The 71,860-nt window shown below is 39.0% G+C and overlaps 2 protein-coding genes across 5 annotated transcripts; both read right to left on the bottom strand.

Moving 5' to 3' along the window:
- Window positions 1-15,192: 15,192 nt before the first annotated feature.
- ppm1f.L (protein phosphatase, Mg2+/Mn2+ dependent 1F L homeolog) lies at window positions 15,193-38,496 on the bottom strand. Of its 2 annotated transcripts, XR_005962052.1 has the most exons (8): window positions 38,100-38,496; window positions 24,528-24,661; window positions 21,985-22,184; window positions 21,003-21,191; window positions 17,926-18,069; window positions 17,340-17,433; window positions 16,493-16,942; window positions 15,193-16,184 (listed from the first exon to the last, which is right to left on the bottom strand). XR_005962052.1 is itself a non-coding variant. In XM_018262066.2 (7 exons), exons 1-7 carry the CDS (start codon window positions 38,255-38,257, stop codon window positions 16,575-16,577), a joined length of 1,287 nt encoding a protein of 428 aa, XP_018117555.1. In that variant the 5' UTR covers window positions 38,258-38,496; the 3' UTR covers window positions 16,343-16,574. The 2 variants fall into 2 exon arrangements, 1 of the variants encoding a protein (XP_018117555.1); XM_018262066.2 differs by lacking the exon at window positions 15,193-16,184 and having other exon boundaries at window positions 16,343-16,942.
- Window positions 38,497-41,297: 2,801 nt separating this feature from the next.
- Window positions 41,298-70,519, bottom strand: top3b.L (DNA topoisomerase III beta L homeolog). 3 transcript variants are annotated; one of them, XM_041573287.1, is made up of 18 exons: window positions 70,366-70,519; window positions 67,867-67,981; window positions 66,457-66,588; window positions 64,179-64,285; window positions 62,419-62,493; window positions 61,518-61,714; window positions 60,824-60,980; window positions 59,756-59,869; window positions 58,466-58,556; window positions 56,063-56,217; window positions 55,171-55,276; window positions 52,410-52,556; window positions 51,280-51,453; window positions 50,017-50,145; window positions 47,281-47,430; window positions 46,550-46,650; window positions 42,936-43,137; window positions 41,298-42,515 (listed from the first exon to the last, which is right to left on the bottom strand). In XM_041573287.1, the coding sequence occupies exons 2-18, from the start codon at window positions 67,934-67,936 to the stop codon at window positions 42,046-42,048; spliced, it is 2,577 nt and encodes an 858-aa protein (XP_041429221.1). In that variant the 5' UTR covers window positions 67,937-67,981; window positions 70,366-70,519; the 3' UTR covers window positions 41,298-42,045.
- Window positions 70,520-71,860: the final 1,341 nt, after the last annotated feature.

Here is a 71,860-nt window from a genome sequence, read left to right as displayed (position 1 = left end):
AACTGTCTGGCCCTCACCCCACTATAACTTGAACCTTAGAAAGAAATTAAACTCTAACAAGTACTTTGTGATATTTAATATCAGATATAAATTATGAGTAGGGATGTAGCGAACGTCGGAAAAAAAGTTCGCGAACATATTCGCGAACTTGCGCAAAAACGCGAGCGGTTCGCGAACGGTTCGCGAACCCCATAGACTTCAATGGGAAGGCGAACTTTAACATCTAGAAAAGACATTTCTGGCCAGAAAAATGATTTTAAAGTTGTTTAAAGGGTGCAACGACCTGGACAGTGGCATGCCAGAGGGGGATCAAGGGCAAAAATGTATCTGAAAAATCTGCCTGTGTGTGCTTGGAAGAGATAGTGTAGGGGGAGAGCTGTTAGTGATTTCAGGGACAGATGATAGTAAGTTTGCTGGCTAGTAATCTGCTTGATACTGCTCTGTATTGGAGGGACAGAAGTCTGCAGGGATTTGAGGGACATTTTAGCTTAGGTAGCTTTGCTGGCTAGTAATCTACTGTTCTCTTTAAACAACTGCCATACGTTGACCTTGTAGGCATTGTTTGCCCAGTTTTTTTGGTTGCAGCCACTGAAGCACAGTTGCCAGAAAAAATATGCCACATAAATGCTGAAAATAGTCATTTTTTGCCATATACGTTGAGTCAACGTATGGCAAAAAATGACTATTTTCAGCATTTATATGGCATATTTTTTCTGGCCTCTGTGCTTCAGTGGCTGTGGCCAAAAAAACTGGGCAAACAATGCCTACAAGGTCAACGTCGTTGACCTTGTAGGCATTGTTTGCCCAGTTTTTTTGGCCACAGCCACTGAAGCACAGAGGCCAGAAAAAATATGCCATATAAATGCTGAAAATAGTCATTTTTTTGGTCGCAGCCACTGAAGCACAGTTGCCAGAAAAATTATGCCATATAAATGCTGAAAATATAAATTTTTTGGTTGCAGCCACTGAAGCACAGAGGCCAGAAAAATTATGCCATATAAATGCAGAAAATATGCATTTTTTTGGTCGCAGCCACTGAAGCACAGTTGACAGAAAAATTATGCCATATAAATGCTGAAAATATAAATTTTTTTGGTTGCAGCCACTGAAGCACAGAGGCCAGAAAAATTATGCCATATAAATGCAGAAAATATGCATTTTTTTGGTCGCAGCCACTGAAGCACAGTTGCCAGAAAAATTATGCCATATAAATGCTGAAAATAGTAATTTTTTTGGTTGCAGCCACTGAAGCACAGAGGCCAGAAAAATTATGCCATATAAATGCAGAAAATATGCATTTTTTTGGTCGCAGCCACTGAAGCAGGCCAGAAAAAATTAAACCAGTAGGGTTTGCACCCTAGTTTGTAACGGTGGCGGAGGGAGGAGGAGGACGCTAAAGGACAGCTGTGTGTGGAGTCATGAGGCTTGAAGAGAAGGACAGCTGCATAGAAGTCAGAACAAGTCTTCCGGCGTGCAGTAACCCTCCGAGATCCACCCCTCATTCATTTTAATAAAGGTCAGGTAATCGACACTTTTGTGACCTAGGCGAGTTCTCTTCTCAGTTACAATCCCTCCTGCTGCACTGAAGGTCCTTTCTGAGAGCACACTTGAGGCTGGGCAAGACAAGAGGTTCATGGCAAATTGTGACAGCTCTGGCCACAGATCAAGCCTGCGCACCCAGTAGTCCAGGGGTTCATCGCTCCTCAGAGTGTCGATATCTGCAGTTAATGCCAGGTAGTCCGCTACCTGCCGGTCAAGGCGTTCTTTGAGGGTGGATCCAGAAGGGTTGTGGCGCTGCCTTGGACAGAAAAACATTTGCATGTCTGACGTTACAGACTGGCCAAAGGGCTTTGTCCTTGCAGATGTGCTCGTGGCAGGATTACTGGCACCTCTGCCCCTGGAATGTTGATGAGTTCCTGAAGTGACATCACCCTTAAAAGCATTGTACAACATGTTTTGCAGGCTGGTTTGTAAATGCCGCATCTTTTCGGACTTGTGGTATGTTGGTAACATTTCTGACACTTTATGCTTGTACCGAGGGTCTAGTAGCGTTGCGACCCAGTACAGGTCCTTCTCCTTAAGCCTCTTGATACGGGGGTCCTTCAACAGGCATGACAGCATGAAAGACCCCATTCTCACAAGGTTGGATGCAGAGCTATCCATCTCCGCTTCCTCATTATCAAGGACTGCATCATCCACGGTCTCCTCCCCCCAGCCACGTACAAGACCAGGGGTCCCCAAAAGGTCACCACTAGCCCCCTGGGAAGCCTGCTCCTGTTGGTCCTCCTCCTCCTCCTCCACAAAGCCACCTTCCTCCTCTGACTCCACTTCTGGCACCTCTCCCTGCGTTGCAGCATGTGCCTGGGTTCGTTCTGGTGATTCCGACCAGAAATCGTGCGCTTCCAGCTCCTCGTCACGCTGGTCTACAGCCTCATCTGTCACTCGTCGCACGGCACGCTCCAGGAATAAAGCGAAGGGTATTAGGTCGCTGATGGTGCCTTCGGTGCGACTGACCATATTTGTCACCTCTTCAAAAGGTCGCATGAGCCTGCAGGCATCGCGCATAAGCACCCAGTAACGGGGGAAAAAAATCCCCAGCTGTGCAGATCCAGTCCTACCACCCAGTTCAAAAAGGTACTCGTTGACGGCCCTTTGTTGTTGCAGCAGACGTTCCAACATAAGGAGCGTTGAATTCCAGCGAGTCTGGCTGTCAGAAATCAAACGCCTGACTGGCATGTTGTAGCGCTGCTGAATGTCAGCAAGGCGTGCCATGGCTGTGTAGGAACGTCTGAAATGGGCCGACACCTTTCTGGACTGGGTGAGAACGTCCTGGAATCCTGGGTACTTGGAGACAAAACGTTGGACTATTAAATTTAACACATGTGCCATGCAGGGCACATGTGTTAAATTGCCTAGTCTCAACGCTGCCAACAAATTGCTTCCATTGTCACACACCACTTTTCCGATCTGCAGTTGGTGTGGGGTCAGCCACCGATCGGCCTGTGACTGCAGAGATGACAGGAGTACAGATCCGGTATGGTTTTTGCTTTCCAGGCACGTCATCCCCAAGACAGCGTGACAACGGCGTACCTGGCACGTCGAATAGCCTAGGGGGAGCTGGGGGTGCACAGGTGTGGAGGAGGAGAAGGAGGACCCAGCAGCAGAGTAAGAAGAAGAAGAAGACGAGGTAGAGAGCGATGGAGGAGTAGAGGTGGTGGCAGAACCGCGTGCAATCCGTGGCGGTGACACCAACTCCACTGTTGTTGTTGAGCTACCCATTCCCTGCTTCCCAGCCATTACCAAGTTCACCCAGTGGGCAGTGTAGGTGACATACCTGCCCTGACCATGCTTGGAGGACCATGCGTCAGTAGTCATATGGACCTTTGGCCCAACACTAAGTGACAGAGATGCGGTAACTTGGCTCTGCACATGTTGGTACAGGTGTGGTATTCCCTTTTTAGAAAAAAAATTGCGGCTGGGTACCTTCCACTGCGGTGTCCCAATTGCTACAAATTTGCGGAAGGCCTCAGAGTCCACCAGCTGGTATGGTAAAAGCTGGCGGGCTAAGAGTGCAGACAAGCCAGCTGTCAGACGCCGGGCAAGGGGGTGACAGTCAGACATTGGCTTCTTACGCTCAAACATGGCCTTCACAGAAACTTGGCTGGTGGCAGATGACTGGGAATGGGAACAGGTGGTCAAGGTGGAAGGCGGAGTGGAGGGTGGTTCAGACGGGTCAAGGAGAGCAGAGGTAGAGCAGTAAGATGCTGGACCAGAAGGAGTGTGGCTTTTAGTTTGCCTGTTGCCTTTGAGGTGTTGCTCCCAAAGTGCTTTGTGCTTGCCGCTCATGTGCCTTCGCATAGAAGTTGTACCTATGTGGCTGTTGGGCTTACCAAGGCTCAGTTTCTGACTGCACTCATTGCAAATTACAATGCTTTTGTCAGAGGCACACACATTAAAAAAATCCCACACTGCTGACTTTTTGGAAGTGTGCGATCTGGCGGTAACAGTAGAAGTTGGCGGAGTTGGCGGAGTTGGCGGTATTGGCGGCAATGGCGGGTGCGTTGGCCGGCTGAACACAGGTGCCGATACATGTTGTTGCCCTACTGATCCCTGCGGGCTGTCCTCCCTGCTTCTTCTAAGTCTTATTCTCCTACTGCCTCTCTGACTCTCCGTCTCTCCATCTGAACTACCCTCCTCTTGCTCTCTTCTACTAGGCACCCACAAAACATCAATCTCCTCATCATCATTCTCCTCAGATGCATCAATTTCTTCTGACACATCACAGAAGGAAGCAGCAGCGGGGACCTCCTCCTCATCACTCATTATGTCCATCTCTATCGTGTTCTCTGCCAGAATTAAATCTGGTGTAAGGTCCTCATCTCCTTCATCTTCTTCTGGCAATAATGGTTGCGCATTACTCAGTTCAAGAAACTCATGGGAAAATAACTCCTCTGACCCCAGTGAAGAAGGGGCACCGGTGGTGGAGGAAGTGTTACGTGGGGTGGCCATAGCAGTGGAGGATGAGGAGGATGTTGTGGTAAAGTTAGAAACGGTAGAGGATGGGGTGTGCTGTGTAAGCCAGTCAACTACCTCTTCAGCATTTTGGGAGTTCAGGGTCATTGGCTTTTTAAAACTGGGCAATTTGCTAGGGCCACAGGATTGCATAGCAGCACGGCCCCTAGCACGGCCTCTGCGTGGCGGCCTGCCTTTGCCTGGCATTATTTTTAAAAAAACAACAACAACAACAAAAACTCAGTTGGTTTTTCTGGAAACGATAATACACACAGCTAGATGGCGGGTTGAAGAAAACACTGTGCAAATAATGCCTACAAAGTCAACGTATACACTACTACAGCGGTGGATATGGATTACGTAAAATATATGAATGCTGCTTGAAAAAAGTGACTCCGGTGTTTTTTCTGGAGACGGTAATATTATGGATATTTAGACAGAATGTGAACAAGGTCACACAGCTCGATGGCGGGTTGAAGAAAACAGTGTGCAAATAATGCCTACAAGGCCAACGTATACACTACTACAGCGGTGGATACGGATTACGTAAAATATATGAATGCTGCTTGAAAAAAGTGACTCCGGTGTTTTTTCTGGAGACGGTAATATTATGGATATTTAGACAGAATGGGAACAAGGTCACACAGCTCGATGGCGGTCTGAAGAAAACAGTGTGCAAATAATGCCTACAAGGCCAACGTATACACTACTACAGCGGTGGATACGGATTACGTAAAATATATTATGGCTGCTTGAAAAAAGTGACTCCGGTGTTTTTTCTGGAGACGGTAATATTATGGATATTTAGACAGAATGTGAACAAGGTCACACAGCTCGATGGCGGGTTGAAGAAAACAGTGTGCAAATAATGCCTACAAGGCCAACGTATACACTACTACAGCGGTGGATACGGATTACGTAAAATATATGAATGCTGCTTGAAAAAAGTGACTCCGGTGTTTTTTCTGGAGACGGTAATATTATGGATATTTAGACAGAATGGGAACAAGGTCACACAGCTCGATGGCGGGTTGAAGAAAACAGTGTGCAAATAATGCCTACAAGGCCAACGTATACACTACTACAGCGGTGGATACGGATTACGTAAAATATATTATGGCTGCTTGAAAAAAGTGACTCCGGTGTTTTTTCTGGAGACGGTAATATTATGGATATTTAGACAGAATGTGAACAAGGTCACACAGCTCGATGGCGGGTTGAAGAAAACAGTGTGCAAATAATGCCTACAAGGCCAACGTATACACTACTACAGCGGTGGATACGGATTACGTAAAATATATTATGGCTGCTTGAAAAAAGTGACTCCGGTGTTTTTTCTGGAGACGGTAATATTATGGATATTTAGACAGAATGTGAACAAGGTCACACAGCTCGATGGCGGGTTGAAGAAACAGTGTGCAAATAATGCCTACAGGGCAAATAATGCCTAAAAGGTCAACTTATACACTACTACAGCGGTAGTAAAATAAAAAAAAGTAAAATAAAAAAAAAATGAATATTAAAAAAAAAAATTAAAGTTGGTGCTGCTGAACTACTAGGAGCAGCAGATTAGCACACCAGTCCCACTCCCCAACACTGCTAGACTAATAGCACTGGGCTCTTATAGTAGTAGTAGTAGTAGTAGTAGTAAAACAACAAAAAAATAAATAAAAGCAGTCCTTACAAGGACTACTGTTATTGCAGCAGTCAGCAGATGAGATCAGAAGCAGGACAGCTGCCCACTGCAGCTACATACAGAGCACTGCAGTAGAAGGTAGATTACTAGCCAGCAAAGCTACCTAAGCTTAAATGTCCCTCAAACCCCTGCAGACTTCTGTCCCTCCAATAACAGAGCAGTATCAAAACGATTACTAGCCAGCAAACTTTCAACTGTCCCTGAAATCACTAACAGGCAGCAGCTCTCTCCCTACACTATCTCTTCAGCACACACAGGCAGAGTGAAAAAACGCTGCAGGGCTTCGGTTTTTATAGGGAAGGGGAGTGGTCCAGGGGAGAGCTTCCTGATTGGCTGCCATGTACCTGCTGGTCTGGGGTGAGAGGGCAAAAAAAAGCGCCAACAATGGCGAACCCAAAATGGCGAACGTCGCGCGACGTTCGCGAACTTCCGGCGAGCGCGAACACCCGATGTTCGCGCGAACAAGTTCGCCGGCGAACAGTTCGCGACATCTCTAATTATGAGCACTTATGAGCAAGTATCTGAGTAACTGTTCAACGACAGCCCTCACCACGGCTAATTTTTTTTTTTTTTAAAGAATGCTTTTTATTGATTTTCAACAACAAATAAAATAGCATCAGGAAAAAGAAGAGAAAATAAATAATAAAGTAGCACATAGAAGGCTGGAGGTTGTAAATGTAATCACAGTGAGGATGCAAGCGAGTCTGTCCATAGAGACCATAACCAAGGCCACATTCAGTCCTGTGTAAAAGCTTGATTTGTTAATTTTTCCTTGAAAATCAGCAGCATTAGCATCTGTATGTATTGTATAATAGTGTACCCCCCATATATGTGTTAATAAAAAACAATATGCCATTTTTCTACTTCAACTCAAAGTCTGTATTACCTCTTTTCTAATGCTATTACTGGTACATTGCCCTTTGTCCTCAGCAGCTTAAAGTTGGACGAGGACATTGATAACATCAATGCATTAGTTGCTTTGTAAGAGGTGGGGCAAACGTTTCAGTATGGTGCACTGGATGGTAAGAACTGCACCAGAGCTGCAGTATTATATGTAGCAAAAGTATCAGGCTATTTCTTTACCACTTAGAAATGGGACAGTTGCCGGTTATGCCTTATTAGTTAGACTGTGGTAGGGAAAAGTGTTCAAAAAACAGAATTTCCCCTTAGCCACAGTCAGTCAAGGTTCTTAATGATAGGTCTTTTCCATCCCAGATATAAAAGCATTGATGCTGATGAACACTCAAAGGCCAATAGTTCCATGTGCATCTATACGTCATGTGCATCTATAGGTCCCTTTAGGGATTATGGGTAAATCTGAAATGGTTAACTACTGTACATAGGGTCCTTTTTATTAATATTGGAGACTGACATCAGATTGCTGTGGTCAACGTGATGTTTATGTTATGGGTTTTTTCCCGGTGTCCTGCAGGCCCAGTCTGACCCTTAGTTTTAACTACTAAAACCCTTTTTGAGTTTTCACAGTTAAGGTGGCCATATGCACACAGATATCATACAATTTTGTGCCCATTGTTCCCAACGGATATGCATGTATTTTATATTATTGGTTATAAACTATTAAATTATTGGATATTGATTGGTTTGGGGATCAGCCAAGTTTGAATATTTAATCTGCTGATGCACATTGATCAGCCACTACACAGATGGAAGTGAGGAGCAGCCACAGCTCCTTTATTGGATGAAAAAAATACACCAACCATCGGCACCTCACATGACACCCTGCCCTTGCTGCTTACACCCAACCTGCAGTACTGGGGAGTGGGATGGCAAGATATTATTTACTTGTAAATAACATGTAGTTATCTGAATGTCCCACCCAGTCCCTGGTGCATATGTAGCCCACGTGCTACTGTCCCTAGAATCTGGCCTCCCCAAGGCCTTTGTGGCCTTCTCACAAATCTGGGCCCATTTTGCATCACATCGTTTTTTAGTAATAAAGTAGCACAAAACTTTGTATGGTGGGCACATTTTAAATGCTTTCAGTTATGACATGCTGGTAACTGTCTATCGGCTGTCGCTGATAACATACTACCCTCAGGGGTGCTTTGCCAATGAGGCGAGTTGAGGCTGTCGCCTCAGGCGGCAGTGCCCCACTTGGTACCAGGGGGAGCAAAAATGCTGCTCCAGGTACTTTAAGAGTGAATTTCCAGGGGAGGGGGGGCAGCAGCAACTGCTGCTGCCTCAGGCAGCGGAGGGGCCAGGATTGCCCCTGACTACCCTGGCGGTATGTTATCTTATGATCTTCTTTACATCTGTCAACAAAGTCATAATGTTGGCAATGCTTTAAAGAGAACATTTACAGCTTCTTGTTAAAGATGTGGCAAGTCTGAAAAGTTCATATACATAACATAATCAATCCATTAGCAAATAACAAAGATCCTGACTTTCTGCCACAGGGAGAAGGCTAAGGAATATCTGGCTTGATGAATCCATCCCCCCATCTGTTAATAATGCCATAATTATGCTAATATATTTAATTATATACACAAGACAGTAAACACCTAGTTTAATCTCTGCTGCCTGCCTATTTGAGACTCTTCCATTGTTAATTTTTGTAGGTGTCCTATCCTTATTGATTATATATTCTCTTACTACACCAAATTTATTATTCTCATTTGGATCTCTTATTGTTTCCACACCAATAAGATAATAATTTTTCTTTTTGTTCTGTCAATTTGGCAGCTATGGGCCAAAAAATAAAGGATGAATAATCTGATTGAAAACTGCAAACTTTTTAAATTATTGAAATTAAGTCCCAGTTATGATGAGGTGCTGGCTAGGTTTGAATTGTCTACAGTGGAAATGGAAACTCAATGGACAATTTGATCACTATGTATACATATATACAATAAAGCCACCATATAATTATCTACAGTTCTTGTGAACATGGCCCACAGCAGCTATTTTTCTTCAGCTCCTGTTTGGTAAATCATTATAAGACCCCTGTTGGAAAGAGCTGTGTGTATTGCTGGCAATATATATAGTAAAGTCTCTGATGCAATATATATGTAAAGTAACCAGAAACATGACTTTTTAAAGCACATTTCTTCTATATCTAAAAGAGTTTAATGCACTGGCACATACTTGTATGGTATTTTTCATATTAAAGGAACAGTAAAAAATGTAATATAAACAGCAAAATAGCACAACAGGGTTGGCAGGCTGTATGTTGCACTGCTTGACATCTTCTCCCCAATATCATGCTAGCAGCATGCACAGTTGAAACCAAGCTACGTGGCTTCAACTACATAGAGTATGGTCCTTGTTCAGTGTTTGCAGAGATAAAGACATCAAAATAGTGCAATATGGTGCAACTCTGTTTTTTATAACCAGGTTTGGCAGTATTGGGGATCTCCAGTGTTGCAGTTCAGGAGGAAGAACCTCTGGTGGTGGCATTTGGTCTATTCTTTAAAGGAGAACTAAACTCTAAAAATGAAAATGGTGAAAATGCCATATTTTATATACTGAACTTTTCAGTTTCTCCATAGCAGCAATGATCCAGGATTTCAAACTTGTCACAGGGGGTCACCATCTTGGAAAGTGTCTACAACACTCACATGCTAATTGGGCTCTGAGCAGCTGTTGAGACGCTAAGCTTAGGGGTCGTCCTAAATTATCAAGCAGAAATGAGGTTAGTCTCTAATATAAATCGATGCTACAGGGCTGATTATTACATTCTGATGCTAATTGCACTGGTTTATGTGCTGCCATGTAGTAGTAATACTCTGCCATGTAGTAATTATCTGTGTTAATTACTAATCAGCCTTATATTGTGACATTTATATTCTATGTATGTCTATATTGTGAGTTTGTCCCTAAGCTCAGTAAGTCACAGCTGCACAGTGCAGTGAATCAGTAGAAAAGAAGATGGGGAGCTACTCTTTGGAGACACAGTTCTTCTCTGCTAAAGGGCTGTGATTGCCTTGGGCTGGTGCAGAAGCCCAAAACATAATGTACAACATTTCTAGCCTACTTCTTTAGTTAAGCTTTTGTTCTCCTTTAAGGGTATGGGGCTGTAACCCACCTACAGTTGAAGTCACGCTGTCCATGAAGAGAAGGGTGACAAGCCACGAGATTGTACGACCCCTTTCCTTCTTACAGCTGCATGTAGAGCAGGAGGAAGGAAACACTACGTGACAGTGGGGGTCATTTATCAACATTGGGCAAATTTACCCATGGGCTGTAACCCATGACAACCAATCAAATTGCTGCATTCATTGTTCTACTTGCAGCTAGTTTCAAAAAGCTAATCACTGATAGGTTGCTATAGGTAACTGCCCATGGGCAAATTTGCCCAGTGTTGATAAATGAGCCCCAGTGTGACTACCAAAGATAAATGCTTTGTTCTAATCTATAAATCATGATTGAATATTAGTCAGGCAATGCAGCCAACATACCAGCTCCTCCTGCTGATTAGGAGAAAAGCAAGTATTTCTACATTTGTAATGGAGGAGACAGATCAACTGTTACTTTTCTTAATTTGTAGGGGATGATTAATAATTATTTTTCATAAATAGGTATTTTTTCTTTCAGTGTATGAAATACAAACTGTTGATCTCAGAATTGATATGGTTATTTGAGGAAAAGTTCAGCAGAGGGCAAACAGAACACAACTGCTCAATGTGCAGGCAGAAATACTAAAGGGAAGATTTATTAAAGGTTAGCTTACCAACACTGGGCAAATATGCACATGGGCAGTAACCCACAGCAGTTATTTTAAGCTGTTTTGCGGTTTTAAGAAACAAAAATCCTATTTAAAAACAAATGCTGAAAAATGAATAATCCCATTGCCTGGCTGCTAGGTTACATTGGTCCCTAGCAACCAGGTAGCTGCTGAAATTCCAATCTGGAGATCTGCTCAGAATATCACAGTCTGCATTATACTCAACGTTAATTCAAAGGTGAACAATTAATGAAAAATATTTTGCAGACATGGGAGCACTGTTGATTTCCTTTCAGCTTTGTGTTCTTCGTGGTTGATTCATACCCAGCTGCTTGTACAGTATTTTCTAACATATCACTTGTATTCTAGCTTCTCCAGCTATTATGCTTGAAGCAAATGTATGAGTATGTTTGGGTGAAAGTAAATCCAGTGTTGTGACTGGCACTTTAAGTTTGGAGAGAAGATAAATTGTGTACATGTGCAAAGATGTTTGTTAAGCTTTTACCATATCTCAGGAGCTCACGTTTGTTGATATGTCTTCATAATAATATATGGTTTAAAGACCCTAACCTCAGTTGAAAGGGTGAAACTTTGAGCAGTAACGTTACTGGAGGGGGGCGGGACATGCCGCCAGGCCCCGCCCCCTTCAGTACCAGATTTTTTTTACCCGAAATCGGCAGTGCGCGAGCTGCCGGGGGGGCCCCGAGTGGGTGCGGGCCCTGGCCCAATTGCACCCCCTGCTCCCCCACTGACTTTGAGGTCAGCTATGCACAAGGCTTGTGGGAGAAAATCCAAGGTGGATGTCACCTTTTTTGCAAAGAACTGGAAAGAATGCCTGAAAATTCTTTTAGAAAGCAGTTTCTGCTGGCATAACCATAGTGTTTGTGAAGGCGGAAAGGTGGGCACAATCTCTTTTGCGAAATGTTGTTTTAGACTGTCCTTGTCCTTTTAAATTGTTACCTCATAAAGAGGAATATCAGAAACAAACTTAAAGGGGTGGTACACCTAGTATGTTATAGAATGGCTACTACTAAGCAACTTTTCAATTAGCCTTTATTTTAGTTTTAATTATTTGCCTTTTTCTTCTGACACTTCAGCTTTCTGACCCCCATCTAACAATCAAATGCTCTGTAAGGCTACAAGTTATTGCTTCTTTTTATTACACATCTTTCTATTCAGGCCCTTTCCTATTCATGTTCATGTTCCAGTCTCTTATTTAAATCAATGCATCATTTCTAGGGTAATTTGGACCCTAGCAACCAGATTGACAGCTGGAGAGCTGCTAAATATGTAGCTCAATAACTCAAAAACTAAACAAATATTGAAAATCAATTGGGGTTGTTCATCTTTTCAAACTTTTAGTATGACATAGAGAGTGATATTGTGAGACAATGTGCAATTGGTTTTCATTTTATTATTATTCGTGTTTTTTGAGTTATTCAGCTTTTTATTCAGCAGCTTTTTAGTTAATAATTTCAGCAATCTGATTGCTAGGGTCCAAATTACCCTAGCAACCATACATTGATTTGAATAAGAGACTGGAATATGAATAGGAGAGGGCTGAATAGAAAGATGAGTAATAAAAAAGTAGCAATAACAATAAATGTGTAGTGTTACAGCGCATTTGTTTCTTAGATAGGGTTAGTGACCTCCATTCAAAACCTGGAAAGGGTCCGAAGGCGGCAAATAATTAAAAAAAATATACAAAATAAATAGGGATGCACCGAATGCAGGATTCGGTTCGGGATTCGGCCTTTTTCAGCAGGATTCAGCAGAATCCTTGTGCCTGGCCGAAGCAAATCCAAATTTGCATATGTAAATTAGGGGTGGGTAAGGAAATCACATGACTTTTCGTCACAAAAGAAGATTTTTTTCCACTTTTTCCTTTCCTACCCCTAATTTACAAATGCAAATTAGGGTTCGGATTCGGCAAAATCTTTCATGAAGGATTCGGCCGAATCACAAATAGTGGATTCGGTGCATCCCTAAAAATAAATAATGAAGGCCAATTGAAAAGTTGCTTAGCATTTTATAACATACTAAAATTTAATTTAATGCGAACCACCCCTTTAATTTATATTCACTATATGAATTTATGTTCAGGAAATTATACATAACAGGCATATACATCTGTACAGTTATTCCTCATTATACATCAGTATAATTCACCATACTGTACCTCCTCACAGTAACTTTTTAACTCATCTATTTATTCCCAATTCCCTGCTAGCCAAATGACAGAATCCTTAGATTTATGTAGCAACCAAAGCAGTAGTGGATGTTTAATGTTTTAGGCTTCATTATTTATTTATTTTTTTACAGATTTTGGGATTTAAATGGTTTAAACCAGACCAACTCTGTCATTAAAAACTGAAACAATATTTTGAGATACAACTTTATTAAACATCCACTACTTTTTATTTTTTTTTATTATAGGGATGGGTCTTCTATTCATGTGAGCAGAGAAGAAAAATAACAGAACATATTTACAGTGCAATACGTTTGGTTAACCATCAAGTGTAAATCTCGATCAAGGCTGTAAGCCAGAGGAAGCATGTTTATACAAAGCAACGTACAGCTATACAGGGGAAAAATATGCAGCTCATGACAGACAGCAGAATAGCGTGATTCTATTGTGAAGCATGGGTTTAACAATAGAATGACAGTCTTGATGGATTTTGGAACACTGCAAAATAACAGATCTGATAAAACTAACATGCTTTGTTTTGCACTGACAACTAACCCTTTTCCTCAAACAATAAGATGTGCATAGTGTTTATTACCGAACATTGTTAATCAAAAACAAATACGAACCATTTGATTTCATTCTAATTAGGGTCAAACAAGTAATGAGGTCTGCTTCTCTCTGTCAGGTCTGAAATTACTGTCAGATCGAGTTCTGCATCTGCATGTTGATGTGGTCCTCATACCAACTGCCTGCCTAGTAGCAATAATGATCAATCGTTGGTCTGAGGGCCAAACCACTGAATTAGACCAATTTTGCTAACCTCAACGTGTATATAAATAAGCTGCTCTGTAGCAATAGGGGCAGCGAGAAAAGGCTTGGGTTACAAAGCAGACAAGCTCTGTAGAAAATAATGGTGTTATCTGTTATCCACTATTTAACCTGTGCCATATAGCCTTTTTTCAATTTCCGCCATAAACAATGGTAGTGTTTCTGAAGCAAACACAGCAGTTTTACCAGGGCAGGGCAACACTACATTATAATTTCATTATTTCTTTGTGCGCACCACAATTTGTTGTGTTTGCTGGCCTCAAAGTTTGTGTGCATGCTCACACCTTAGGGGGAGCATTGGTGAGGAGCATAGATATGCTGGCAGCAGTCTTTTACTCCAGTGGTTTTGGCAATAAGTTATCCGCTGCAAAAAATCACTGTATCACTCATATCCCAAAAAGGCTATGACTGAACTAAAACTTACTGCAACCACTGTCAATGTGCAGTATGGGGCACAGAGATAAGTAGTACATGCTCCCAGCAGGGAATGTCTTGGGCTGCTGCCAAATGAGAAGTTATAACTAGGGGCAGCACAATCTCTGAAAGAAAAAATATTCTATTATGTCCCTTTGAAGGCCAGCACTGAGATATATCCTTGTAAGTGAGGAAACAATGACCGAATACCTACTAAGTTAAAGCCTGTAGTTTAACCAACTTGGCATTAGTAGTTCGAACACTAAAAAAGATGGGTGACCAATCAATTAACAGTTTGTCCAAAGGAACAGTAACACCAAAAAATTAAAGTGATTTAGAGTAATACAAATATAATGTACTGTTGCCCTGCACTGCTAAAACTGGTGTGTTTGCTTCAGAAACACTACTATAGTTCATATAAACAATCTGCTGTGTAGCAATGGTGGAAATTGAAAAAAGGCTACAATGCACAGGTTAAATAGTGGATAACAGATAACACCATTATGTTCTACAGAGCGTATCTGCTATCTGCTGTGTAACGTGAGCCTTTTCTCTTTTGCATGGCTGCCCCCATTGCTACACAGCAGCTATAAACAATAGTAGTGATTCTGCGTTATATTTTTATTACTTTAAAACCATTTAATTTTTTAATGTTACTGTTCCTTGAACGGAGTATGTTTAGAGCACTGTATTCCAACATTTTCAACATAGTGTTATCCCAATATAATCTGGTCTTAATTTCGGATAGGTATGTGTTCATTACAAGTCCCACCACCAGTGAAGGCTGAACTATTAGACCTACTATTGCATTACAATTATGACCTACCATACAAAAAAACGTTAACAATATTTTAAATACATACAAGTGGCCTGGGTATGCAGAAATTTATTGAAACTCCGCCTGTGGGGAAATACAGATTATACAACATACAAAATGTCTTTAGTTTACAAACAACAATACTGAACACATTATATAGCTTTATAAATCGGTTATTTTTGACACCACGCCAGCTCCCAGAAATTCCACTGATAAATTCAAATTCAAACCACCTGAGTTCAATTTAAAAAATTAAATAACTGTTCATAATTATAAAACTGTAACACTGAACATTTCCCATAGAAAAACGAGGCAAAAACATTCTGTCTGTAAAATAAAATTGTGCAACAGCAATTAGAGCACATAATCACTGCCCAGACAGTCTGATGAGGCAGGGGACCCAAAGCTTATTACAAGTGATGATGAAGGGGCTGTCTTAATACTGTGGTGGTGGGAGAAACTTGAATAAAAAAAAAATCACGTCAGATTATAAATAATTGGACTGGGTCTGTTTTGGGAGAGCAACCTCTGCATGGCTGTAGAAATAGAATAAAAACCAGGTCATGACACTAAGATAGGAGGTAGCCTCCTACTACTGCCAAATAAAATAGGTAGATTAAGAATCCAGAAGAGTCTTATAGCTATGTAACAAGTAAGCAATGCTCTTAAAATGATTAGCAGGGTTCTGTCTTCCAGAATGCACCCAATGGAAGTGAAAGACAATGTCTTCTGGTGATTTATGAAGAGATTGGTTCCAGCTGGGTTAATAAAATTTAAATAAATAATCTGGCTTCTTATTCTGCCATGCTTTGCTAATTAAGACCTGTCTTCCCCCAGTGAAATGACCACGTGAAAAAATAGAGGTTAAAAATAATGTAGGAATCAGTATAGCAGGAACTGGCAAGTTGCCCTTTTGTAAAAACCATATCATTTTCTCAAATGGTTTCCTCTCTATTTTTGGTCATTCAATTCAGAATTTTAGTTTCATTATCAAGCCTGTCACTTTCCATAAACTTTGTCATGCTTTCCTAAGTGACTTGTAAATTTCCCTAAATAGCGTTATGGTAAATGAAAGGGTTTCACGCAGAAGATAGCTGCAAAATATTTCAGTGCTTTATTTGTGTCACGACATGTTTCGAGCTGAGCTCTTTTTCAAGTGAAAAAGAGCTCAGCTCGAAACATGTCGTGACACAAATAAAGCACTGAAATATTTTGCAGCTATCTTCTGCGTGAAACCCTTTCATTTACCATAACGCTATTTTTTGAATATATGCTTCATTGGACGGAAGCAAAAATGATAAGGGTCAAGATTTACTGAAAATTTCCTCGACTGCCTCGTTTACAATTGTAAATTTCCCTTTCATGGTTTCCTGAAACTTGCCACCTCTGCACATCAGTTTTTGAAGAATTATACAGTAAATGTTGGACAAAGTAATCACCCTGCATTATCTGATGCAACCTCCACTGCCTCCCCACCAAAATCGAACAGAGCTTGTTCTTCCACACTGCCTTGTGCCTGAATATCCTCCAGTAATTTCTGTGGGTGCTGTAAAAATACTACCAGGACAGTAATGTTGTCACTGGAACCACCTTCTTTGGCTACAGTCACCAGCCTTTCTGCAACATGTTGCCAATTTCCCCCACTCTCCTGCAGATAATCCAAAACCAAGCCAGGGACCTCTGGTGGTGACACAGTGTCATAAAATCCATCACAAGCCAACACCAAAAAGTCCTCTGTGCCACTGAGTATTTGAGAAGTAACGTCTCCCTCACCAGACACAAATGGTTTCTGGTCAATGTCACCTAGAGAAAGACAGCACAAGGAGAAAGACAGTTTAGGAAAAAAAAATGTTCCTAAAATCTATAGGCTGCTCTGTTATCGTATAATAAATCAATAATGCAGGTACAGTAGAAATTGGACTTAAAGAACTTTTTTTTAAAAAAGTTATAGATCCCAGTAAAGGAACATACTAGCAATAAAAAAAAGTTGGGATTGTCAGCATTGTTTATGGATACAGACTTTTTTAATAAATTGTTTTCTAACTGATCAGAGCCTTGCAACTAAATAGTAGAAGAAAATAGAGAAGAAAAGAGGAAAATTTAAGAGATATGAAGCATAAATTACAACAGTTCACAAAGCTCACTTACTGTGTAAGAGACAATTATTTTCATGCAATACTTCTAGCAGCTGGCAACTCACCAATAGCCCTGGATACAGCAAGTGTACCATTTACCCTCCAGCATCCCATAAAAGCCACACAGCCACCCAGAGATTCAATTCTCTCACGTTCATCCTGTAAATGTACAAGAGCTACATGACATAGCACTCCCAGGAGGCAGGCAAATTACAGAATACAAGCAAGAGAGGTCTGAGAGGGAAATTCTAATAAAATGTAAGAAAACAGGGATAGAGAACCTGCAGCATTCTAGCTGTTGAGCTACAATAATTTCTCCAAGTAAAAATATCAAGAGCTGTAGTTCTGCAACAGATGGAGCACATAGTAGGGTTTATCTCTGGGCATCACTATACCCTGAACACACAGAGAATTGATGGCCCTGTGTCTAACTAGGTTAAGACACATTAGTACAGTAGAACCCCGATTTTATGTCCTCAGATTTTCGGTTTGATATGGTTTTGTCATGTTCCTATTCACGTCAGCTGCTTTTTTCTTTCCCAGGTTTTTATGGTTTCCCAGAATTTATGATGTTTTGACATAGCCCCTGGAAATTGTAATTATCAGGGTTCTACTATATGTAACCTGTGGGACAGAAAGGTAATAGCTTACCTTTCTCTCTGGTTTGTGGGGATCCATCAGTGTCACGTGACTACCCTGCCGTACAAGGAGGGCTTGAGAATCCCCTAGCCAGGCCACATGTAAGTGATCTCCCTCCAGAAGGGTACACACCCCTGTTGTGCCACTCCGCAACCTCTAAAAACGGGACAGGAGTAAATATTAATCATAAAAATCTCTAACCAGGGACTCCAGTCTTGAAACAAAATAAAATAAACGCCATTCTCCTCAATAACCAAGTTCAAAGTCCTAAAACACAAAAGAAAGACCCATGCAATTGTGTACTTATTTTGAAAAAAAAAAATCTAGTGTATGGTTCTATACAACTGCTGTCAACTTGTTACTTGGATAGATGGGGCAAGACTTATTTGCTAATGCTTAAGATGAGCAGCATGCATTATTATATGAAGCAATAAAAGCATCTCAAATATCAGGATTGATAGTATTACAAATATTCTTTGTGTTTTTAAAGTGAAACCTTAAGTTTTGGCTGGCCAAATTTCAACCCAAACCCACCTAACTGACAGTCAACCCATGGTTTCAGGTCAAGCCCCAATCACTAGCGCTAATGTAGGTACTAAGTTGCACAAGTGCAGTTGCCAATAACAACTCAAAATTAGTTTTGACCTGTTTGCTACATGCAATTCTGCACCTCTTACTGATTTATACAGTACCATTGGTTTGCTTTTTCCCATTCAACCAACCTTTCATCTACATAGCTTTATTAAATGGCACTAAGCAATAAAATACTGTCCCCCACCATAGGCACAAGTTAATATAGCCCACACCCCAGTTGAGGAAACAACATTTTGCCCCCAAAAATTGTGCCTCTTCTTCCTGTTTGCTATATATGCGTATGTGTGTCACGTAGAAGTGGTGTACAGTCATATGAAAGAGTTTGGGAACCCCTCTTAATTATTTGGAGTTTTGTTTACCATTGGCTGAGCTTTCAAAGTAGCATCTTCCCTTTAATATATAACATGCCTTATGGAAACAGTAGTATTTCAGCAGTGACAAAGTTTATTGGATTAACAGAAAATATGCAATATGCATCATAACAAAATTAGGTTCATAAATTTGGGCACCCAACAGAGATATTACATCAATACTTATTTGAGCCTCGTTTTGCAAATGTAACAGCCTCTAGATGCCTTTGTATAGTATTTGATGAGTGTCTGGTTTCTGGATGGCAAAGTTTTTGACCAATTGGCCAACATAAATACCTTTTCTCATGATTGGAGACACCTGCCTATGAAGTTCAAGGCTTAACGAGCTAATCCAACCAATTTGGTGTTGCCAGTAATCAGTATTGAGCAGTTACATGCATTCAAATTAGCAAAATTAGAAGGGTGCCCACATTTTTGCACAGCCAGTTTTTCACATTTGATTTAATGTCATACAACTGAATACTGCTTCACTAAAAATCTTTATTAAGAAAACACCCCAGTTCTCAGATGTTCCTGGGAAATGAAAGACATATCACGGTTATCTTTTTCGTTGAAAGTGAAGTAAATTATTATGCAGGATGAGAGGGATTCCCAAGCTTTTTTATATGACTGTACATCAACCCCAAGCTTAATTTACATGCACGTACATAGTAAGCAAATTGGAACACTTAGGGGCAGATTTATCAAGGGTCGAATTGAAAATTTGAAATTCTAATTTTAGAGTTTTTTATGGTCAAAACTGTCAAATTTGACTAGGGAATTATTTACATTGGATTTAAGTTTTTATTTAAAAAATTTAAATTAAATTTTCGAGATTTATCATACTCAGGCCCTTTAAGAACTTAAATTCAACTATTCGCTGCCTAAAACCTGCCGAATTGCTGTTTACGTCAATGGGAGATGTCCTGGGATCAATTTGGAGTTGTTTGCTGCCTTCCTGAAAATCGAGTTTTTACAATACAAATCAAATTCGATTTCAGTTTTCGGGCCGATCATAATAAAAAGAAAAATAGATTTTTTAATACATTTTGATTGGTCGAAGTTCATCAGAGTTTAAAAAAACCTCGCACAAATTTGACATTTGAGCTTTGATAAATGTGCCTCTTTCTTTTTTTTTGTAACTTAAAATTTTTATTAAGAATAAAATTATCCAGAAAAGAAAAGAGAAATAAAGCAGTCCAAGCTTGCAATATCGCATGTACACATTACAAAAGTGGGTGCCAAATAGCACATGAGCATTAAACATTGCCGCAAGTCTGTATTACAAGCTAAGATCGTTCTGGACATTCTCATACATGCTAAAACAGTAACATAGAAAACAGAAAACAAAAGAAAAAGAAAAAGAAAAAATAAAAACAAAAAATAAAGTTCTACCTTACAAGAAATATTCTCCATAGCAATTAATAAAAAATTGGACTGCACATTGCTTAGTAACTCAGATACCAAAGCAAAGTCCACGTCTGAAGCGAACATCGTGAGTTAACGAAAAATCAGGAATCTATACAACTTACAGCTCAACATTTGCCACCCAGGAGAGCGCAAAAATAGTTAAGGATTTTGTGGTTTCGCTAACATCTCGTAAGGAGCCCAAATAGCTAGAAACTTATGTGTCCTGTTCTGAGTATAAGCAATCATGTTTTCAAAAGCCATATTCGAAATAAGTCTTCTATGAACCTCCTGAACAGATGGGGATTCAACCGATTTCCATTTAGCCGCTAACGTAATACGAGCCACTGTTAATATATGGTTAACCAGAACCTGCGATGAACTAGAAATCTCCTCAATAGGTTTGCCTAATAGGAAGGTGATAGGGTCTTTCACCACATCTGTGCAGGTAACCTTCGAAATTATACTATGGACGTCGAATGTGCCTCTTTCTATGTACTAGAATTTGCCCTAACAAAGTCACCCACGCCAGGTGGTCCCTCCCAGTGAAGGTGGCTAAGCCAATTTTTCAGGCTTCTGCATGGAAACATATGAATCCTAAATATACAGCTTATTATAAACATTAGATGTGTGAGATTATTATTGCTATAAAGATATCAAGAAGACAATTATAAAGCATGCCAGGGCAGTTTTTTATAAGCTGTACAGAACAAGTCAACTACCAAATCCACCCCTCACCTCTCTTTTTGCTTTCTTCAGGAACATGGCATCTGTCTTTTGGAAAGACTCCCTGAGCGATTGTGCTGGATCCTGTTTGAGTCCCTCATGACGTGCAACATTCACATGTACGTACGTGGAAGCATAATTGGCTGCATCCACTCCCCCATGCCCATCAAACACAGCAAAGTATGATCTTGGAATACTGTCCTAAGAAAGAAATATGTTATTTAATCATTATTCTGCAGTTAAGGTGCCTGACCAACGTGTCTAGTATACAATACCCAAAATGAAAAACATGTTTTTTTTTTTTTTTTACAGAATATTAGTTAGTCAGCAGAAACACACATGGACATCTAACTGCAGTAACAGTACAGGTACGGGACCTGGTATCCAGAATCTCTCCGTAATTTGGATCTTCATACTTTATGTCTATTAGAAAATCATGCAAACATTAAATAAACCCAATAAGCTGGTTTAACTTCCAATAAGGGTTAATTATATCTTAGTTGGGATCAAGTACAAGCTACTGTTTTATTATTATAGAGAAAAAGGAAATCAGTTTAAAAAAAATGTGGATTATTTGGAAAAAATGGAGTCTAAGGGAGATGACCATTCAGCAATTCGGCACTTTCTGCATAACAGATCATATACCTGTATTCACATCAAGTCCAGTAAAAAGGTTGTCTTTTATTTTCCATTAGACATCCCATTTTTTAACATACCCTTTGAAATTTTTATTAATTTATAGTTACACAATTTTTATAATGATTTTAAATATAATGCATTACAAATGCAGTGATTTCTGCTCAGAAAGAATACGACCCCAACACAGAGTAAAATCAGTGCTGGAGAATGGAGTAGGAATTTATTCTATAAACCATCAAAAGGGTACAGCACTCCTAATACATTCATCAGGCTAGAGCAGTTCCATAACAAATGAGTTACTGCAATTCAAATTATGCAGCTGCCAAGGACCAATATTTCTGAGCTCATAGAATACCTTTATGCCAAAGAGGGTGTTGAAATCTTGCAGAATGACATGTCGATCCTCCATTTTCCTGCGGGTGTTTCGGATGGCATGGACAGAAACACAGATGTCACGCGGAGGTGGTGGAAAGGGGGGCAGCTGCTCAAGCCACTTGCTGATGACGTCTTGCAGACATTGAAGGCAGTAATGTAACAAGGCCTCTGAGCACAGAACTAAAGGGAGAGAAGCTTACAGTCTGTACATATGTAATAAACAGGTACCATACAGCTCCAATTTCACATGCACTCTGCAAAGATAAAGAGGGTCCATGTAACAAACTGATGGCTGTCCTACTTACCTTAAAGGTTTTAATTATTTTGTGAAGCTGCATACTACAGGCAGAGCAGACTTAATCTTACTTAGGAGGTGACCAGTTTAACACATTAATGGGGACTACGTAACAAATAAGTGTTGCACACATCTATTTAAATTGTTACCTACAGATTACATTTTTTGCAGGTTTGATTTTCCTTTCAAGGGAGAGTAACAAAAATGGTTATGTAAAGCACTCAAATCATTTTGCAGTTAAACAGACATACTTAACAAATTTCCCTTTTAAACCAAAATGCTGGCATGTATAAACTTCTTGTGCTTTGTTATACAAACATTTGATTTTCAAAGCTTACAATAAAATTCACACACACCTGAATTTGCAGAGTTTAAATGCTTGCTGTACATTACATTGTCATATGAAGAAGCTAATTGGTCATGCAAGACCAGAATTAAGATATGAAGTCCAGCGGTGACGTCTTAGGAGTCATTTAGAAAACCTGCTCTGTTTCGGAGCACAGAAACTTAAGGTGATCCGGATGAATATATTGTTGCCTATGTTCGGCAGTGAAATCTTTATGAGGTGCGGGAAGCACCTAGAAACCCCCTTCCCACAGGTCCGGACTGAAAATTAAAATAGGCCCTGGCATTTCAAGTACACAGAGGCCCAATCAACCCAAATAGGGGCCCAAACAGCCCCCACCAGCCCACTAAATGGTGACTTTCTATGGGACCTTATAGCAGCCCCTCTGGCATTTGCCAGAACCACAGATTGCCAGTCCGGGCCTGCCTTCCCACATTATTCAAAAGGAGACAGAAAAGATAGACTGAAGACAGACCACAACAGCACCAGATTTCCGGTATGCACCCTAGCTATACTTATTGCAAACATTTTAAATTAGTAGGTTAAATAATATTAGAAAACCATATAATTATAAAAAAAAAAAAACTATTTACCTTAGCCTACATGTATATATTGTTCATATAATTGTTTATGAAGGATATTGAAAAATGTTCGTGCTTTGAATAACTTTGAAATAAACACCACTTGCAGCAACTGCCACTATTATTTGGAAGGGTCGCTGAATTATACTTTCCACTTTTTCAGCAGCTGGTATGTTGCTTTCCAACACAAGAGGGCGCTAGTGTTGCACACGATTGGCTCATTTCTTATTGCGCAACAAGGGGAGACTCCCTAAAGCCTGCACAAATACTGCATCAAAGGAACCAGTGCAGATGAGAAATCAAGTAACATGGCAGTGAATACAGCTGAAAATTTACAGATAAATGGGAAACGTATATTTTTTTGAGCAAATAATATAGCTCATGAGGTATTATTTCATAAATTGTTTTCCATGCAAGTGCAAAAAGGCAAAAACCAGTAGAAATAAAAAGATGAAGAGTAAGGGCAGAGAAACGCAGTCAGATTCGGGGAGATGGCACTCGGAGCCCTTTGTTTTCCGAAGTTGCCTGACGAGGAAACTTTGGGGCGAATTCAGAAAACAAGAGCTTTGAGTGCCATGTCGCCGGCGATTTACATTCTAGCCGGCGGGAAGGCAGTTTGGGGAGATTAGTCGCTCCGAAGAAGAGGAGATTTGTCGCCGGGCGACTAATCTCCCTGAATCTGACCATGTGCCTCTGCCCTAAGGGTGTTTAGAATGCTGTTGCCCTCCAGCAGACATAAATTCACAGTTTGTGTATAATTTGGACCTGGGGTATTCTGGATAATGGATCTTTCCGTAATTTGGAGTCTACTAGAAAATCATGTAAACATTAAATAAACCCAATAGGGTGGTTTTGCTTCCAATAAGGATTAAATTATATCTTAGTTTGGATCAAGTACAAGGTACTGTTTTATTATTACAGAGGAAAAAGGAAATAACTTTCAAATTTTGGATTATTTGATTATAAGGAGACAGCCTTTCTGTAATTCGAAACTTTCTGGATAACGGGTTTCCAGATAATGGACCCCATACCTGGACATCCACAAACTGCAGACTGTAAAATTGGGATACTCCTCTACACTAAACTAAGCTCACTTGTCTTATCCTGTCCCCTTCCAAGTCTGCAAATAGGAACTGTCCCTGCCTAAACAGGAACAACAGATCTCAACAAAGTCATGTGCCTGTCACTAGAATGAGAAGCTGGTTGCTTACTAAGGCTCAGTAGGTTAGTCCAACATGTAATTTGCATGCCTCTTTACATGGCTTTCTTTCAGTATGGGACCCCAGTTTTATGATACTCACGCTCCTCATTTCCTCCATTTTCCTCTGTTGATTCTTGTGTCTCTTTCGTCTTTGCAAATGAAGACAGGTCTCCTTGCAGTGTTTGATGGACAACAGATTGGGTCAGGAAAGCAGCAATATGTAAACGAGTAATCCTGCCGACAAAACATTCAATATTTATAATACATCCGGTTTAACAGTTGTGCAATGTAATATTATGTATTTATTTTAGGCAGTTCAGATATTATTATTAGCATGTATTTATAAATTGCCAACATATTCAGTAGTGCTGTACGATAAATGGGTAATAACCGAACATACAGATTTATATACAAAGAAACCAATAATCAGTACAAGAGTTGAAGAGGGCCCTGCCCAAACGGGCTTCCAATCTAGTGTTTATGCCCATTTTTTAATTAAATCCAACTGAATTAGCTTACGTCAATAAATGTGGTATTTTTTCCCATTTAAAGAAAAAATAAAGCTGACCATATATTATAAGAATCACACATTTGGTGAGGTCACTAAATGAGCACATCTTCATCTGATTTGGAAATACACATCCAATAGTTTGGCCCACAGGTCAAGGATGAGATCATAATAAGGGCTAATCAAAACCAATTGGGGCAGAGCTGCATTAATGGACAGACACAGTCCTCAACCAACAACATTTGAATCCAGATAGATTAGATTGCATGCCATTCATGAACTTTGTCAGATGAGACAAACAGTTACCCCTAATAAATGCTCTCCCAGTCAGCTTACAGAGGACCCGGAAGATGGATGCCGTGAAGTCCGCTGCCAGAATCTGTGACAAGGGGCAAGTTTAAAGTATGGGGCATTTTCCCGGGGGGCAGTTAGCCTGGGGGGAGGAGGGGTACGGGTTTTTTTCTACATGGTTTCCTTCTCCTTTAAAGTCAGTGAATGGTACTGACTGGTAGAGAAATGCAAAGCAGGAAATAGTGTTCTGCCTATTATGTTAAGACATCCATTCAGTATTTATAAATGACATTGGCTAACTAAAGTTCCCCTAGACGCAAAGATTTTTCTTTGGTGAACGACCGATTATAGTGCAATCCAACCAATCTGTCAAATTATTGTGAGGTTAGTGGGAATCGAACGATCATACATTTTAAGATTTTTCATCCTACATCTGTCAGAAAATTGATCTGCCAGGTTAAAAAATTTTCACGGGTCACAGTGAAATCTATCGATGTTAGCAGGGTCAAGCAGGCAGCTTTCCTAGCAATATTGCCTGAAATGGTCTTTTTAGTTGATGGACAAATCGTACAAAGATCTTTTAAAAATCTTTACATCTATGGCCAGCTTAACTATAATGAAAACATTCTTTCTTTTACACAGCCTATTTATTTACCCAGTATCATTTTTATACTGTACAATTCCTTTAAAGGGATGGTTCATCTTTCAGTTAACTTTCATTATGTTACAGATTGGTTAATTCTAAGCAATATTTTAAGTAATCTTCCATTATTTATTTTTTGAATTATTTTCCTTTTTCTTCTCTTTCCAGCTTTCAAATGGTGGTCACTAATTCCATCTAAAACAAATGCTCTGTAAGGCTACAAATGTATTGTTTTTGCTACTTTATATTACTCATCTTTCTATGCAGGTCCTCTCCTATTCCAATTCCAGTCTCTTATTCAAACCAATGCATGGCTGCTAGTGTAATTTGGATCCTAGCAACCCAATTGCTAAAATTGCAAACTGGAAGGCTGTTGAATAAAAAGCTAAATAACAAACCACAAATAAAAATGAAAAACAATTGCAAATTGTCTTAGGCTCACTCTACAACATCATACTACAAGTTAATTTAATGGTGAACAACCCCTTTAAGCAGCAGGTTCAACCATCTCCTTGGATACCCGCTTACACCAGACTTTCAGTTTCCATGCCAGTAAATGGTGATAACTTTGAAAAGTATAGCTCCCTGTTAGAGACAGTTCGGCAAATTTGAAAGCATTGTAGACAGTCCCATTGCTAGTTGGTGAGGCAGAGCATACCATGGGACCCTTGGCCAGAATGGAGGCATTGCAAGAACTAAGGCTGCCTCTTGGTCTATGTTTTTTCTCTTCGATGTCATGATATGTTGCAATCCTCTGTGTACTCAGAAAAACACTCATTGATTTAAAGGGATACTGTCATGGGAAAAAAAAATTCAAAACGAATCAGTTAATTCTGCACTGAAATCCATTTCTCAAAAGAGCAAACAGATTTTTTTATATTCTATTTTGAAATCTGACATGGGGCTAGACATATTGTCAATTTCCCAGCTGCCCCAAGTCATGTGACTTGTGCTCTGATAAACTTCAATCACTCTTTACTGTTGTACTGCAAGTTGGAGTGATATCACCCCCCTCCCTCTTTTCCCCCCTAGCAGCCAAACAAAAGAACAATGGGAAGGTAACCAGATAACAGCTCCCTAACACAAGATAACAATAGTAAAAACCCATGTCTCACTGAGACACATTCAGTTACATTGAGAAGGAAAAACAGCAGCCTGCCAGAAAGCATTTCTCTCCTAAAGTGCAGGCTCAAGTCACATGACAGGGACAGCTGGGAAATTGACAAAATCTCTAGCCCCATGCCAGATTTCAAAATTGAATATAAAAAAATCTGTTTGCTCTTTTGAGAAATGGATTTTCAGTGCAGAAGTCTGCTAGCTCTATTAACTGGTGCGTTATGAAAAAAACATGTTTTCCGATGACATGATCCCTTTAAGCTCCATTCTCCAGGATTGAAATAAATCAGTCTAAAAAGCCGATTTGTCTTGAAAATAAAATGCCTCTAAGCCTGAAAGGTCTCAATCCAGTCCATGATTGGCTGCCTTAACGGGCCAGTGCTCCTCTGTGGAAAAAGAAACCAGTCTATATAATTTCACTGCCATTTACTTGGCAGGCATACCTAAACTAGAATACTGCGTGTAAATATTCAGCAGCCCAGGCCTGTTCAGGGTATGCCTCTGCTTCTTGTTGAGGAATGCAACCTTGAAACAGATGCTCTGGATCCATCAACTAGTCACAACTTGCCTCTCACCTCTTCTGCGACTGAAGTGTTGAAATCATATCTCTACATATCTTATCTTTCTTACTAGAAAAAAAACAAGCAGCAATTCCTCGATACTTATACAGTGGTGTGAAAAACTATTTGCCCCCTTCCTGATTTCTTATTCTTTTTCATGTTTGTCACACTTAAATGTTTATGCTCATCAAAAACCGTTAACTATTAGTCAAAGATAACATAATTGAACACAAAATGCAGTTTTTAAATGAAGGTTTACGTTATTAAGGGAGAAAAAAAACTCCAAATCTACATGGGCCTGTGTGAAAAAGTGATTGCCCCCCTTGTTAAAAAATAACTTAACTGTGGTTTATCACACCTGAGTTCAATTTCAAAGGTTATAAAGCCATTTCTAAAGCTTTGGGACTCCAGCGAACCACAGTGAGAGCCATTATCCACAAATGGCAAAAACATGGAACAGTGGTGAACCTTCCCAGGAGTGGCCGGCCGACCAAAATTAACCCAAGAGCGCAGAGACAACTCATCCGAGAGGCCACAAAAGACCCCAGGACAACATCTAAAGAACTGCAGGCCTCACTTGCCTCAATTAAGGTCAGTGTTCACGACTCCACCATAAGAAAGAGACTGGGCAAAAACGGCCTGCATGGCACATTTCCAAGGCGCAAACCACTTTTAAGCAAAAAGAACATTAAGGCTCGTCTCAATTTTGCTAAAAAACATCTCAATGATTTTGGGAAAATACCTTGTGGACCGACGAGACAAAAGTTGAACTTTTTGGAAGGTGCGCGTCCCGTTACATCTGGCGTAAAAGTAACACAGCATTTCAGAAAAAGAACATCATACCAACAGTAAAATATTGTGGTGGTAGTGTGATGGTCTGGGGTTGTTTTGCTGCTTCAGGACCTGGAAGACTTGCTGTGATAGATGGAACCATGAATTCTACTGTCTACCAAAAAATCCTGAAGGAGAATGTCCGGCCATCTGTTCGTCAACTCAAGCTGAAGCGATCTTGGGTGCTGCAGCAGGACAATGACCCAAAACACACCAGCAAATCCACCTCTGAATGTCTGAAGAAAAACAAAATGAAGACTTTGGAGTGGCCTAGTCAAAGTCCTGACCTGAATCCTATTGAGATGTTGTGGCATGACCTTAAAAAGGCGGTTCATTCTAGAAAACCCTCAAATAAAGCTGAATTACAACAATTCTGCAAAGATGAGTGGGCCAAAATTCCTCCAGAGCGCTGTAAAAGACTTGTTGCAAGTTATCGCAAACGCTTGATTGCAGTTATTGCTGCTAAGGGTGGCCCAACCAGTTATTAGGTTCAGGGGGCAATTACTTTTTCACACAGGTTTGGATTTCTTTTCTCCCTAAATAATAAAAACCCTCATTAAAAACTGCATTTTGTGTTTACTTGTGTTATCTTTGACTAATCTTTGATTAATAGTTAAATGTGTTTGATGATCAGAAACATTTTGTGTGACAAACATGCAAAAGAATAAGAAATCAGGAAGGGGGCAAATAGTTTTTCACACCACTGTATATAGAATATCATCTTTCTGTGGTGTGCGGCTATTTTTTTTTTTTTTTTTTTAATGTCTAATCTGGAATGAATATCACTGGAGAGAGGAAGTCGTTTAGGAAATAGCAGAAGACAGGAAGCAGCTTTAGTCCTTTTACACAGGAAGCCTGTATCTAACTACTGGTGGGAGGGAACGTGGCCACAAAAAGCAGAGACAGAGTTCAGAAATATTCTTTGTGTTTGTTAGTTCCTTGAGAACAATGGGAAACTGTTTTCATAAGTAAAATGTCATTTCTGTAAAATAACGGTTCATGAAAAAAATAAGTCCAGGTATAGGATCCCTTATCCGGAAACCCGATATCCAGAAAGCTCCATTTTATCCAAATTTTTAAAAATGATTTATTTTTTCTCTGTAATAATAAAACAGTAGCTTGTACTTGATCCCAACTAAGATAAAATTAATCCTTATTGAAAGCAGAACCAGCTTATTGGGATATTTAATGTTTAAATTAATTTCTAGTAGACTTAAGGCATGAAGACCCAAATTACTGAAAGATCCGTTATCCGGAAAACCGCAGGTCCCGAGCATTCTGGATAACAGGTCCCATACCTGTATAGGTTACTGTACACACTGAGTGTATAATTATTTACACTGGTCGATCACCATTTATATTAGTCCCTGCCCTAGTGGCAGTTACAGCCCAAGGTCCCGGTCACATTCACACCTGCAAGGCAGAGCTGTGAAGATGGAAGCAATTTGGGGTATCTGAAGTTGAAGTAGCCAAAAATGTACCTAGAGGTTATTTATCAAAGTTTGTGAGTTTTTTTTTTTTTACCTCGAATAATTTCACAACTCGAATGTTTGCTTATTTATGAAAAAAGTAGAATGTAAAAAAAACTCTATTGAATGCAATCTGGGAAAAAAATAGAATACCTCAAGATTATAAGATAAAAAACATTTAATACCTCGAATTTATCGAGTTTTCAAGTGCAAACCACGGTAAAAAAACCCAAAAATCATGAAGGCAAAAACATCTTCAAATGGTTAAAGGGACCTCTGCCATTGACTTCTACATGACCTCGACAAGTTTTATCTGTAGAATTTTTGGATTCGGGCTTTTAGCAGCTTCGGGGCATAATAAATCTCAAAAAATTTATGGGGTTTTTTATCCCAAAAAATTCATGTTTTTTTTAGTGAAACTACCCTCAAAAAACTAATTTTTTGGGAACAAACAACTTGAACCTTAATAAATAACCCCCCTAATAACACAGGTTACATAGTACCCTGCCCAATACAATATTATTTTATCTGTTATGTGCTATGCAATCTGGGCCTTTTCTCTCTTTTTCCAATTTGAATGGCTGCCCCCATGGCTACACAGCAGCTTGATTACGGTATATAAACTATAGTTGTCTTTCTGAAGCAAACACTCCAGTTTTACAAGTGCAGAGCAACAGTACATTATAGTTTAATTACTTTGATACAATTTTAGTTTTCCGTCTTACTGTTCCTTTAAAAACAGAGGCGTCGGAGTTGGGTAGGATTTATGTACCAACTCCACAGTCCTGATGCATGGGTCAATATTATCAGTAGTTAGTAATTCTGTGTATTCATACAAGGAAAGAAGCAAATAAATTCACAAAATGTAATAAACCAGTGTCCTCCAGTGGCTAACCTCATTCAAAAAAATCATCTTACAGCTGTGCAAGTTTTCCGCTACAGGAAATAAACAAATTATACTAACATCAGGTTATCCTGAATGTTTTAAATTAGATATAACTGATGCCACACTAAGCCACTGCCACCCTCCACTGCCTGGCAAAGAGATTCAAGGTCTGATGCAACTGCCCAAAGCAGCGAATATCTGCAACAAGGGAGTATTTTACGAGGGTTGGAATGTCAAGCATGAAGATTACACAAGGGATGGGCAGGCTCCAGCATTTCTAGGCAGGTCACTACAGGCAGCTGCCCCCTTCTATCTTTCTTGTGTGTCAGGATCATACTGAATTATCGTTTCTTCTGATTTGATTACCATTTCTTAACAATGGTAGAGTCGCTCAAGCAGAACTTGAGATCTTTTTCTTCCTCAGTTTAAATGGAGCCGCATCTCATCATTGTGTGTCAGGAAATATACACATTTTTAGGAGAAGAAAGTATCTATAAACATTAAACATGTTTGGTGGTGTACAATGGAAAGGAATTCTCAAAAATACCTTTAAGACCCAGCTCAATATCAGCACCCAAGGGCAAGAAACAGGCAGAGCAAAAGAAGCAAGTTTGGCACACCAAGAGAATTTTTATGGCAAATGTTATAACAAAAATTGCACCTTGAATTGATGTAGTAATAAGTCAGTATTTATTCTGTGATTTTTTATGGCCTAAGTAATCATACTAATCATGTTATAGATTCCTCTCCTTTTGCTATTGAATGGTAATTTTAGATATATATACATAACCCATCAGTTTTCTCTTTTAATAATTTAATTAATAAATTAATTTTTTTTAAAATAATTCATGGGCAAATTAAATTAATTTTATCTTAATTCATAGCATTAGGGTTTAATAATTCATAATAATGAACTCATTTGGCCATATAAATCATGATAAGTAAGTTGCAGCACCTTTAATAAACATTTCCTTTGATCATGCACAACAATATATTTTGTTCCCATATATGGTAAGGAAAGGGCACTATCGGTAATGAAATCCTAATGATGCGTTTAGTGTCATGATTGTGCTGGCAAATGAGATGGGTTTGCGGGGGGTGTGCGTCTTGCGCATGGGTCTGCACCTCCCGACGTCAAGCGTTCTGATGATACGCTGGACCGTTTTAGCTGCAACTACGAATCAGAAGAATTCTAAGATCACGTGATAAAAACGTAATGACGCATTCTGACAACGAACCCGGAACCTATTTCTACAGCGTCTCCAAACGGATCAATTATTTTGCCTTGAGAAAGCTATCAAGCGAAACGCGTTGGCGAGTCGCTCAAATCCTGTATTTTAATTATTGAATCTTGGTGCTTTTACTGGGGTTGGATCTAATCCTTATTGCTACGGTTCTTTCTTTTATCTTAAACAATCTTCCTTCCATTCTAAGGGGCCGGTGATTTGTGGCTTATTAGGGTTAACTTAGTCTCTTTAAGATCAGGGCAAGTTAATTTACCAAGGCCACAGTCTCAGTTACCCTGTCCTGCCTTCCTCTTTGTGGTGTCCCAGACTTAGAAAACAACAGGCAGTTAGTTTTGGGACAACTCCACCTTCTTATATCTCATTATATCCTCTCTCTTTTCTGCTGACCGTAGCATTGGTATTATTTCTACCCAATTGTAGTCATTTTTTAATCTAATGGGATCCTTTCAATTAATTTAATTTCCAGCACTCCTTATATAAATACTAGCAATTGATTAATTTAATATACCTTCCTATGTGTTTTTAATAATCTTCACTTAATTCAAGCATCTTTTCCCAGTTAATTGCACTCCTTTGATGAACTTTGTCATTTTTATCCTTTTAGCTTTTTTTGGTTGATTTCAACCATGAATTGTTATTTATTTTGAGAATGATAATTAATTAAACTACTTAATGGGTATTATGCACTAATTGGCACTTTATAGTATTTATGAATTATTCCAAAATCAAGTAGTTGATCAATTAATTCATTAATTGATTGGGCACTTTTTTCACCTTTTTTTAACTTACTTATTTAATTAATTTATTTAAATCCTAAAAGATTTAACGTATGCTGGATACTGATTAGGTGGTTACCTACGGGGTACTTTTTTCTTTATAATTTTGAGCAAAAATTGCACCTTATTCAGTTTTTAGCTTGGTCTAAACTGCCACTGTTGCTCTGAAGACATGTTTTGGCCTTAAACTGATGCTATTCGTTAACTTTAATTCAGTAGAATTTGATAAAGAATTACTATTATTATAGGGGACATACTATTCTACTTTTTCAAATTACCTTTATCACATTGCCAATGTCACACAGGGGTGTCTGAGGGCCACTGGGGCTGCTGCTCGGGGGCCCTTCACTACAGTCTCCAAGATCCATCCTCATCTCCGCTGCATACTGCTTACCTCTTGCACCCCCAATTGAGGGCAGGGGGAATGGATGGTCTACAGGGTTTTTCCCGGTGTCTCATCGGCCCAGCCCAACCCTGCACATTGCCTGTGATGGCACTTTTTTTTTTTAACATGTTTAAAGGTAATGATAATATTTAGCCCATGGCACACATATATTTAAACTTCCTAGTCCCTAAATCTGTTACAAATGAGCAGTGGTTGTGTCCTATCACTCATGTCCCACAACCACAAATATATTTGGGTAGACAATCATATCTCTGCTCTCAGATAAAGATATTATGCAGTGCCCTGTCAGGTCAACCAAATCAGTGGATGCCCCACCTACGGATGAGCATTAAAGGGGAAGGAAACCTAGTTGGCGCAAAACCCCCCACCCCCCCTCCCGTTTGTTGCCCACCCTCCCTCCTCCCCCCTGGCCTACCCGTCCCGCTGGGCAAATGCCCCTAACTTGTTACTTACCCTTCTGCGCAGGTCCAGTCCAGGGAGTTCACCGACGACATCTTCTTCCACGCGATCTTCTTCCTGCTGTGAACGGCGTACGGTACGGATCTACTGCGCATGCGCCAAAAGTCACGCGCATGCGCAGTAGATCGTACCGGCGAAATGATCCTACTGCACATGCGCCGTTCAAAGCAGGAAGAAGATTGCGTGGAAGATGTCGTCGGTGAACTCCCTGGACTGGACCTGCGCAGAAGGGTAAGTAACAAGTTAGGGGCATTTGCCCAGCGGGACGGGTAGGCCAGGGGGGAGTTGGGAGGGTGGGCAACAAATGGGAGGGGGGGGGGTTTGCGCCGACTAGGTTTCCTTCCCCTTTAACCACATCTTGCAATGGGAAGTTCTCCTGTTTAGCCCAAGACAACAGACACATTTGCTTAGCGGTGCTAGTAAGGCTTTTGGGGATAATTTCCTTCAATTGTTCATGTTAAAAATAAAAACATAGTAAATAGATAGTATGTGCAAAATAAAAGATGTTTCTAATATATTTCAAAAATGGATTTCCATGGCTCATTTTTCGTGAAATAATAAAAGCTTCTTTATTTATTGTTATATTAATTGCATGTCAGCTTTGACACAGTGCACATTGTCATTACTACTGACCGGTTTCGTACCTCACGGTACTTCCTCAGAGTAGTACTCTGAGGAAGTACCGTGAGGTACGAAACCGGTCAGTAGTCAGTGACTTGAGGGGGGTCATGTGGTTCATAACTGTTTGCTTTTAAAATCTGAGCTGCATGCTGAGGATTAATTGCAAGCTCACTAAACAGTTATGTCCCATGTGTCCCCCTTAAAGTCTCTGACTAACTCAGAGTTAGAGAGCTGAAAAGCAGGAAGTTGGGTTATGTTCTGTTAAATTAGACATCCAGTCACTCCAGCCATTATACATTACATTTTTGGCTAACTAACTATATTAGCAACATTTTTTTATTTTGCACAGCCTATCTATTTATGTTTTTATTTGTATACTGAACTATTCCTTTAAAGCTGCCCAAAACGTAACTTTCACTGTGTTTTAGGAGGTGTATAATGCAATTATATTTGCTTGGGCTTCCACCAACAAATGCAGCACTGCTGACATTTGGCAGCACTGTATTAATGAGGGGCAGTATGTCGGCATAGCCAATTATTTACTGGAGTGCGATTTCATTGACAGTATGGCACTCAAGAACCAGTGCTGATCTATGGTGCCTGAAGAAGATCACAGTGGTCCATAATAAACAGCAAGGAATGTCATATTTATATGACGCAATACTACACAGTATCCAAATTTTGTCTCTGTAACAAAGGGGGATGCAGAAGCAACATCCCAAAGAATAAGCTTTGCTCATAACATTGAACTCTTGATAGTTCTGATGCAAAGTCAGAACAGTGCACATTTTGAATAGAAAAAATTAACATTTAGAACTCTGTAAAAGGAGAGAATACATGTTATAATGCCTCCTTGGTGGCATCAATAATCCTACTGGTCACAGCAGGGGGTACAGTATTTCTTACATATTTTCCATGCGTTGTATTCAGTCTTTATATGTTTTGGAAAAGAATCCCAATCTAGTCAATAATGAAAAGTGCTATAGAGGTGACACAGATGAAATCCATGCATACCTGTTCCCATGGACACCTGCTGCACCTCTTGTCGAACTGAACAAACCTTGGAGGACAATTAGAAATACAAGTACAGAGGGCACACTACCAGAGCAAAATACCAAACACAAAAGGAAACAAATCTTCCAGTTACTCCCTGCAAATACAAGAACAATCTGGAAACGCATCCTGGCTGGAGTTGCTGCACAACCACTTTATTCATTCCATGGTACCCTGCAGTTACCCAATATTTGTTCAAGTAAATAGAATCTTAAATAGCCCACTTGCTATGGGAAAAGAATACTTACAACTTACATACTGTTGGATTGCCAGAGGATTTGTAAGGCTTCAAAGTAAATGCTTAGTTAGTGCTTCTTATAACCAAGTAAGGATTATATAATTTGTACATAACAACTTGGACAGTATCGGTACTTTTTCACTTGATGGAAGATATAACAACAGAACAACCAGTAGCTATTAAAGATAAATTAGGCTTTCTCTGCTAGATTACACAGAACACTTATATGCTTTACTTAAGTTTAAATATAAAGTTTACATAAAGTGGACATATTTTGCCATGTATTGCTAGGACTAACAAACAAAAAGGGCCAATGAGTTAAACTCTGTTACAGGGTGCACTGCCTTGTTTCATAAGAAATCTGAATCTTATTTTAGAATACTTCTAGTGCAGGGGTGTCCAACCTTTTGGCTTCCCTAGGCCACACTGGAAGAAAAAAAAAGTTTTGGGGCCACACTTGAAATACACACAAACACAAACACTAACTTTTGATTTATTTTATTGTAAAAGTAAAAGAAAAGAGGGTATCATAAACCTAGTGGGATTTTTGACATTGTGAAACTAATGTATCAATATCTGGCTGAATGAAAGAAGTTGCAATGATCAGTGAATTCTCAAGGTGCTCACCAGATAATTTGGTTCTAATTTTACTCTCAGTGTGTTAATTCTTGAAAAAAGTTGCTCACAAATGTAAGCTCTGCATATATGCCCAGCATATCGGGTGATGCCGCTAAAGAATGCTTACCTGTCTTTGTAAGTAATCAAACACTCACTTGTTAACTGCTTTTCCTGCTCTAGGAAGCCACACACCGCACACCCCATGTAAAATTTACAGCACACATGCACAGAATTAGCGACCACGTACATACGCTCTCTGTGCGTGACATTGCAACATGACGTTTCCTGGATTGGCAGAAGTTCAAGCGGGCCGCAGGTTGGATATCCCTGCTCTAGTATTTCTGGGTGTCCAGACAGACTTAAGTTGACAAAACATGAAAATTGCCTTGTGTGATCATAACGCCAAACAAAATTAGCTTTGCCCCTCTGAAGCCAATTTCAATGATATGATGATTCAGCCCTTGGGACAGTGATTGGATTACATGGGGTGCCTCAACCACATATCTTAACCATGGTCCAATGCAGTAATTCGTCAACAGTATTTTACACCCCTTGCAATCATGAATGAAACAGGCCCTTAAAGTGGCAATAGAGGAGCACCAAGGGCCCACCGGAGAACCTGACAACTGTCTAACTCAGCACACATCCTCTACGAAGGTTTCCTTCTGGATCCACGGATCTCTAAAGATAAGAATAATTTGTTTTCAACAGGAAATTCAATTTTTCTGGTGCCAGGTACAGACCACTAAGCTAAGAAGTTGGTCATGTATGACATAAATAGGCAGATATTGCTTACTTTTTCAAACGACCCTGATAAATTGTAGAGTACTAGTATATAAGCTTTTCTACCCGTCTTTCACGAAAATGTTCTTCAATGGTAGACCTTAGAGTTATCAGACTAATCGCACTTCATTCTTGATGGATATTACAAGTGAGAAGAATACAAGCCAGCACTTCTTGCACCAGCAATAAAATTTTGAAAATGGGGGTATCCCAAAAGATTAGCTGGTGTGATTGCCTGCTCTCCCTTGTAACTTTGTACTATTTGGAGCACGGTGGCTCAGCCTGTGGAGGTTTAGAGAGCTCAGTTTACATGTAATGAGAAACTAGGAGCAGCGAGTTTACATTTAATCAGTAACTGTTACACTGGCCAGCACAGACCTAGTTGTAGGAGTGAATGTACTGCAAGGGGATAACATTATAAAGATTGGTACACAAGGGCTGTGCTTAGAAACCAATCATTCACCAGTAAAAGGTACATGACCTTCTTTACCTGGAGTAGAAGGTGCCCGTGCATTCTAACTCCCTCACTTCTGCCTGTTTCCAGCTTTCAAATGGGGGTCACTGACCCCATCTAAAAAACAAATGTTCTATAAGGCTACAAATGTAGTTATTGCTACTTTGCATGTACTCATATTTCTATTCAGGCCGTCTCCTATTCATATTCCACTCTCTTATTCATACCAATGCATGGTCGCTAGGGTAAACGGGGCCCTAGCAACCCGATTGTTGACACTGCAAACAGAAGAGCTGCTGAATAAAAAGCTAAATATCACGAAACCCACAAATCATAACTAAAAATGAAAAACAACTGCAAATGGTCTCGGAGTATCACTTTCTACATCATACTAAAAGTTAATTCAAGGTGACCAACACTTCTAAGAGCTGTAGGACCTCCATTATATAAAAAAAATGTGTTTATTGACACTGGCATAAATTATAAGCAAGAACCCATGGGCATGACAGCATTGCAAGTAGAATGTGAGGGGTCAGGCAGTGTGACAACAGCCCACACAATGATCACACTCATTTGTTTACTCAATATTTGGCAAAAAGCCATTCCCTCGCCCAACTCAAGCTTTGGGGAGACAGATACACAAATAAACAATGTAGGAAACGGGGGAACAGGCTGCTGGTGTCCCTGTCAGTGTCAGCATGTGTCGTGCTCACCTGTTTTTTAAAAACTTCAGCAACACCTCGGTGAGTTCTCCTTCAGCCTCCGCTTGGCTCACACAGCGGCTTTGAGGTCGCAATTGTTCGCCCTGGCCGGAGAGGTCGCGTTGGAGGGCAAGCAAGCTCTCCCGGAGAGCCCCGTCTTCCTGCTCCATGCCCAGGCTTAGCGGGAGCACTCAACGCACACTCCCTAACTCAGACGCTTTCAGGAAGTCTCGATGTCACATCCACGTGACCAAACTCCGGGCGGGAAGACGTGATGTCACAAATTTGGATTATTTAGGCGCTGGGAAGCTGCTACTTTTCTTATAGAAATGGATGGGGAAGGTTTAAGTGTAAAATTGTGATGGCAGAGAGCGTTCCAGTTGCTGCAAGCGGCGTAGGCGTATTATTGGGTTTTTAGCTGCGGAGGAGACGCAGTGTTGTGTGTACAAAAGTCAGTCAGAGGCAAAGCTGAAATGTAAAAGAGCTTGTTTATTCAATGACAGGGTGTGACCTCTCACCTTACACACTCAAATCATCCCCCCCCCCACCAGCTAAATTGTGTAGAAAGGCAGGCACTCCTGCAACACCCCAGGGGGCAGATTTATCAAGGGTCGATGTGAATTCGAGGGGATTTTCGAAGTAAAAAAATTCAAAGCAGTTTTTTGGATACTTCGACCATCGAATAGGATACTACGACTTCGAATTTACTATCACTTCGATTGGAAGTAAAAATCGTTCGACCATTCGATAATCGAAGTAAAAAAAACTTCGACTTCAATACTTCGCCAACTTAAACCTGCCAAAGTGCTAGGTTAGCCTATGGGAACCTGCCAGAGCATATTTAGAAGTTTTTGGGTTTCGAAGGAAAATCGTACGATTCGAAGTACGATCGTACGAAGAATAAAATCCTCCAACTTCGAATGTCGGACCCTGTTCAACCCTTGATAAATCTGCCCCCAGATGTAAAAATGTACATCTTTATTCCAAGGGTAAAAACAACTTCCCAGCTACCTCATTGCAAAAATGGATCTAGACAGGCATAAGTGCAGAAAACACTGAACTATTTAAAGTATTAACTCAGCCACAGTTGACCATGAAGAATACCATCAATGATTCCACTCCTGCAAAACATGACGACCAAGCGTTCATCAGTGCCAGAGCCATACTTTTTACAATGTGGCCTGTACAAGTGTAACATCTGGTGTCCCTGTTCCATAGTGAAAAATTCTGAATTCCAGGGCCTTAACAAATATTCAACAACAGCAGAGGGCCTCTACTTATAACAATTTCTTTTTTTTATAAAAATCTTGGGACTTGTGGACAAATTCGGCGGCTAAGCTGAGGGGGTAGGAGAGCACTTCTCAACACATCACCAGAAATTATATCATACGGTGTGCATGTGAAGTCACACATACATCACTTCTGCAATAAGGCATGATGTGGTCCTGTGCCTCTCTGGGTGCCGATAGCACCATGACAGTGCACCCTGCTTTGCTCATTTGTGTTGTAGTGGGTCATGGGGCGGCTGCATCGCTAGTGCAGAGAGGGCAATTGCACCAGAAGAGCCGAATTTCCATTTTAAAAACTGAACGGTCCATTTACATAGGTTTGTTGTATTCATGTCAGAAGCCAGGGCTGGAAGTCTAGGGCACATGGAGAATGGAACATTTTCAAACAAAAACCAACCTGCATTAAGGTGAGGCGCAGCATTCTGCCCGCAATCCTGACAGATGTTTGATATTCTGTGGGTACCAACCTGATGCAGGACTTTTCCCAGGGGCCTCAAATGACTCCTAAAGAGTCTACTATGCAATTCAATGGAAAGGTCACTTCTAATCTCCACCACTTGTAGCAGCAAACAATACGCCATTTGCTTCCTACAAAGCTTGAAAGAATTTTGAATGTTCATACAAAGGTTAATATCGACTAAAAATGCGCATGTATCATGTGGTATTCATAGGTTGCCATAGCAAGGAGCATGCATATTCGCCAACACTAAACCTCTGAGAATGTAAGATTAATAAGAATAAATATCTAGAAAAATAAAACAGTATTGGCATGTTTTATAACGTGCAGATAATTTTCCCGCTAAAAATTAAGTTTATACATCAAAATGCTTTCAATTAAACCTTCTAGCAAACAGTATACAAACTGCCAATAACCAGTATGCAGCATAATCAGCACAGTATGGAATCATTAAATGGGTTGTTCACCTTCAAAACATGAGTATGATTTAAAAATTACTATTCAGCTGCTGCAATCTATGAGGGCCTGTCAAAAAAGGGCCAAAAGATACTGGAATATAGCCCACAACTCCAAAGGGCACCCAAGTCAAAAATCCAAAGATATATTCCAAATCATTCTCTCAAAGTTAAAAAGTCACTCTTTATTCAACAAAAATACTAAAAAGTAGGCATACAGACCAATTGATGCTCCGCCTTACAAAGAGTGACTGAGAGAATGATTTTGAATATATCTTTGGATTTTTGACATGAGTATGATGTAGAAAGACGATCTTCTGAGACAGTTTGCAATTGGTTTTTATTTGTGGTTTTTGAGTTATTTAGCCTTTTTATTCAGCAGCTCACCAGTTTGCAATTTCAGCAATTCGGTTGCTAGGGTCCAAATTACCTTAGCAACCATACACTGACTTGAATAAGAGATTGTAATATTAACAGGAGAGGGCATGAATAGAATGATTAGTAATAAAAAATAGCAATACATTTGTAGGCTTACTGAGTATTTGTATTTTAGATGGGGTCAGTGACCCCTGTTTAAAAGTTGGAAAGAGTCAGAATGCAGCAAATAATTCAAAAACTATTAAAAAAATTAAGGGCAAAAGTTGCTTAGAATTAGTCTTTCTATAACACACAAAAAGTTCATGTAAAGGTGAACCACCCTTTAACACACTATTAAGCTTTACCACATCCATTTTATAAGGATATCATAAAAAAAATATTGCATACATACAGAGGAGTGATTAACAATTCCAGCTTTTAAAGGCATCTTAAGTGTGTACAATGATAGTTTAACTGGACTTATTTGAGTGTAAAGGAAGAACACTCAATTGTGATATACTATGGGCAATACTAACCAATATCTGAATAGAGTATGCTGCAGCATTCCGAGCTATAAGGATATCCTTGCATGCAGGAAAGTAAAATTATGAGATTCTGTTGCAGATAAAATAAATGGGACGAACAAATAATATATTTAAAAAAAATTTTAATCATCCAAGATATTCATAGTATACTGAATTTTGTTGGCAGGAGAGGCTTTTAGATTGTATGTTTTAGGGATCAGTCCCTGAATAGCTTACCCCTAACAGACATTACTATTGAAGGTCCTAGCAGCAACTACGGAAGAAGTGAAAAGCTCCGAATAGTTGATGTGGGCAGTGGTGTACAGAACATGTCAATACGTCCACCAGTATTTCTTGTTTAAAATCTATGACAAACCTTATTTGTCAAAATGTTTGTATTTCCAAAACCCTAACAGAGGGGTCATTGTAAACCCATGCAATGCTAGATATTTTATTGTTACAAATGCACTTTTGGGCAGCTGGGAGCCAGATGACATGTATGGACAGTAAAAATATGGCTGCTCACTTCAAAAAGACAGTTGTACTATTCCAATAGCTGGAGTCTGTGATGCAGCACAAGCCAACTACATAAAAATGTAAAACTAAAGAGCATGGGATCAGACAAATAAAATATGTATTGTCAAACCCCTATTTTAATATCAGGCCAGGTCTGTATTAGATTGCGTAGATGATGCCCATCTCCAAGTTCAGTCCTTATTATAAGGAAAAGAGAAGTTTTACAGTCTGTAATTGTGACAGTGTACATATTATTTCTGCTAATCACATTTTTGAAGCTGCTTATTTATTCCTAGCCCTTTCTCTTCGGCCTTAGGACCTGTAGAGTATGTTGCTTTATGTGACATATTATTGCCCAAGTTATACAAAGTAGGCAGCTAGGGCTGCCATTTTATCCTTGGGTTTTTTGGGGTTTGGCCTTCTGCCCCTGCCTCTTCCTCTACCTTGCCTTCTTCCCTGCCCACCCTTGTGCATGGGGTGTTTCATTGTGGCATGTTTTAGCTCTACTAGGTCCTGAAATACAGAGTCACAGAACACACAGCCAGTGTGTTGTGTTTGATCTGCAGGTAGTGGACTCTTTGCCTTGTTGAAGTCGACATGAACCAGTGCAGCGTCGCATGCTTCACAAGTCTCTGCAGACACCCGCACACGATGTGCGTTCTCAAAGAAATGCACGATGACATTGCATTTATTACAGGCCATCTTCCATTTTGGACCAGAGGTGGAGTCAAGGACCATTACGCCACTTTCACACTCAACACACTGAGCAATTCCCAGCATGCTCAGTGAGTGCTGGCAGGTAGGATGTGTGCACTCATTGCAGCCCATCCCTGTAGAAAGCAAAACAACACAGGTTACGGTTTATATGCAAATACACCAAGCAAGTCATACTGAAAATAGTCATTAAAGCAACAAGAATGGCCAGCAAACAGTAATTACTTCAGAACAGGAGGTTAGCAGAGCTGACCTATGCTGCTGTTTCCACTAGCAAACATATGAACAATGTTATGAAAACCAAATGGCAAAACCATTAACAATAAACATACCATTTTGGATGAAAGATAAAAGAATGGAATGTGTAACAGACAAAGAATAACGCAGTCTGAATAAACAGGGACAAAAAAATTAAAAAGGAAATACTAGATAAGGAAGAGGAAATGTCCAGAGACAATGACGATAGCTAACAGACAATGGGACAGGAAAAAAAAAAAAAGAGAAGGCCGATACAGCTAGGGTAGTAAAATAAGCACCTTTCTTCATGTCCCTGAAAGGGGTATGATTGTAGCAGTATGGACACAGAGGGTAGCTTTTCCCTCGGGACCCTGATGACCACAAAACCAATTCAAAATCATCTAGTGGGCAGCGCAGTTCTTTGTACAGTTTGATTGTGCCATTCTGAGGAAGACTGTAAGTATCATCACAGTGAGAGCAGTGGAGGCGGCTAGGCTTGGCCTGTGAGCAGAAAACATGAGAAGAGAATGGAGAAACAAAAAGATAAAATGTGTTGTTTGATTTTTATTAAAAACAAACATACTGATTATCTTGATCGTATAACCTTGTTCTTCACTTTATCACTCTACTATTTACTACAATCATTTTTGCAAATTCATAAAAAGCCACAAACGACTAATATCGAATGAGATACAGCCTCTGCTTCTCTTTGTCGACAAATGCCTAATTGACTGCCTACAGCCTGGTCACCTACTTTCTCTATCTATATTGGATAGTTCTAATTCGGCACAAATACGAATATAAAGTTAATACATGTGTTGCTGATATCTGTCTATTCAAATGAAGGGACTAGGGAAGGTTCAGAAGGTTGATCATGTAAACTGTTTATCTGCCTAAGTCTGTATCATGTATTAAATAGTGTGCTTAAAGGCCAGCATATTACAGGATATAGCCAGGGAGGAGTAATGATGGATCGTTGCCTTTTCTGAAAAAAAAACCGCAAGCGGAGTTTTAAGTTGTTATTTCTTAATCAAGACTTAGCGATTTAAAAGTTCAATGTGTCTGTGTTTTTTTTTCCGTTCCATACTAACGAATTTAAAAAAAATGTTACTGATCCTTTACAGTAAACTTATATGGGGGAATGTAATATTGGTTGCCAACGCAAAAATCGTTCGCAATTCGGTCTGTGGAGTTGGCACATAAATCCTTCAATTTAGAACATGAACTCAATTTATGGTAACTCCAACTCCTCCGTTTGGTGTTACCGATCCTTTAATATACTTTCCATGTTGATTGAAAGTAGTTAAGTACACAACATACAAGGCATTTTATTACTGCCAAAGCTAAAACTTGTTAATGAAAAAGTTGTTACATTTTCTCCAAAAGTATATGCTACCTTCAAGCAGGTGTTAAAGGTTGCAATGTACAATAAAAGCCTAACAAAGAATATAACATTGCATCAAGCTAATTTTTATTCAGAAAAATCTTCTCTTTGTGAATGTAATTACATGTACCCATTAATGTTATAGCATGGTCAGTTCTAAGCAACTTTTCAATTGGTTTAGATTATTTATTTTTTATAGTTTTTGTTTTTTATTATTTGCCTTCCTCTTTTGACTCTTTCCAGCTTTCAAATGGGGGCCACAGACCTCAAATGCTCTGTAAGGCTACAGATTTATTGCTATTGCTACTTTTTATTACTGATCTTTCTATTCAACCCCCTCCTATTCATATAACAGTCTCTTATTCAAATCAGTGCATGGTTGCTGGGGTATTTTGGACCCTATGCCTATGATTAAGGGAGTGATTCCCGAAACGCGTAGGGCGTTGGATCCTTGCATGAGCTTGGAATAAAAGTACAGTGGTGTGAAAAACTATTTGTCCCCTTCCTGATTTCTTATTCTTTAGCATGTTTGTCACACAAAATGTTTCTGATCATCAAACACATTTAACTATTAGTCAAAGATAACACAAGTAAACACAAAATGCAGTTTTTAAATGAGGGTTTTTATTATTTAGGGAGAAAAGAAATCCAAACCTGTGTGAAAAAGTAATTGCCCCCTGAACCTAATAACTGGTTGGGCCATTGCAATAACTGCAATCAAGCGTTTGCGATAACTTGCAACGAGTCTTTTACAGCGCTCTGGAGGAATTTTGGCCCACTCATCTTTGCAGAATTGTTGTAATTCAGCTTTATTTGAGGGTTTTCTAGCATGAACCGCCTTTTTAAGGTCATGCCACAACATCTCAATAGGATTCAGGTCAGGACTTTGACTAGGCCACTCCAAAGTCTTCATTTTGTTTTTCTTCAGCCATTCAGAGGTGGATTTGCTGGTGTGTTTTGGTCATTGTCCTGCTGCAGCACCCAAGATCGCTTCAGCTTGAGTTGACGAACAGATGGCCGGACATTCTCCTTCAGGATTTTTTGGTAGACAGTAGAATTCATGGTTCCATCTATCACAGCAAGTCTTCCAGGTCCTGAAGCAGCAAAACAACCCCAGACCATCACACTACCACCACCATATTTTACTGTTGGTATGATGTTCTTTTTCTGAAATGCTGTGTTACTTTTACGCCAGATGTAACGGGATGCGCACCTTCCAAAAAGTTCAACTTTTGTCTCGTCGGTCCACAAGGTATTTTCTCAAAAGTCTTGGCAATCATTGAGATGTTTTTTAGCAAAATTGAGACGAGCCTTAATGTTCTTTTTGCTAAAAAAAAGTTGTTTGCGCCTTGGAAATCTGCCATGCAGGCCGTTTTTGCCCAGTCTCTTTCTTATGGTGGAGTCGTGAACACTGACCTTAATTGAGGCAAGTGAGGCAGTTCTTTAGATGTTGTCCTGGGGTCTTTTGTGGCCTCTCGGATGAGTTGTCTCTGCGCTCTTGGGGTAATTTTGGTCGGCCGGCCACTCCTGGGAAGGTTCACCACTGTTCCATGTTTTTGCCATTTGTGGATAATGGCTCTCACTGTGGTTCGCTGGAGTCCCAAAGCTTTAGAAATGGCTTTATAACCTTTGAAATTGAACGCAGGTGTGATAAACCACAGTTAAGTTATTTTTTAACAAGGGGGGCAATCACTTTTTCACACAGGCCCATGTAGATTTGGAGTTTTTTTTCTCCCTTAATAACGTAAACCTTCATTTAAAAACTGCATTTTGTGTTCAATTATGTTATCTTTGACTAATAGTTAACGTTTTTTGATGAGCAGAAACATTTAAGTGTGACAAACATGCAAAAGAATAAGAAATCAGGAAGGGGGCAAATAGTTTTTCACACCACTGTATATTCCATTTACCGGAGTGCCGTCCTTCTTTCTTGGTATTTTGGACCCTAGCAACCAGTTGGCTGAAATTGCAAACTGGAGAGCTTCTGAATAAAAAGCTAAATAACTCAAAAACCACAAATAGTAAAAAATGAAAAGAAATTGCAAATTGTCTCAGAATATCACTCTCTACATCATACTAAAAGTTGACACAAATGTGAACAACCCCTTTATAGTCTTACGGGCTGTAGGGTTTGTTTATGCAAAGGCCTCTCAGTAGACTGCTGATTTAACTATGCTAGTACCAATCAAGAAGTGTCTAGTGCAAGAAAAGTTTGCTAATAGAACAATATGCAAAAAGTATGTTCTGGAGGGCATTTTTGGGTGCAAAATTGCCCCACCTACACTTCCACACAGATCCCATTGAAGTCAAAAAGAGCTGCAGTATCATGGGGTGTTTCCAGCAGAGAAGTGCTATCATGTGACATTGCACACAGAGTAATGGAAGCACATACATTTCCTGAAAATGGTACAGGAATTATTTGATAAGTAGCAGTTCTAAGGGTGATTAATGCATTATTACACAAACACCTGTTCAAGGATAGTTTATGTTTACTTTATTATGATCATATGCAAACCCCATGTGCCATACCTGAATATACTTCATAAATCGATGACATTTTCCACAGCGGGACAATGGTTTGCCAGTTGCAGCCAGAGGTGAGAATGACACTTCCATCAACTCATCCATACCTATGTAAGGGTTACACAGCAAACTTCACACAATGACTATCTTTGTCTGTCAAAAAGGGTTTTTTTAACCCTGTATATTACCTTTTTTATATTTCAAAACAAACTCAAAATGTATTTGTATATGCGATATTACTTAATATTTTGTTTTGCCCCTTTCATCTGCTACTACACCACCACAAATGTCCTACAAAGGCACAGTCAGAACATAGATCTCAATCTACCTCATCTTTTTTATGGCAATACTGGAAATCTAAGGTAAAAAAAAGTTGTTTTTTCATAACGTAAAACAATGTCACAATGAAAAGCTCATTTTCAGTTTCAGTACTTTAAAATAAATATCACAAATAAATGTGTATTTTATAAAAGGTAAAATGTTTCATGAAAAGTTACATTCAAAGAGGATGAACATGAAAATGGGCCAAAAGGATGGCTTCAAATGTGGGAAACCCCAAAAAAACCCTGTAAAATCAAGGAACTGTAAAATGGGGGGTTGACTGTAAAATGCATATGCTTGTAACATTAGCATCAGTACACTGCCAATAACGCAACAACTTCGGAAAACTGGTCTGCTTCATTTATATGAACTTGTGCTTCTATACTCTATGGAGATTCTTAAAAAGTACTGCTCACCTGCTATGGAATCCACAAAGTAGTGGAATTTCCTCTTAAAGATATCCAAGGTGTGATCGAGCACTTGCTGGAAATTTGCTTTCCCCTGAGCAATCAAGTTGAGCTGCTTCTCCACTGCACTGCGGATAGTTGGAAGCACCAGTTCTGCATCTGAAATCCACAATAAAGTGAACATTATTATTAAGGCAAGATTTGCATCATACAGGCCTGGACTGGTAATCTATGGTTTCTGGCAAATGTCAGAGGGGCTGCTGTAAGATGCCATAGACACTCACTATTTATTGGGCTGGTAGGGGGCTGTTTGGGCCTGAAATGTCAGGGCTTATCTTGATTTTCAGTACAGACATAGCCATCATGCCAAAATTTTGTTCATGCACCAGAATAGCCAGTCTACACAATTATAGACTGAGGGGGTAGGTTAGATGTGCAGTGACATCTAGGAAGTGCAGAATGGAAAGTGAAAGTAATTGCCTATCTTAGATGCTTTAATTGATGTGAGATACAAGGATAGTTGGGTAAACCTTCATTCACCATGACAGAACTCTAAGGAAATAAATGGTTCTCTTTTCTTGTGCAACAAAAGATTTTAGATGAAAGGACATCACAGGTTAAAAAAATTCTTCTATGGACACAAAAAATATGATGGACAGTAGGAAAAGGTATACCCTATTTGTAACACTCCCACCATCTCCAATGTCATGCAAAAATAATTTAAGAAAAAAAACCCAATTGGTCTCCTTCCAATTTACACTTCTTTAGAATACAAGTGCAATACCAGCTTCAACCAGCAGGTGACTACTGAACTGTTCCCTTTTCTACAAAGGCCAGTTCTTAAAACTAGGGATGCACCGAATCCACTATTTTGGATTCGGCCGAACCCCCGAATCCTTCTCGAAAGATTCGGCCGAATACCGAACCCTAATTTGCATATGCTAATTAGGGGTGGGAAGGGGAAAAAAAATTATTTCCTTGTTTTTTGACAAAAAGTCACGCAATTTCCTTCTCCACCCCTAATTTGCATATGCAAATTCGGATTCGGTTCGGCTGGACAGAAGGATTCGGCCGAATCCGAATCCTGCTGAAAATGGCCGAATCCCGAACCGAATCCTGGATTCGGTGCATCCCTACTTAAAACTAATTTCAATGGATCTACAAATAGAGGTTATTTGCTTTAAAGGATGTGCTGTAAATCGTTTGCATGAAATATGTGCAATGAAGGCTGTTTTAGGGGAGTATCTTAAAACATAACTGCTCAGTGGCTACATTCTGCAATCAAAGTCTATGCTTAGTTATAGGTACAAGGCCATCACACATCAGCCCGATGGTAGCTGTCTAGACAAGCATTACAGCATGCTATATTGTTTAACAACAGCCCACAAAGGCCAGGCCTGGGATATGGATTCACTTTAGTGCAAAAGGAAGTTGTAGCTTTAAACAACAGGAAATCCCTAACCAGTCAATAGTGGGGTAGATCAGATTGTAAAGCCTAGTAAGAGCTAATAGAAGGAGAACGTTGGTCCAAGAACTGCATACACCATATTCCTGAGTGCTGTTAGTATGTTGTGATCTGCTTCTGTGAGACTAAATTACAGTATAGGTGTTGCCATGTAGAGGTGTGACGTTTGGCTAATATTTAGCCATATAATAAGAACCAAAACCTAACTCGGATGCCCAAAAAACCCAAAAGAAATGTGAGCTCAAACCTCCTCCTAATGGATTTATTTAAATTTTTGACCACATAACTAATTTACTCTAAGGAGATAAGGAGAATGTAGGTACCAAGGGACTGACTCAACCAAGACTTCTGTCTTGAACTGGCTGCCTGTAATAAAGAATGTACAATTATACATCCTTTCTGGTGTTGGCAACAGTAAAGATTGCAGCTTAATATTTCCAAACACAACACCTGGTAAAAAAAAAAAAAAAAAAAGCTCAACAAATGGCAAAATAACTATGCTGCCAATTTACTTATTTTGGTACTGACCCAAAATAGCAATACAAATGCTATAATGCTAGCAAAAAACACTCAAACAAATGGATAACCCTGCCAACAGAATGGTAAGAAAGAAAGACAAAGTTCTTCAACTCTAAAGTTATCAAGGGGGCTGGTAGGAATCTTAGGGTAATATTTTTAGAGGAAGGGAAGGATAAGAAAGTCATTGTACTTACCCTCTTCCTGCCACCATACCACACTGGCTTTATTATCCACCTGTAAAGAGAATACAGGGGTCAGTGCCAGATGCAGTAGGGGCTAGGCATACTAGAGAGTTGACCAAACACCAAGATCTGCAGTCAAAGTGCATTACAGAAGCCAATGATAGTGCAGACCTACATTACGTTGAATAATATTTCTGACAAGTCTATTATCTGGTAGGTGAACACTTAAAAAATAGGTCAGCTCAGAAATCAGTGTAAAAATAAAACCACTTTGCTCATATATTTTTCTTTCTTGGTGAGAGAAGGCTTACCCATAATCCTTGTGTTGGAAAAGAATACTAGCTGAAAAGGTCTTAAAATGGAATGCAGTGAGAGAAGTTTATTCTTAAAAACTGAAATGAAGGGTTAAAATAACAATATACATTGATGGAGCTAGAGGACAGTTCAGGGAGAGGTGTTCAAGCTATGTAATTTGACTCCCTAGAATACACCACAGAGGGAATTATGATGCTACCATAAATATTTTATTTGGAAGTATGTTATTGAATGTTGGCCTGTCAAGAGATAGCTACCACTCACCTATCTTATAATATCCATGCACCAATACAATGCCCAGGCTAGTGGGCTTCAGTCTGCGCCCACTTTCCACTGTCACATAGTTGCGCTGGCAGACATTATTAATGTGCACTGGAATGCTGGCATCAGTTCCTATGGAGTAAAAGCTTGTGTTACCAAATTAGTCACTGTACCAAAACAAATTTTATACCAAGCAGTAACAAGTGTCTGACTAGTTAATGCCAATTTGCATCAGAGAGGAACAATTCAGAGGATTGCCAGCAACACATAGAGAAGATAATGTTCAGCTTCGATAAATAAATCAATTTGTTTAAAAAAAAAAAAAAAAAAAGTTTCTTGCTGCTCAGTTAAAAAGAACACACATTTCAAAAGAAAGAATAAATATACATGAACTGTACTGTAACTTGGTTCTTCATATGAAAAACATATACTGTATGTTGGCACTGAATGATTTCCTATTTCTAATGATTTCCTGCTGCTGAAAAGATTACAGTCAGGGTTCAAGTGATATTGCGACCGCTTGTGTACAAAAAAAAGAAACCATAGAGAGACTTTATCTACTTACATGACTGTAAAATACATCTAGCTGTTAAGTGTTTGCCAGTACTAACTTATTTTTTATAGTTTGTTCTTCCTTACATATGTTGTCTGGCAAAATGTGGTGCAACAAGATGAGAGGCAAGCAGGGAAAGGGATACTGCTGTCAAAATAAAAAACAACAAATCGATTCCTTCCACAAATTGTGAAAACAATATGTCAGCTAATATAAAGCGGTGTATTTTGGGTAAATAAAAGTGTTTTGCCATGTTTTGAATGTAGGGTTTTTATGGGAAATCATCTGCACGTCTCTTTACTTCTCATGCCTTGCTTAATGCAGGAATACAAGGATTGGTTCTCTCTTTAATCCAATACCGATATTTAAATTTAAAGTACTACTGGAGACATGTTAAAGGCCGACTGAACAAACAAAATCACCAAACGTAACACTTGAATATTAAAACAATGATTAAAGCCTGAGTAAAAAAAAAAAATGTTTAGAATTATAATTCAAATGAACTTCCAATATCCTTGTACACTGAGCACTGTTAATATTTTATATACTTCAAATGTAAAACCTATAAACTGTACATATATGAATACAATAAAGTGTCGAATTCTAAAAGTTAATTCAAATGTTAACTGCCCCTTTAATACACATGTTTGCATTTCTCCATTGTCTTTTCTGATACACTGAAAGTTCAGCAGCATCTGCCTTCCCTCACCTACCGATGCCATGCTTTTCCATTAAAGTGATGAGCTCAGCTTCAGTCAAGTAATCTGGAGGGCACGTCTGCTTTTCCACCAGCTTCATCTCATCCACACTGAACTTGTCCCCTCTTTGACACGACTCAAAACTCTCTTCCTTTGGAATACCTTGCCAGGGCATAATTTCTGTGAATCCTAAAAGAGAACAAAAGAGAGACATGAGGCACTCTCTCTCAGGAATACTCCACCACATATTTACCTTTTATAATTCTTTTCTCTCCTGGGACTACCTGGCAGACTATTATGCATACAGCTGCTTGGTAGGCTGCTATTTTTTTTTACTTTGCTTTCCTAAGTGCAATATCTTGCCTGCTACATACCACAAATGTAGTTTCTGAGAGATTCCTCCCATTTGCTCTCCACTGGACTAAATTTCTCTCACTTGGCATACATAATCTTCAGTACAGGACAACACATAGCAAAAATGTCTCAATTCAAAAATTGTTGTAAGGCAGACGAAGGGCAAGAAACACCCAATGAAAAGTATATAATTAATTTTGCTTCCACTAATGTAGTCTTCTTAGATCTCTAAGTTTAGCTGGAGATACACATGCTGATGCACGCTGATAACTTGGCCATAATTGACCAATAATTGATCAGGGATCGGTCATCTGAAAAAGAAATCCAACTGGTAGAGGACACAGCTGGGCCCAGAAGAGGTCTTTGTCTAAAAGAGTCAGGATGCACCCCCTTTGTAATCTAACTATTGGCAACAAGTCAAAGAGGTGGATCAGAAAGATATGGCCGACCACTTTGAAAACATCTGCTCATATGATGATCTCTTCGAATAAGCAGCCTTGTTTTTGTAACCTGTCTTCTATGTGTATATTGTTTACTCAGACTTTCCTTCTAAACTTGCCATTTATTTTTGAACCCCTAAATGTCTGTCCATAGAAGTTAATGATAGTAGTCAGGAATATTCCAGTAACAAGACAAAGCTAAGATTCCCTTGTGCTTTAGTCCATTCCGCACACCTGGTAGGGAATAGGCTCGTTTATAAAAAAAATAATTCAGTGTATAAATCACCTGAAATAACAAATACAGTGTGTCATCAGCAGTGTAGGACTCAAATGTTTACTGGGACCTCTTACCTGGTGAGATCACCTCTTTGCAAGTGGTGGTAAACATCTCAGGGCCCACGCTGAAAGCAATACTGGTCTGGAGGTATTTACAGTCATGACTGATGGTTGCAATGAAGTGCCGAGTGATGTACTCATACAGTCTCCAAGCATCACCGCCTGGGGTGTCAAAGCAAAGGTTACTGGTTGCACAGTCAGTAAGACTTACAAAATACATTTTTTACTATACGGTTAAACAAGTACAGGGGTATACAAAATCGTTAAATATAGTAAAAACTATGATCAGAAATTTTTGACTTTAAAAACTATTGAAACAATTTGAATATACATGTTAAAATAATTGCTTTGTTTATTCTATTTCCTAACAGTACAAATAACTGCAATTGTATTTGCTATTTTGATAAGAGTGTGAGAAAAAAAGATGAAATAGCTGCTCTCACAGCAGGACATCAAAACATTTTAAGTACGTTGAATGATAAATAAATAAATAACTGAATGAAGTTACAAAAATGTGGGGGGAAAAAAACGTCGGCGGATCCTTAGTAGAAAACTAAATTCTTCAGGAATTAAATTAGCTCTGTTCTGAAATGCAAAATATGATCATGACATCTTGCTTTTAGGCTTAACCAATCCTACTGTAAAGCACAGTGATGTGCTCGAAGCCTTCAGTGGAAAACTGGATCAAGCTCAACCAGTTAAAACCAGCGCCCACACTGGAATTATTGGTTTTGCAAAAGCGTGAACATTTTTAGACAGATGTTCTCAATGTTCCAAAATACTCTTTTACCTAGAAGCATCACATACTTTATATTTAAGGGCAAATCATCCCCAAAATAAAAAATTGCCTTACAAAAGAAAACATACTTCTAAGCAACTTTGCAGTATTTATTCATTACATATTTTCTATGGTTTTTGAGTTATTTGTATATGTATTGCCATTGAAAGCAGAGTCTGTCCATTTCTATTCTCTGTCCTGATGGCTCAGACTGTTGATACAATGTAAGACAAGGCAGCTGATTAACAGACCTGTCTTTACTGGGGAACGAAGACTTTTTAAACAATGTTGCAAAAGTAACAAATAGGAGTTAAAGGGGACCCGTCACCCAAACAAAATTTTTCCAAATCCTATTTTATCATGTTAGTCAAGCAAAAGGAACTTTAATTACACTGTATAAATTATTTGAATATTGTTTCCATCAGTCTGGGAACTCATAATTATATTAACCAGGAAGGAGCCATTTTGTGGACACTGTTATTAAGGCAAGTCTTGTATCATCTCAGAATCTTGTTTATGCACTAGGGGACAGGGACCCAATGTCCATCCCTATGCCCTGGTTACACAATTAAATCGTTAAGAGAGCTGGGGGAATGTGGAGAGAGCAGTGACATCTAGGAAGTGCTGAATGGAAAGTGAAAGTAATTGTTTTCCCCGCCTCTATGCCTAGGCATAGAGGCGGGGTAGGCAATATTTGATTGACAGCTGATACTTTTAAATGAGTTTACAACAGCTATGAATGCTTTAATAAAAAAAAGAACTTGGCTTTCATATTTAATTTAAAAAGGACTTTTATTATACAGATTTTTATGTCTGGGTGACGGGTCCACTTTAAGCAAATGCTTTCAATAGCAATTGTGTCTTTACAAGTAATTTTAAAAGCACTGAAACATTTTAATAAACGTATATCGGAACAATGTCTTATTTTATAAGGCAAATTTTTATTTAAGGGTCAGGTTTAGGAACATAAGAGTAATAATTACTTACAAAATTATCAATGTGACCTATATGTAACTTAATGTATTTTGAAAAGAACATTTTTAGTCAGTATCACTTTAAGGGCTTTTAATATAATGGAATTTTGAGGATAATTTTGAATAAGTAGTACCTATTCACAAGGGTTCCCACAACTACAAATATACAAATCATTTTGCTATTACTTTGAAACATTCCAGTATAGAAAAGTACAGTTCCAATCCTTTCTCCTTTGCATTGGAGAACAATGATTCAGACAGGAGTTAGAGCACTTTGGCTCTGCTGTGCAGCAACGATTACTGTACTACTACTACAGGTATGGGACCTCTTATCCAAAATGCTTGGGACCTGGGGTTTTCCAGATAATGGATCTTTCCATAATTTGGATCTTCCTGCCATAAGTCGATGGTTTTGCTTCCAATAAGGATTAATTATATCTTAGTTGGGATAAAGTACAAGGTATAATTTTATTATAACATAGAAAAAGAAAATAATATTTAAAAATGTGAATTATTTGGATAAAATGGAGTCTATGGGAGACAGCCTTTCCGTAATTTGGAGCTTTCTGGATAATGGGTTTCCAATAACAGATCCCATACCTTACTTGAGTTCAGGTTGAACACTGACTTCTTAACTATTATTTTTGCTAGGTAAAGAAAGGGAACTATCATAATACACAAATTTGAATGGGTCATGAAACATATTTTCAATTTATTTTATTCACAAATGTTGAGTGCATAAAGTTATGTTTAGTTTGCTTACTATTCTCACATTGAATAAGCATTTTTAAATGTATAGCTTTTAAGTTTCAAGGATAATGCTGCTTACAGACTGATCGAAAAAGAAGAAGGGAGATAGTAAGCAAAACTTTAGGATAGAAACAAGACACACCTCACTGTGGTTAAAGGTAAATAAAGAGCAAATGTATCATGGTTGAGTATACAAAGGGTTTAGTGATAAATTAGAAATCTTACTAAATGATATGCTTAGATGATGTTAATCAATTTATGTGATTTTCTTTACCAAGTTCTGATTCTGTAGCTGAACGCATTGGTGTAATTGGTGGATGGTCTCCAGCATCAGCTCCTTTTCTTGGGCGATTAATACCCTCAGCAAGCAAAGTTTTAACCTGAAACACACCAGTACAGTGAAGGTTAAACTTGAACATTCTAGGGTAGTGGAGCATGTAGACATTATAAGGCCTCACAATACAATACTTTTATCCCCCCACATTATCAAAACCAAATAAAATCTTACTTTGCACATATACATTAACAGTGACTGAAGTATTTATTTGCTACTACAGTAATGAACAGGAAAAAAAAATTTAGATAGCTTTGTAGCCCTGTCAAACAGGTGAGTATCAAACTGTTTTTATAGCTCATATTATAAATAAATATGTATATTGGTAAGTTCTTTTCCCAAGGTAATTAGGTGATTGCTCAGAGGACACAATAAATTGTTAGTGGGGAACACAGAAACAAGTGCCGAGTTGGAGAGATTTACTTTGGCTGTCAACATAAAATCTAAAAGGGGCATAGAGCACAATATGCAGAGTGGTATCTCACTGGAGATGTTGCCTAAATATTCTTTTTAATCATGAGCTGCTGGAACAGCTACTGTAGTTGAGTTCTGCGGACGTGAAAGCCTATTAGCAGTTTTCTACAAATTTAAAATGGCTAAAGAAATTACACTGTAAACATGCTCATTTGTTTTGATACCGTTTAATGTACTTTAACCATAAATATGAAGCATTGAGATTACACAGTGACAAAATATTTTGTTCTCATTTTGTGTGTATTTTCTTAATTACACCACTATCCCAAGCACGAGTTCACAATACTCAGAGGCAAACAGGTGACTTCATAAAGTATTTTAGAAATATCTTTAAATGAAATATTCCGAAATAATTTACCGTATCAGCCCAGAAAGGGTTGTTAGCCTGCTGCTTCAGTGTTCCTTTCAAGTCGAAGTTTTCAGGATAGTGGGTGGTTTCTGTTCGAGGATAGCTGATGTAGCCTTGGGTATATAGACGCTCTGCAATTTGCATAGTGTGTTGAGGACCCATTCCTGGCAACAAATTAAAAAAAATCCTTCAGAAACAATGGAAGCATCAAGTAGAATCAAATATGTGTCAAAGAACAGGAGCAAAAGGAAATATTATTTTGAGGGAAAATCCAAATTTAATCAACCCATGAAACATGGGTCTATATGTAAATAGTTTGTTTATTCAGATTTGAGTATTCAAGTTCATTAAGCAAAAACCTGCTAACTGACAATAAATTTAAAATCTCACATTCAGGTGCCCGAGGCTAATGGCACTCTGTAGGAGCTATTTTTGTTCAAAATTGTTCAAAAGGTGAAACTATTTTGCACAACAAAAGTAGATATGTACCTTCTATAAAACATACATTCAAATGTCAGTGATTTAAATGTTATTTGTAAATGTAATTGCTGCTAAAAATAGTATCTGTCTGTCATATTCTGTTCTCTGCACATTATCTGATAATGCAGAACTCTTCCAACCAATGTGCTGCTTCCCATAATATCAAGACATGTGAGTAAATCGGGAATCTTGCCTAAAGGATGGCTGACTTGCAACATTGCTTCAACAATCTGGACAACCCATGGAACAGGTACAATTTTCAATAGAAATAACATACTTCAAAAAATGTCAGTAAATGCTTATAAAAGGAATAGTTCAGTGTAAAAATAAAAACTGGGTAAATAGATAGGCTGTGCAAAATAAAAAATGTTTCTAATATAGTTAGGCAAAAATGTAATGTAAAAAGGCTGGAGTGACCGGATGTCTAACATAATAGCCAGAACACTGCTTTTCAGCTCTCCAATGAGTTAGTCAGCAACTTAAATGGGGACCACATGGGACTAGGATTGCCACCTTTTCTGAAAAAAAATACCGGCCTTACTATATTCTTGCCATTTTTTCCTATTAAAGGAGAAGGAAAGGTTAAAACTAAGTAAGCCTTATCAGAAAGGTCCATCTAAATATACCAGTAAACCCCCCAAGTAATGTTGCTCTGAGTCCCCTGTCAAAAGAAATACTGCATTTCTTTCCTTCTATTGTGTACACATGGGCTTCTGTATCAGACTTCCTGCCTTCAGCTTAAACCTCATTGCCCTGGGCAAGAGCATGCTCAATTTGCTCCTCTCCCCCCACCCCTCCCTTCTCTACTGTAATCTGAGCCCAGAGCAGGGAGAGACTCAGGCAGGAAGTGATGTCACACCATGCTAATACTGCAGCTCCTATTCTAAACAAACAGAGTTTCTAGAGCTTTTTACTCAGGTATGTTAAAACATTCTACAGAATAAATATAGCATTCTAGCTTGCACTATTGCAGCTAATCTATTGGCAATAAAATGCCTCCGTAGCTTTCCTTCTCCTTTAATAACATTAGCATCAAGCATAATTTTTACCGGCTAGGCCGGTAAAATACTAGTCAGGTGGCAACCCTACATGAGACATAACTGTTCAGTGAGTTTGCAATTGATCCTCAACATTCAGCTCAGATTCAAAAGCAACAGTTATGGCCCATGTGCCCTCCCCTCAAGTCAGTGATTGGTTACTGCTTGGTCACCAGGGTAACCAGTCAGCACCAAGAGAGCTGAAAAGCAGGAAGTAGTGTTCTGTTATGTTAGACATCCAGTCACTCCAGCCTTTACATTACATTTTTGCCAAACTAACTATATTAGAAACATTTTTTATTTTGCACAGCCTATCCATTTACCCAGTTTTTATTTTTATACTCAACAATTCCTTTAAAAGTTGTTAAAGGTCAAGTCTTCCCCAAAATAAAAATATGTAATAAAAGAAAACATAATTCTAAGCAACTTTGCGATATACATTCATTACAAATTTTCTATGGTTTTTAAGTTATTTGTATATGTATTGCTATTAAAAGCAGTGTTTGTTTGTTTGTCTGTCCCTTTCTATTCTCTGCCCTTATTGCTCAGACTGTTGGTAAAATGGAAGACAAGGCAGCTGATCAACAGACCTGTCTTTGCTGGGGAACTAAGACTTTTGCAACTTTCAATGTCAATTGTTTTCACAAATAACTTTAAAATCACTGAAAATATGTAATAACCGTATATTGGAAAGTTGCTTTGAATTAGGTTTTCTTATTAGGCATTTTTTTATTTTGGGGGTTGACTTACTCTTAAAGGATTCGTTTTTCTTTCATTATGCACATTTATTATTTGGTTGGAGTTCCCCTTTAATTATGACAAAGGAATATTTTATTAATATGTTCCAATTAATCATAAATAAACTAGGAAATGCATAATTTGGTCTGAAACTTACCCAGTGCAGAACTAGCCACACGCAGCATTTCCACAGTGTTTAATGCTTGCGGCCTCTGTTTGGCCTTTTCCTTCTTGCTTACAGACTCTACCTAAACACAGTAGGCAAAATTACTACAACATATTACTTAATAAGAGCAACAACAGACAGCACACATTTGCAAGCTCTGAATTGCTCTGGCCCTTGCATTATGTGCTTGGCCATCAGTGTTGTCCATGCCAACTCGAGTTCTAGGGTCTGGGCTGCTTCCTCATAAACAGCTGCATTTCATCTGTAGGGACCCTTCTGGAGAGTCATGCCAAGTAATTTAAATAAGCCAATGCCACCTGGCTACATAAATAACAAAGGGTAAAACATAACATTCAAGGGCCTTTTGTGGGAATATTAATCCTGAAAGAATTCTATGCTTACCGTAAATCCATCATAATTCCTTCTTACAGAACTCTACTCTAGGACTATAGTAGTTATGGTAACACCAGTCACCTTAACAGTGAGCCAGTATATTACACATGCACAAGTCAGGTCTACATATGCACCAGATAAACAATGATTATGGGAAGTACAAGAATCATTAGATGGAAGCTTATTTTATATATAGATGGAAGCTTATTTTAAGGTAAGGGTCTCGTTTTGTCTACGGTCTAAAGGTGGCCATAGACACAGATCCTATCATACGAATCGAGAATTCGTACGATTTTCGGATCGTGTGTGGCGTGCCGACATCTTTCGTCCGGCGGAGATCGGTCGTTTGGTCGATCGGTCAGGTTTGATTTTGACCCGACCGATCCCGCCAGAGCCCACGGCACATCGTAATCTGATCGTTCGGCCATACAGCCGAACTATCAGATTACCCCCGATATAGCCATGTTTGTTAATGGCATATCGGGGAAAGATCCGCTCCTTTGGCGATGTGGCCCAATGAGCGGATCTTTGCATCTATGGCCACCTTAAGGTGTTACAATGCAGCAGTACAGCTACCAAAAATCAAATCAGCAACTAGTTTTGACCTGTCTACTACAAGATAAGAAATTAAAATTAAGTAGTGAATGGTTACGGTGCTACATTGAAATATAGCACCTAAACATTTTAAACAGCCCCAAGCTTTTTATGGTTAAGAGAAGAAAAGATGAATTGACAGCAATAGCTCTCTTTTAATGACAGCGCTTATTTAGATGATCAGGCTACCAACAAAGGTTAGCAATGGCAATATTTTTGGTGAACATCCCTTTTAAACTCTTTGAAAATAAAAACTGTCCCTTCTGAATGTAATCCCAAGTGCTGCAGTATTACCTGTGCCTCCTTTGCAGTCTTGGTGATATTTATAAACATCTGGGCAATCTCCCTGTCAAAGACTCGCACCCGGTCCCAATCTAGTGACAGTGGGTGTTCCTGTCCATGGCTCACCTGCAAATTGTAAAACAAAAGTCTCTGAATGGGAGCAAAACCTCAAAGAAGTGGATACTATGTCATTTAACTGTGGTGTATACACCAGTACTGTATAAGTGATGCTACACAGGGTGCAATAATATTACTTTGCCATGTAATTACTTTCGAAATGTTCTACATACTGTGTGCATTACACAGTATCAAGCAGCAGATGATAGGGATGCAGACTACAAATCAGATACTTCAATTGAAGAGGACACTCGCACACCCGTTCTGTAGATAATAAGGCTCGCTCGGTGCCCAATGATTGGAGGATACAGCAACCTCCCAACGTACTGTATAGAAAAGAACCACATCGGCACACAAGACTTGTGTCTGCAGGGCAAGCCCTTGCAAAAGTTTTACTGCGGTGTTGCAACGTTTCGGGGCTCAGCCCTTTTGTCAAGTCTCGTGTGCCAGTGCGGTTCTTTTCTATACAGTACAAATCAGATACACCATATAGTGGAGTTCATATATTAAGACTGCACTAGGTCATTCGTTTTCTAGCATACACCATGTTGGTTCAGGAACTGATGTGAATAGTACCCACCCTATTTTGAAAGAGCCTCATGTAACAAGAGATCAAACAAGATAGGCAGAAAGAGATAAACAAGACTGATGGGAGTTCAGAGTTATGTGCACACACAATGCAGTCCATGAGAAAGCAGTAGTAGGTGGGATAATGCTGGTTGACTAAGAGGAATGCATGTCGCATTCCATAAATGCTCATCTGGGACAGAGATGACCGGAGGGTAAGCATGTACTCAGATTTGCCTACTTTCAGTGGACACAAAAAGATGAATTTTACACTTGCCCCTACCAATATGTGTTCATTCATTATACACCTTTTCAACACATGAAGCACATAATTTAATAGCATATGACAGAGCAGATATGAAGGTATGCTGCAGCTCATTAAATGTTACAACAAACCTTGACTTGAAGGACCCAGTAAGTCTCAGGTTTGAAAGACTGGATCTTATCATGTCTTTCCACACAGAATCCAAGTGTTGGTGTTTGACATGGTCCAAAGGAGATTAAAGAGCTGTCCAAGTTGCCATATTTTCCTTGAAAATACTTTGTCTGAAACCTAAGACAAGCGACATGAATTTCATTATTAATAGAATCTTGAATCTGTATACTCTTTTTCTGTATAATCTCCATTCGCTGTTCTAAATTTATATCTGCAATTAAATGTAATTGTGCAGTAACCTGCAATTTTAAAAAAAAACCTTACTCAACACATGTTGTATTCCTAAAGTATGTCTATACTGACCAAAAATACACAAGGTAAACTGCAAAAGTAGGTTATTCAGCCACTCAGATGGATGTCAAGAAGCCCTCTAGCAATGTAGTTGAAAAAAAACTGTACTGATCAATAACTAATATCATAATAATAATGTCAATAACAGACCATGAAAGCATGTCTGCATCAGGACATTAGGTAAAACAAGGTATTTTTCTGTACTGGAGATAAAGCCATCAGGGTGCAAAAATGTTTCTGTGTCTCCCAGATGAGAGTAATACTATTTACCACCTGCCTAATGTCTTCACTCGAACAAAATTTTAATGTCTAAAGACGTCGGTGGTCCCTTCCACTATTGTGACAGGATGATAAAAAAGATACCTTGTAAAGGCACAACCAATTCTCAGGTCCAGCTCTTGCCTGGCATCCACAGATAGGGCTTCATTCTTATTGGGCTCCCCAAGTCTGTTCATTGCATTCAGGATGTCTGTATCAGTAATGGAGCTAAACTTGGCCCGGTATACTGTCCGCTCCCCACCATGGGCTTTGTTCATAACAGGATGTATAGCATCTAAAACCTGGAAAAGACACAAGGATGATGATGATGATTATGATGAAGTTCTGACTAGTCTTCCAGATTCATTAAAAGCCAACTACAAAAATGGAAGCTGCTGGATCAGTACCTGTTCTAAGCAGAACATACCTAAGGCAGTAATGTCATATTCCACAGATGTATCAAATTAGAACAGTTTACAGGGTAAGTGACCCCCCCCCCTTCCAGTCCCGCTCCAGGGTGAGAAGGTGAAAACTTCAATATCAAACATTAAGAAAATGGTCAAAAATAAGGTTAGAAACTGAGAACATTTTTTGAAGGTTGTTAGTTACAATTACCAGAATAACCAATCATACATCATTCCCTCCTTTCCTGTGGTAGGGCATGCTGGAGTGTGGATCTCTAATGTCTTCTCTAAGATTAGCCATGCATTGAAAACACTATGGGGTATATTTATCAAAGAGTTAAGTCAGAGATCGCCACAGTCCACTAGAGTGAATTTCTGCCACTCTCCATTCATTTCTATGGGATTTTGAAAGGCATATTTATCAAAGGATGAACTTTCACTTTCACCCACTGATAAATACTCATTTAAAAATCAAATAGAAATGTAGAGTGGCGGAATTTCACTCTAGAGGACTGCGGCAATCTCTAACTTCACTCTATGATAAATAAACCGCAAATTACAAAGCGCCACCAGACGGATAAGGCCTTTGACTTAAATGTTACCTCAAAGCAAATATTTTCTCCTTCTTTATCACAATCCAGCCAAAGAACAACATAGTCACAGCTACGTCCTTCCACCTGGCAAAACAAATGAGGAGAAGAGTTTAAAGGATATTTGGAACAATAGATAACACCAGTGGGTAAAAGGGTTGTCCTACAAGTTGACACTGGATGTAGAAAAAGGGAGCTCTTTATTCGGTGGATTTCCGAATATCTCTTAGGAGTGTAAACTATGCTACTCTCAGCCTGCAGACTTAGCAGACTGAGACAGGCTGATCCGCTTTGCGCCCCATGTCACTTCAGCCTACGTGTACACACACATAGGTCAGCTCGAAGAGGCCTCCTTTTACGTATTTGGGCTGACCTCAACTGCATGTGAGCTCACACAGGCAGATCTAATGCAAATCAACTGAGATGGGGCACATAGCAGATATGATTTTCTTAGCCTGCAAAAATAGGCATGCTGAGACCAGCTGAGCCTATGCTCCGTGTGCCCTAGCCCTTAGGTACAGTCACACTAAGCTGTATCTCTACATATAAATGCAGGCAGAGAAACAGCCGATTCGCTCTTCTCAGCTTTCACTAACAGGAACTGAATTGCCCTGTGTGCAGACACATGGACCGGATTTTGGAGTAGAGACTCATGACTGCACATTTTTTAACACCAAAATGTAAACCACGTGTCTGCTCACAGGCCAACACAATACCTGTTAGTACAGACAGCAGAGTAGGCTGAAAAGAGGGGATTAGATGAAACAGCCCCATGTGGCTTTCGCCTTAGAACCAAAAATACTGCCATTATAGTATGTCTGACGACACTTTTGTGAACATTGTATAAATGATTATTCATAGCATGTAGACATTAGATTTTACAGAGAGTGTCACAAACCGGTGGTCTACATAGCTCAATCATCAGTCAAACTATTACAGAACCAATGCTTTGTCAAAGAAAGAAAGGAGGTACAGCCATTTATGAATATACTTTGAATATGTATTTAAAAAGTGATTAACTTTTGAAAATTCAAGTAAAACATTATTTTCCTAATACTACCCACCTTTACTAAACAATACAGTGTTTCATGCAAAATGACAATTCTTATTTTTTGATGATAGAGCCACTTTATAAAGTAAAAATCATTTTCATAATGTGGAAATGATATTCTTAAAATAATCCATTAAAATAATCCATTTGAAGGCACACTCACCAAATTAAAGTGTTTGTAAACCCAAAGATAACTTAACTTTTTAAAACAATAAAAGGGTAGTCAGTTCTTCTCCAGCCATGCCATTTTTTTTCCACAATGCCCGCATACATCTGCGATACTTTATGAAAGGCATTTTGAGTAAGGAGACCCTATCCTAAGTTGTATGCAAAACAGACGAAATCCACGGGAAGAAAGAGCAGTTTCCTTCCCAAGGGCAAAATCATTCTTTGTACTGTATCTGTCACAGCAAGTTCAGCTCTAGATTACAACAATGTAGCATCATATTTTACTCCAATGAAATTGATGGAAAAGCTATTAATGCAAATGACCTTAAATGGGCAAAATCTTTTTTTTTCATGTTAAGAAAACACACAGTATGAAAACACCCATATTTAAAGATATGGATTCCAAATGTAGCCCATACTGCATTTAAATCAGCATAAATGTATCTATATATATATATATATATATATATATATATATATATATATATATATATATATATATATATATATATATATATATATATATATATATATAGATTTTGGACAGACTCACCTGTAAGAATTTGACCATATTTAGTTTTGGGTTGGCTTCTTTCTTCTCGGTCGGTGCTTTGCTAAAAAGCTCTGCTGGATCCACTTTGTCCCAGTTGTTATATTTCCCTAAAAAGGAATAATAATGATATTTGTGCACAGTAATTACACAGGTACAATAGAACTGCCATTTTAAGTTTTTCAAGGGACTAGGGGAAAAAAATCATGTAAAATCCAGAAATGTAGTCCTCAAAACATACAAGCACAGGAGTCCTTTTTAATTTGAAATGCAATATTTACTGCTTTAGTGACATGGATTAAGCATTATTGTTACACTATGGGGGGGGGGCACATATGAAAGACCTCTCTGACATTCACAAACTAAAGAAATAAGTGATTTGTGCATGGCTGTATGAGCTGTAGACCAACTGGAATGGACTATTTACAGACAGAATCATGGCAAAATATACATCTAGTTAGTATTTTTTACCTCTTCATTTTCGCTAATAACATTCACAGAAGACAAAGCCATTTCTGGGAACACCAGGATAAAATTTGGTGTAAAATCTGGGAAAAAATTATGTAATATCAGGGAAAAGCTTCCACTCAAAAGCATTATAAATTGGTGGGATCCAGGTTATGTACGATTGAGGTTTTGATGTAAGTCTGAACAGGAATTTTCTCCTTTTTACTGCACTGCTTTTGGTCAATTTGTTTCCTTGCATGTATGTACATATCTTCAGGCATTTTCAGAGGAGGTAGGAGGCTCTGCTATTAAAATTTACACACACACACATTTATATATATATATATATATATATATATATATATATATATATATATATATATATATATATATATATATATAAATACACACACACAAACTTCTTCAGAAACCTCTATTATTATTCCAGAAATCTATCCAATCATGCTGAAAGCCAAGACTTCATAATCCTCTTACTGCACCAGGTTGAACCAACAAGTATTGTTCTCCAGTATTTAGGCCATTTGATGTCTATATTTAGTTATAGCTTGCTGCATTTCTTCAAGCCTAGGGTTTGTCTTTCGGAAACAATTTTGTACTTAATTTGAATATGCTTCTAGATTTCATATAGCTCTGCCCCAGATCTACAACTCGTAGCGGCACATTTACTATGGGTCAAATATCGAGGGTTAATTAACCCTCGATATTCGACCATCGAAGTTAAATCCTTCGACTTCAAATATCGAAGTCGAAGGATTTACCGCAACGGGGACCTTCCCCATAGGCTAACATTGGTGCTCGGTGGGTTTTAGGTGGCGAAGTACACACACACACACACAATAACAGAAAAGAACCAGCAGAGGGTGCTCCTGGCCACTAGTTTTCCATTGTTGGGTCTATCCCTGGGCAGACAACACGTGGCTAAGAGATGCAACCCTGTTTTTTTTTTTTTTGGAGACCTCATGAAGAGCTCTGTGCATGCTGCACTACCTCAATAAACATCTTCTTGTGTTTTCAGCATTTAGGACACACAGGAAATAGTAGAAACAAAATCTATGAAATATCAATTCCTAAAGAACTGGACCCTTCTTGAAAGTCATATTTGTAGTGAACTGGAAAGTACCAAGCTACCATTAGATTAAAAGAAGCACAAAGCAAGGCTCAAATGCTGCAGTGCACTGGGCTGTGTATGCAAACTAAATAGATTCAATATTTAGAAATAGTGTGCTTCTTATTTGTTTGTACAATAGGTTAAATGAGACAAATATAAAAAAAGTTCAAACCAGCAAAAAAACAGTACAGTATGTCAAATAAAAAATAATCCTATGCTTATTTTCTTTAAGTTTATATTGCTACATTTGCCTGATTTTACACTGTTGTTCTACTATAATTCAAAATCATTTCATGTTTACACACATTTTCAGATGTGTGTAAATGTGCATTGCTTTATTTGTCAGTTAAGAAAGAATCGTCCTGCACTTTTGCTTTGGAAGCAACTTCCTCAATCCCCTTATAGAAAACAACTAAAAAAACTAATAACACAAAGGTAACTGTAAAATTAACATACTAAGAGCTATACAATATTACTAAATGATTATTACAAAGTCAAATTAACTCCACTTATAGTCAAGATTCTATGAAAAGACCAAATGCTATTAGTCAAGTCAGTGAATGCTGAATATTCTTAATTTTGACCTTGAGCAAAGGTGGGGGGGGGGCAGTTGAGAAAAATAATAAAAACTGCAAATGTATACATTTGGATGTTTTATATAATTTATGAAAAAGGAGCACAGATAAACTACAATATTCACACTACCTATAAAGTCCAAGCTCATAACATGACCACAGACAGATGTCATCTTGAAGCGCACATTCTGTCCCATAAATGATCCGGTGTATTCATGCACAGAGCACGCACCATTTAGGCCTTTGCGAGATGAGGCATTCCCTGTAATATATCATAGAAGAATTTAGAGTTGTAAACACATGTTTTGAGTGACGAGTTATTCCTTCATACAAATACATAGATATTAAACACACAAACAAACATGAATAATTTCCCTGTATCATTTACTGACCTGTGCAATTCATTGGTGTATCTTGCTATGGACTTGGCAATAGTTTGCCAGTTACCACCAAATGTTTCACAATCCAGTAAAAAAAAGATAATCATTTAAAAAATATCCTAACGTCTTGTCACCGGGTTGATTAAAGGACAAGGAAAGTGTATTAAACATTATCTCATCTGACAGGCATACCTGCAGTCAGTTCTGCGGCATTCCAGAACCTCCTCAATTTTCATCCGTGCAGATGTAAAAGCACAGGAGTTATGAAAATATCAGCGAGTAAAAGCAAATAAAAATCCCACAATCCATCTTTCCAGCCCGGAGACCAAGAACGCGGTGCATGCGTATTATTTCACACTGGGAGACAGCAGATTACTCACAGCAGTAGCGCACAAGAATCTAGCAGTTGGAGTGGGAGAATACTTTGCACGTGCGTTTTGACATCTTGATGATGTAACACAAAATTGTGCCCTCCGACTAAGCCGAGTATGGTGGGCGTTTGAGAAGTTAAAGCATGGGGGATTTGCCACTAACAGCCAGTATGGAACCCTTTCAGCGTGCACTCTACGAATCAGCAGGCAGCGGTGAAGTTAAAATGCAATTGTTTGGTAAATAAATTGCTTTTTAACTTCACCACTGCCTGCTGATTCGTAGAGTGCACGCTGAAAGGGTTCCATACTGGCTGTGAGAGTCTCCCAAAGCTGCGGGTTCGGGGCGTTGCACCCTGGCCAGGGGTCTGGAGCAGTGAGTGACCTGTCTACCATTTAATTCATATTGAATACTGTAAATTAAGCGAAAGGTCCAGGGCCTGTGCACCCAGACCTACCCGAGACAAGAGTGAGCGTTAGAAGAAAATTAATATTCCCTATATTTAAACTTTACTTTGGTTGTAGGATATAAGTGCACCAGTGTATAGTCGATGTAGGATTTGCTACTAAATTTTGAAGTTTTAGTAGTAAAAGATTGCCTGTCACTAAAATGGTTTTATTTTTCAGTCATGTGAAGCTTGTGTGTGTACAGAGTGGCAGATGATTATGATGTTGCACTAGCAGTGAAACAACTTATTGCAGATAAAATGTTAGTCATTTAAATACAGTATCTGCAATCATGCAATAGGATAACACTTGCAATGATGTAATAAAATATGCTGTAACACTTACCTCTAGAAAGAATCTTTGCAATGGACTGGGCCAATGAAGGCTTCTCTGCAACCATAAGTACGGTCTTCATTATTCACATATCAATGTACACGTGTCCAGTGAGAAAAGCAGGACCCTAGTAAATTACAACAGTAGAAATGATAAAGTTTTAAAATATATCTATATATATATATATATATATATATATATATATATATATATATCTATATATATATATATATAGATATATATATATATATTGGTTCAAAAGAAGCTAGCACTTACAGGTCTTAGGCTAGGGCCACACGGCGCGATTTTGCCGCGATTCTGCGCTGGGCGAGTTGCGAGTCGCTGCGGTTTTTAAGCCGAAATAGCTTTGTTAACTTTGGCGCTGGCGTCAATGCGAATCGCGGCGAAATCGCTGCGCTAATTCACACGCGGCGATTCGTTTTCTATTGTCGCCCGAAGTTGCCTTGCTGGGCGTTTCCGGGCGACAGTAGAAAAAGAATCGCCGCGTGTGAATTAGCGCAGCGATTTCGCCGCGATTTGCATTGACGCCAGCGCCAAAGTTAACAAAGCTATTTCGGCTTAAAAAACCGCAGCGACTCGCAACTCGCCCAGCGCAGAATCGCGGCGAAATCGCGCCGTGTGGCCTTAGCCTTATGGTGCAGAAGAATTAACGTTTCGGCTAGGAACCTAGCCGCAACGTTAGTCATTTTTTTTGCTTTAATAAAACCTCTTCTCCACCATAAGACCTGTGAGTGCAAGCTTCTTTTGAGCCATTGTACATACCATTACATAGTTCTGCACTCAGGCACCCTATGATATATATATATATATATATATATATATATATATATATATATATTATTCAATACTCCATGCCTATTATTTTTAATCCTGTAATAATAACACATCTAAGTGCCATCCACATTTTATAAGTTGGTCATACCCCGGCTGATAAAAGAAACATGAATTTGCCAGCTTATTGGCCAGTGTATGGTGTGAGCCAATGGGCCTGAACAACTCTTTAGGCAGGTCTGATTTTCCTGTTCAATCAAGGACTACATCTGCATGCCGATGAGGCCCTCAAATCTACAGCTGGCATATTGTCAATTATGATCCGATCGCATCAGCATGATATTGCCTACCTCAAGGCGACCCTGACAAACCAGCAGATCTTATAATGTAAGGCCAACTTAAAGGAGTTGTTCACCTTCCAAATGCTTTTTTCAATTCAGTTGTTTTCAGATTGTTCCCCAGAAAAAAAGACTTTTTTCAATCATTTTCCATTATTTGTTTTTACAGTTTTTCCAAAATCTAAGTGTAAAGATTAATGTCCCTGTCTCTGGTGTTTCAGTCTGACAGCTCAGTAATTCAGGTGCAGACTCTAAACTGTTACAATTTTGCAACATTTAGTTGATACATTTCCCAGCAGCATCTCTGGAGTATTAGCAACTATTGTATTAATTCTAACAGCTGCCTTTACTGAAACCAGAGGATTCTGGAAGGGCAAAGACATAAAATGGATTAATTAAATGCATCAATTTAGAACGGTTTAGAAGGTGAAAAATGACACTTTCCACTTCAATATTAGAAAAACGGTCACACATAGAAAATTGAAAGTCATTGGAAAAGGTTGTTATTTCTGGTGATCTATCTGAAGACAACTAGGTGTTTAAAAGGTGGACAACCCGTTTAAGTGCAGCAGAAAGAAAACGTTATAAAGGATAAGGACTAATATTTCAGCTTTGCTTATAATCATTTAGAGCTGCTCATATCGCTTAAAAACACAAAAGAACACTACATAAACACAATCTCCGCACACGCCAAAAAAAGTTTTCTGCACAAGTTGCCCCTTTCGTGGCCACACACCCGCAGAATGTGGTGTTATAGACGCCGCAGACTGATCAATATCACATGAATTCATAGGCATCAGCTGACAATATTATGGCCCCATCACAATTAATTTATATTCACCTTTAAGGCTTTTCTTGGGAATCAAGTTTTTCAGTTTCTGTGGTGCCCAATCAGATTTACACTTGGAAGTGTTTCATTTACATACAGCCATAGCAATCACAAGATACCACTGTACTACAAGTGCTTACATTGGGCATTTACTCATCACAAAGGGGTCAGAGCAGGCCTGGGGGTGGAGTCTTATGAGGGGCATGGCTGTGCTGCATTTACTTGCATTTGCAGGGTTCCCTGTTGTCAGCGAGCTGCAGATTTGGCTAGAGAGGTCGGGGGCTCCGGTACCTGCATATTCCCTACACAGTTTCTCTACTGCTCCTTTTTCACAGACCTTTACGTCCCGGTAAAGCCGCATGGGACTATGCAGCTCCAAGCGGGCCTACAACTTCAATGACTAAACAAGCAGTGTTTAGAGCTGTGTAAGGAAAAGAATATGCAGGTACCAGAGCTCATGTCACCCTTCCCAAGTCTGAAGAATAATGACAGCAAGAGGTACATACTGACCTCCTTTTCTAAAACAAGCCGCAGTCTAGAATCACTACTTACAACTCCCGCAAAAAATGTCAACTGCAACCTCCTGTTTTACAGAAAATCCTAGCGCCGCAAGTCTCATCACGCGAGACTGGCGTCACGACGACACGTAAGCGCAGTGACGCACACGTAGCCTAAGTGGGAATGACTAGTAGGCGTAAAAGCCTTACACGCACAGATGGAAGCTGCTATTGGTCAAGGTAGAGCAGCTCCTAATTCTCCTGCAACATCAGCGAAGAATTATAGAAAATAAAAAATAGTCTTATTTGGTTTCAGTTGACAGATATGCTCTCCACCACATCAGCTCTCAATATTTCCTCAGAAGTCATTTCACTCGGAGTTCTAACTTCTGCTGCGGGAATATCCTACCTCCCAATATTTTGGAAACATAAAGAAGGACAAAAAAGTTGCTGCGCATTTTTATTGACCATGCCGGTTTTTGTGGCCACACCCCCTAATTACCATGTTCATTGTACAAAATTTGGCGGGTTGTGAAAGTTTGAACATATTACTGTGTTTTTTTTTTTAGTTATTGCAGTTTTGCTAATGAAGGTGAATTGCCCTTTAAGCTGTGAGTCTAATTTCTCCCAAGGGACCTGTTATCTTATATTGTTACAATTACTTATTTGCTTATCTCAAAATTGTCACAAAAGTATCTTAGCTGTGGCTGTTCTGGGCTCTCTGCCAAAAGCCAATTAAGTTAGAAAGTTTGTTTCTTTTTCTGGATGTTCTTCAGAGAAAATCTGGACTTTTCAGTACAAACAAGTGACTGCGGGTTGAGCTGTTCCTCTGAAAACGGGACAGTTGGGAGGTATGAAATAGGAAAAAAAATCGTGATTGACAAAAGTGCCTGCCCCCACCAGAAGAAAAGAGGTTTTGCGCAAACTAGGGTTATTCCACTTGTGCTCAAGGTGAATTTGGGAAGTCAAAAAAAATGAAAGGAGGTATTAGGGCAGATTTATTAAGGTTCAAGTTGTGTTTTCCACGAAAATTCGACTTTTTGAGGTTATTTTTTGGTCAAAAATCTATTTTTCTGTTTAAAAAAACTCAATGTTTTGAAATTTATTATACCCCGGCCCTGAAAATCATCATCATTTATTTATATAGCACTGTCAAGATACGCAGTGCTTTAAAAATAGCTTGAACCTGAAAATACACCATCTATAACCTGTCGAGGTCATGTAGGAATCAACAGCAGAGGTCCCTTGAACCATTTGAAGATCTTAATAGCCTTCAAGATGGTCATGTTTTTTTTTTTTTTGGAGCATTTTACCCAAAAACATGATTAATTTGAGTGATGCAAGTTTTTTTCCCTCAGAAAACTCTTTATCAATTCAAGTTTTCGGATTGTTAACCCTGAACTCGCTGATTCGAGTTTTTTCTTAAAATTAGAAACTATTTTGTACTGTTAATAAAACCTAAAAAAATTTAAAAAAACTAGAGGACCACAATTTTTTAATTTCATAGGAGAAGACAATTGCCTGAAGTAAAGACTATGTGTATAATTTTA

Source organism: Xenopus laevis, chromosome 1L (genome assembly GCF_017654675.1).
Source record: "Xenopus laevis strain J_2021 chromosome 1L, Xenopus_laevis_v10.1, whole genome shotgun sequence".
NCBI classification, from domain to species: Eukaryota; Metazoa; Chordata; class Amphibia; order Anura; family Pipidae; genus Xenopus; species Xenopus laevis.
The sequence above is the reverse complement of the archived record's forward strand: the minus strand, read 5'-3'. Positions and strand labels throughout refer to the sequence as shown.

Coding starts and splice junctions, on each gene's coding strand:
- ppm1f.L (XM_018262066.2), bottom strand. CDS start 38,257: ATGGAGCAGGAAGACGGGGCTCTCCGGGAGAGCTTGCTTGCCCTCCAA. Junction 17,434..17,925: donor CCCACAAACCAGAGAGAAAG/GTAAGCTATTAC, acceptor GTACATTTACAG/GATGAACGTGAGAGAATTGA. Junction 16,943..17,339: donor TGCTGTATCCAGGGCTATTG/GTGAGTTGCCAG, acceptor GTCTTTCTCTAG/GTGACATTGACCAGAAACCA.
- top3b.L (XM_041573287.1), bottom strand. CDS start 67,936: ATGAAGACCGTACTTATGGTTGCAGAGAAGCCTTCATTGGCCCAGTCC. Junction 66,589..67,866: donor TGCAAAGATTCTTTCTAGAG/GTAAGTGTTACA, acceptor GATATATTACAG/GGAATGCCTCATCTCGCAAA. Junction 51,454..52,409: donor CAAAGAGGTGATCTCACCAG/GTAAGAGGTCCC, acceptor GTTCTCTTTTAG/GATTCACAGAAATTATGCCC.